This window comes from Gossypium hirsutum, chromosome A11, assembly GCF_007990345.1.
Source record: "Gossypium hirsutum isolate 1008001.06 chromosome A11, Gossypium_hirsutum_v2.1, whole genome shotgun sequence".
Classification (NCBI taxonomy): domain Eukaryota; kingdom Viridiplantae; phylum Streptophyta; class Magnoliopsida; order Malvales; family Malvaceae; genus Gossypium; species Gossypium hirsutum.
Genome location: NC_053434.1, coordinates 35,783,034 through 35,854,291, shown reverse-complemented (window position 1 = coordinate 35,854,291; position 71,258 = coordinate 35,783,034). Strand labels below are relative to the sequence as shown.

General features: G+C 35.3%; 7 protein-coding genes and 1 long non-coding RNA gene across 10 annotated transcripts; 2 read left to right on the top strand and 6 right to left on the bottom strand.

The window, feature by feature from the left end:
• The first annotated feature begins 15,790 nt into the window (after positions 1–15,790).
• On the top strand, positions 15,791–17,595 carry LOC107901677 (ADP-ribosylation factor 2). Of its 2 annotated transcripts, XM_016827771.2 has the most exons (7): positions 15,791–15,882; positions 15,993–16,161; positions 16,407–16,477; positions 16,595–16,714; positions 16,882–17,000; positions 17,223–17,304; positions 17,392–17,595. In XM_016827771.2, the coding sequence occupies exons 2-7, from the start codon at positions 16,014–16,016 to the stop codon at positions 17,395–17,397; spliced, it is 546 nt and encodes a 181-aa protein (XP_016683260.2). In that variant the 5' UTR covers positions 15,791–15,882; positions 15,993–16,013; the 3' UTR covers positions 17,398–17,595. The 2 variants fall into 2 exon arrangements, with proteins under 2 accessions (XP_016683260.2, XP_016683256.2); XM_016827767.2 differs by lacking the exon at positions 17,392–17,595 and having other exon boundaries at positions 17,223–17,313.
• Positions 17,596–23,277: 5,682 nt separating this feature from the next.
• LOC107960102 (uncharacterized) lies at positions 23,278–23,790 on the bottom strand. Its single transcript, XM_016896323.1, has one exon. It carries the CDS (start codon positions 23,788–23,790, stop codon positions 23,278–23,280), a length of 513 nt encoding a protein of 170 aa, XP_016751812.1.
• A 737-nt stretch (positions 23,791–24,527) lies between these two features.
• LOC121209902 (uncharacterized) lies at positions 24,528–27,578 on the bottom strand. Its single transcript, XR_005905072.1, has 4 exons — positions 26,969–27,578; positions 25,641–26,847; positions 25,297–25,570; positions 24,528–25,173 (listed from the first exon to the last, which is right to left on the bottom strand). It is a non-coding gene; the product is annotated as an uncharacterized lncRNA (long non-coding RNA).
• Positions 27,579–28,028: 450 nt separating this feature from the next.
• Positions 28,029–32,345, bottom strand: LOC121210003 (uncharacterized). The gene is made up of 4 exons (XM_041082062.1): positions 32,283–32,345; positions 30,846–30,913; positions 30,692–30,761; positions 28,029–28,744 (listed from the first exon to the last, which is right to left on the bottom strand). Exons 1-4 carry the CDS (start codon positions 32,343–32,345, stop codon positions 28,379–28,381), a joined length of 567 nt encoding a protein of 188 aa, XP_040937996.1. The 3' UTR covers positions 28,029–28,378.
• Positions 32,346–34,126: 1,781 nt separating this feature from the next.
• On the top strand, positions 34,127–36,743 carry LOC107901651 (protein RER1A). The gene is made up of 4 exons (XM_016827730.2): positions 34,127–34,737; positions 35,624–35,804; positions 36,235–36,306; positions 36,396–36,743. The coding sequence occupies exons 1-3, from the start codon at positions 34,367–34,369 to the stop codon at positions 36,289–36,291; spliced, it is 609 nt and encodes a 202-aa protein (XP_016683219.1). The 5' UTR covers positions 34,127–34,366; the 3' UTR covers positions 36,292–36,306; positions 36,396–36,743.
• Positions 36,744–36,986: 243 nt separating this feature from the next.
• On the bottom strand, positions 36,987–39,275 carry LOC107901646 (UPF0481 protein At3g47200). Its single transcript, XM_016827725.2, has one exon. It carries the CDS (start codon positions 39,024–39,026, stop codon positions 37,425–37,427), a length of 1,602 nt encoding a protein of 533 aa, XP_016683214.1. The 5' UTR covers positions 39,027–39,275; the 3' UTR covers positions 36,987–37,424.
• Positions 39,276–40,132: 857 nt separating this feature from the next.
• On the bottom strand, positions 40,133–41,980 carry LOC107901634 (cysteine proteinase COT44). Of its 2 annotated transcripts, none has more exons than XM_016827711.2 (4): positions 41,311–41,980; positions 40,984–41,222; positions 40,738–40,878; positions 40,133–40,645 (listed from the first exon to the last, which is right to left on the bottom strand). In XM_016827711.2, the coding sequence occupies exons 1-4, from the start codon at positions 41,756–41,758 to the stop codon at positions 40,370–40,372; spliced, it is 1,104 nt and encodes a 367-aa protein (XP_016683200.1). In that variant the 5' UTR covers positions 41,759–41,980; the 3' UTR covers positions 40,133–40,369. The 2 variants fall into 2 exon arrangements, with proteins under 2 accessions (XP_016683200.1, XP_016683205.1); XM_016827716.2 differs by having other exon boundaries at positions 40,738–40,875; positions 41,311–41,819.
• Positions 41,981–43,819: 1,839 nt separating this feature from the next.
• On the bottom strand, positions 43,820–46,308 carry LOC107901623 (probable beta-1,4-xylosyltransferase IRX14). Its single transcript, NM_001326906.1, has 3 exons — positions 45,569–46,308; positions 44,906–45,448; positions 43,820–44,045 (listed from the first exon to the last, which is right to left on the bottom strand). The coding sequence occupies exons 1-3, from the start codon at positions 46,306–46,308 to the stop codon at positions 43,820–43,822; spliced, it is 1,509 nt and encodes a 502-aa protein (NP_001313835.1).
• Between the last annotated feature and the right edge of the window lie 24,950 nt (positions 46,309–71,258).

Below are 71,258 nucleotides of genomic sequence, written 5' to 3'. Positions count from 1 at the left end.
TTCAAACACTTAAAGTAAATAATAAACAAGCTTATTTAACCTTACAACCATTTTTCTTTCAATAAATCACTCATGCACTAAACTTTTAATTTCTTAACAATAGCTTTTCTTCATTTTGATTTACATATTATCTCATTATATCAATAATCATTTCATAAAACCATGTTTCATACATTTCATTTTCATTTCTCAATTTAATATCTCATTCCATTTCATATACAAAATCATCCAATAACATTCAATTTTTTAATTCATTTATTTACCCTTATTAACATGACTCGGACTTTGGCGGATACAAGAATCCAGCCAAAACATCAGTATGGCACCTAGTGCCTCATCGCATAATTCGAAGCAAATAGTTGACACCAAATGTCTCATCAGCCAAGCCGAAGTAAGTTGGTACCCAGTACCTCAACGAATTTACCCGAAGTAACAATATGACACCCAGTGTCTCATCGACTCGAAGTCGAAGTATCCCTAAACACTTCCAATCCTATGGCATGCCAACTATATCTGACTCAGCCTGACTTAGTTAATAGGGTTACTGATTCACTTTCAAAATAATCATTATTCACTATTCACATTTCAATTTCAATTTATTTACTATTCACATTTCAATTTCAATTTATTCATTATTCACATTTCAGTAAGTGTAAGTTCTGGTTATGTGAGGTAACATTTCTAAGTCATGTAGTTTCTACTGAGGGGATTTGAGTGGATCCTCGAAAGATTGAGGCTGTGTTGGATTGGAAGTAGCCTAAGAATGTGTCTGAGATCTGCAGTTTTTTGGGGCTAGCGTGTTATTATCGGTAGTTTGTGGAAGGTTTCTCACTAATTGCAGTACCCTTAACTAAGCTGCTACACAAGGGTGTACCGTTTGACTAGACTGATGCATAGCAAGAGAGTTTTGAGAAGCTTAAGACTGCACTGACTGAGCTCCTGTTCTGATACAACGTAAACCTGGTAAGGACTTCGTGGTTTACAGTGACACATCACATGTTGGTTTGGGTTGCATTCTGATGCAGGATGGTAAGGTTGTGGCATATGTGTCGATGTATTTCGACAAATTTTTGACAAGTGAAAAATCTCGTTTGAACCTTAGGAATCGAATATTAGGAACTTATGTGTTATGTGATTATGTGATTTGGGTACTAGTCTCGTACGACTTACCAGTGGCTAGGTAGTTCGACATGTGTTGCGGATATCTAACAGCTTGTGTGAGCAGTACTGTGTAGCTACGACCCGACCATCAGCTTGTGTGAGCAGACCCGTGAATAGCTCGAGAGTGAGCCCTTATATGTTATGAGATATATGGTAGCTTTGGCTACAAATATGTGTGGCACTTATGTGTAAGATTTCTGTTGTATCATTTAGTATTCCAAGTGGTTCAACGGGTAATCCAATAAAATAGTAAAGTGAGAAAGCATGTGGCTATGTTACGAGTTGACAAAGGTATGTAGTGAAACTCCTAAATGATAAGCTCAATATGTGATGAACTATAGATAAGATTGTGAATGAGTAAGTTGTGAATATAAGATTTGGTAGCATACATGAAATTTGTATAGTTCTGATTGTATGTTAAGAGTATGTTTAAAATGCTTATTGTTTGCATATGAACTTACTAAGCTATTTAGCTTAGTCCCTTTCTTTTCCTTTGTTACATAGTGTCACCAAGCTAGCTCGAATTTGGGAGATTCGTTAGGGGATCGCCTCACACTATCAAATCATCTTTTGGGTATTTATGGCTTTAAACATGTTGAGTTATGGCATGTATAGGGGACTTGGTCATTTTGTTATATGTCATAATTAATTTGGCCAAAAATGTTGGCTTATTTCGATGAATGCTCATTTTGTATAAGGCCATTAAAAGTTGGCTAATATTGGTTCTTGGTATATGCAAATGATGATGTTATTCATGAATGTGGTAGCTTGCATGATTAAGTTGCTAAGTATACGATGAATATGCATGATGGATGTGGTATGTGAATGATGTGTGGATGACTTGATTGTGGATTTTTGATAGTTTAATTATGTTATGTTATGTGTCTTTGAATTGGTATAAGTGTGCATGTGTTTCAGGGTGGCAAACGGCTTGGTAAATAGCCTTATTTTTGTCCACATGGGTAGACACACGGGCGTGTGTCTAGGCCATGCGTGACACACGGTCTGCCTCATAGTCGTGTAGTCTGGCCGTGTGCTCCCTGCACTTTAATATTACAAAACAGAATGCTTCAAATTGGCCACAATGGCAGAAACACAGCCGTGTGTCTCAGCCATATGAAGGACACGGCCCTAGGACACAGACGTATGTCTAGGGCGTGTGAAGTATGCACCTATTTTACGAAAATTAAATTAGCCACACGGCCTAGCACGCGGGCGTGTGACTTGGCCTTGTGACTTCTTTTGGTGCATGACATTATAAATAGAGAGTTACACGTGTTGAGGACACTGCTGTGTGTGACCACACAGCTTACCCACACGGGCATGTCCCGAGCCACACGGGCGTGTGACCCTATTTTGATGAAAATTTTTCTAAGTGATCCAAAGTTCTTGGTTAAGTCCTGAACCACTTTCAATTTATGTTCAGGGCCTCGAGGGCTCATAATAAGGGCGTTATGAGTATGCATAAAATGACTACATGTGTATAAGTCCAGTAATGCCTCGTACCTTATTCCAGTGACAGATACGGGTGAAGGGTATTACAGTAAGGCTAATGTGGTGGCCGATGCTCTAAGTCATAGAGCGATGACTTATTTGACAGTGATGTTCGTTTGACTTAGTCTATTTGATGATAGTAGTATGTTAGCCGAGTTGCAAGTTAAGCCGACTTGGATTGATCAGATTCGAGATAAGTTGTTAGGGGATGAGTCTCTGGGTTTGCGGTTTCATTAGATCGAGAGTGGTAATACTTCTGACTTTGGGCTAAATAGTGATGGTGTTCTATGTTTTCGAGGTCAGGTTTGTATGCTGAATGATTCTGTTTTGAGGCAATCAATTCTGAAAGAGACGCATTGTAGCACTTATGCTATGCATCCCGGTGGTAATAAGATGTATCACGATCTGCGTGAGTTGTACTAGTGGCTGGCTTTGAAGCGTGAGATTACAAATTTTGTTGATCGATGTCTAACGTGTCAGTAGGTTAAGGCTGAGCACCAGTTACCTTCAGGTTTGCTACAACCATTTAAGATTCCCTTATGGAAATGGGAATGAGTGACAATGGACTCCGTTAGTAGGTTGCCCTTGACTCCCACTAAGAAGAATTCTGTTTGGGTCATCGTAGATCAATTGACCAAGTCTGCTGATTTTATTTCGGTCCAGACAGACTATTCTCTGCAGAAGTTAGCAAAGCTGAATGTCTCCAAGATAGTTAGACTGTATGGGGTTTCTGTGTCGATTATTTCCAATAGAGATCCTTGTTTTACTTTTCGATTCTAAAAGAAATTGCACAAGGCTCTGGGTTCAAGATTGGACTTCAGTACTGCATTCCATCCTCAGTCCGATGGTCAATCTGAGAGGGTAATTCAAATACTGGAGGATATGATTCGAAGTTGTGTGATAGATTTCCGAGGTAATTAAGAGGATTATCTACCGCTAGCTGAGTTCGCCTACAATAAACAATCTCCAGTTTATCATCCAGATGGCACCTTACGAGGCTTTATATGGTCGTAAGTGTCGTATTCCACTATGTTGGACTGAGATGGGTGAACGTCAGGTTTTGGGTCCTGATTTAGTTTCCGAGACTAAGGATAAAGTTAGACTGATTCGGGATCGTCTGTAGGCATCCTCTGATAGATAGAAATCTTATGTAGATCTAAAGAGGCGTGATATTGAGTACTCTGTGGGGGACCTCGTGTTTCTTAAAGTTTTTCCATGGAAGAAAATTCTAAGGTTCGGTCGTAAGAGCAAGCTGAGCTGTAGGTTTATTGGGTCATATCGGATTTTAAAGCATGTGGGACCGGTTGCTTATCACTTGGAGTTACCTTCGGAGTTGGACTATATTCATGATGTGCTTCACGTCTCAATGTTAAGGTGGTATCGGTCTGATTAGTCTCATGTTGTCTTTGTTGAAGAGATCAAGGTTAGACCAGATTTGACTTTTGAGGAGGAGCCGGTTCAGATGTTGGATCATGATGTTAAGGTTCTAAGGAAGAAATTCATATCATTAGTAAAGGTTCTATGGCAAAATCATGCAACTGAGGAAGTTATATGGGAACCTGAGGACTTAATGCGCCAGCAGTATCCTCATCTGTTCTAATCAGGTAAATTTTGAGGTCAAAATTTCTTTTAGAGGGTAGAGTTCTAACGCCCTGGATTTTATATTTTTGCTTTCATAAAAATCTGACACAAGTGTGTATCTACTTCAATGGTTTAGTGTTCTGGGTGTGTGTGAAAGGTTTGGAGTTCAAGTCTCACTGTTGCTAAATATTGTTTTTTTTTGGATTCTAGCTTTACTCTTATTCAGTGGGCTTATATTAAATTGCTTGTAAATTCATATCAGAATGAGCCTACTGGTTCGAGTGGAAAGGAGTTACTGCGTTGGAGATCCTGTGTTTTAATCCTTGCGTTAGCTTGGATGTTATTTTTGCTTGGAGATGAATTAATGTTTCGGTGGTGTTTGGATTCTAAGAAGTTAGAGGTTAGTAGGTTAGTAGGAGGAAATTTATGGATTTGTGATCAGATTAATTATTTTCTTGATTATCTTTTAATTATTTTTCTTTTTCAAAATTTCGGTCCCTCTTGGAAAATTCTGACATTCTTTTTTTCCTCCCCTTTTCTCCTTTTCTGTTGTTTTTTTCTCCAATTGGCATCATCTCTTTGTTTTCCAAAATTACGGTTTCTTTCACGGTATTCGTACGTTGGTAATGATATGTTTTGTTCGTATAGGTAGTCTGTCCTTTTAATCCATTTATAGCTGTGTTGGATTTTTCGTTGATATTGAAATTACATTTTGGCAATAACGAATCGAGAAGATCGTGACCCTACTCTTGCGGAATCGTAGTTAATTATTTGGAGTGTTGGGGGTAAGCGATGAACATTTGTTTTGAACTATTGTTAGTGCCGAGTTCTCGGTTTAATCTTGTTTTAAGACTGATTTTGAGCATTGACATGTCGACTTTTAGGTTTTGGAAGGCTCGGGATAGTTTTCACATCAAATCGATACCAAGTGTGTACCCGAAATGCAAAAAATAAGACTTTGGCAAAAGGTAAAAAACTGTTATGTCAATGCCACACGGGCATGTGGTAGCCCGTGTGGTAGGCCGTGTGAGAGACACGGCTGTGTGGTCGACAAAGGCATGGTCGTACGCAGCATACGGTTGTGTGGTGGCATGAGTGTGGTCGTGTGGACCACATGTGCTAGGCCGAGTTAGGCGTGTGGGCCCACACGAGCATGTCACACAAGCGTGTAGATTTTAGGCCAGGCCATGTGAGCCATACTGGCAAGGCCAATCTGGGCATGTGGGCCACACGGGCATGTGGACCCATATTTCTAAAATTTTCCCTAAGGTCGCATGGGTCACTCCGACCGACTATGGCCCTACTATAGGGTCAGTAAGGGCTAAATAAACCCTAATCTGTATGCTGTGACATTCTGATTGACTGATCTAAGTAGGATACTGAATGAATGCCTGACTGTACTGTTATATGTATATTTGTATATAAGCATGTGAGTATGTTTAATCTGTTATATCTATATCTGATTTCTACATTAGTTTATTGGGGTAGGATTTGTATATGAGAAGGAAGTGTTCTGAATGGCGATCATAGCCTACTTTCTGGCAGCGTGGCTACACATTATCTAATATGTATCATAATGGCATGATATGGTGTGTAGGGTTGGGTGGGTGTTTTTAACCCCACATGGTGTGATGGGATGGTCGAAGTTGGTGTGTAGAGGATGAGGGTAGAATTCTGATCATCTTATATGTATCTGATTCTGTTGACTGTATTTGATATGGGTATGAGCCCGAATCTGCATCTGACCCTTTATGTGATAATCTATATGTTTGCATGCTTAATTCTGTTGGGTTACACACTAGATTTACGAAAATTCACCTCTGTTTACCTGTTTTATTCAGGTAATCCACAGAGTTAGGCAGATCGTGCAGTAGAGACTCAGCGGAGACCACCTAATCGTAAAACTGTTTAAACTTGGCTATTTATGATTTTGGTTTTTAATTTGAGAGTTTGTAACTTCTTGGACTCTCTGGAATTTATGGTTTTTATAACTGTTGATTCTTGGTTTGATGATACTCTGGATGTTTTGATAAGACGTGATATGAAATCGACGGTTTTTTTCTCAAAAACAGGTTTTCTAAAAACAACAAATTGAGTTTCTAAAATTTATCGCATTTACTACACTTTTGCTGTAATAAGTGTTTTGGAAAACAAATTAAATAAATAACGTTTTCAGTTTTATTATGAACGAACATGAGGTATAAAAATTGAATGGTTTATCAAGACAACACCGTTTTCAAAACTCATTCCTTGTGACATCACCAGATTCGGCCATAACGTCTAGGTCGGGTTTGGGATGTTATAGTAATAATTGTTACTTAATTTATGAGTCAACTATAATTTTATATTAAATTTTGATTTGATAAATTTTAACTTATTGAACAAATTGTAAAGATAAGTGATTTGTCCCAAAAGTAAAATGGTTTTGAAAAATAAGGTATCGGGACCTCGTTTGGTAAAGCATTGAATATTTACGGAGTTATTATATTAGTATGTGAAGATTCGGTTCGAAAATTTGGTTAGTTAATTAATTAAAAAGGACTAAAACGCAAAAGATGTAAAACTCAATCACTATTAAATTTTATTGATTGAATAGCTTATGTAGTTAGTGTGGAAGGTTTTATAAGGCAAATATAACATTTTATTAAGTGGAACGGTTAGTAAGTTTATTTTATACATTTTTAATACATTAATTTAATGTTAAAAACAACTATAATAATAAAAAAACATAAAAAAACCATCATCTTCCTTACTTGGTTCCTCCGAAAAACAAAACCAAAATTCTCCATTGAAAGGGCCTGAGTTTTAGCAATAGCTAACCACTCTTGCATGGTAAGAATTTTTTATCTGTTTTTATAATTTTTATATTTTAAGATCGTTGTAGATTAGTCTAGCTAACCCAGTGACTATTTCGTAAAATTGTTAAAGATTTTGACACTTGTCATTGATGAATGCTAGGTGTTCTTGAGATTAAATGATGAAATTGTAAACTTGCTTGTTGATTAATACTATTTTGTAAAGTGATTTTAATTAGTTTTTAGTTAAAGGACTGAATTGATAAAATATTAAATTTGACATGAAATTATTGTGAATTTTGAATAATTATGGGCTGTACTAATATTAGAGAAAAATTGGCTAGCATGAGAATTTGTGAAATTATGATAAAATTTAAGTTTTAGGTTTAGGGACTAAATTGTATAAAATGTAAAATTATAGGGTAAAATTATAAAATGTTGTTAAATGGAAAAAATGAAAATTTAAATATATATTATGATATTGAATTGGTTAATTGAATAAAATTTATTATATTTAGATCAAGAAATGGATCAATAAGTTAATAAACGCAGGAAAGGAAAATTTGTCGAGTAGTTGTTGTCATGTGTGGATAGCTACTGTATTTTGGTAAGTTCATAGTATAGATGAACAAGTATATATGTTTATAATTTATGTTGTTTGAATTTGTTCAAATTGAAATGTGGTTAAATATTTGGTATTGAAATTTTGATTATAAATTGTCTATAATTAAGTATAAAGTGAATGAGTACTTATTTGAAAGTTGTGAAATGGTTGTGAAAAATGAACTATATGATCTTAGAATGAATTTAATGGATTTACATTATGTGTATGGATATTATAGAAGTGCCTCCAATTTTTTAATGTTATGAATTTAGATAAAATGTTCGTTTGAATGTAGTAAACAATTAGGATACGATTAGCATGCTAATAGGGTTAGGACGTGCGTTTGCATGGGATTGCAGTTCGGTGCCTCTATTAGCATTTCAGTGCTCTCTAGTGTGTTTGGGAATCTGAATACCTAAGTCATGTAGCTATAGTTTATCAGGCTATGAAGTTATGTAATTAAGATTCGAACTATTTGATAAGACTGGATTATAATCAATATAATGTTGTATTAAGTATGATCATATTGGTATATTACCTTATGGTGCTCATGTGATGAAAAATGAGATGTTTATATGTATAAATTGATTTGGTATGAACCATTGTGAAATGTCAATTATATGATAAAGTGCTTTAGCACTAATGTTATGTGATCTTGTAAATGGTTGCAGGGTTACGTAATTTAAGTTCTTTTTGTATTCAGTTATTAATTGAGGTAAGTTGACTTGAAATTTAGCTATGAATTTACTAAGCTTCTTAAGCTTATTCATTTTGTTCTTGTTTTTTGTAGTTAACGTTTAGCGAAACTGGTTGGACAGATCAACTTCAGAGCTCACACTATCCAACCTTTTTTTGGTAGTTTTTGATTTAGTTATTTTGGTTTGTGGCATGTATATATGGTTTTGAAGTTGTCAAACTTAAACTTGTAGTTGAATTATCATGTTGATCTTATTTGATATGAAGTTATCTTGTGCCATTTGAATGGTATGCATGTTTTGGGTTTTGGTATCTTACTTGTGGATAGATATGGAAATAGTCACTTTAACATTGATATCTTATAGTTTTGGAATTGAATATATTTGTTTTAGTAAGTACCATGAATGAATGATTTTAGTATTTGATATTTGAACCCTTATTGATGATAGAATAAGATTCATGTGATGATTGGTTAATTTGCTTATTGTTTATATATACAAATCATGGTGTCAATAAGAGTATACTGGTTAGACACTTGGATTGAATGTTTTAGTATGTTTTAAGCTTGTTTGGATGTGTTTTGAAGGCATGTAAATAGTTGATTTTGGTGTGGCTTGGCACCCAATAAATTGGAAATGTTTTGGCTTGTTTTAGAAGTCATTTTAGGTGCACACGACTTGGGACACAAGCACACGACCACTCCACATGGCCGTGTGGCCTATTTAATTTTGGTGCAGGTTTGCCCCACACAGTCACAGGTTGTCACATGGCTTCGCGACACGGCCGTGTGACCCTATTTCGAATCACACACAATTTGGCCATATGGCCTGGGCTTTGTCACACGGCCTAGCCATAACGTTGTGTCACCCTTGTTTTAAAATATTTTTACATTTTTTCTGTTTTATTTCAAATTAGTCCCTAATTTTTTCTAAATTTATTTTTAGGTTCTATAAGCTCTTTATAAGGTGCAAAAAATTTTATATTCAATGTAACTTGTCCCTGATTGATTTTTAGGTTCCGTAAGCTCGTTATTAAGTTTCGTAACACAATACTTATAACACCTCCTAACCCTAAACCGTCACCGAAACAGGGTTACGATGCATTACCGGACATATCAGACAATTTACGATTAATGCACAAGTAAATAACATACATATTATAATTTAATCATAAAGTCCCTTTAATGGACCCTCGAGGCCCAAGAGATGTATTAGAAGTGGATTGGGACTTGTTCGAGTGCTCCGAAAATTTTTATTTTATTTTATTATTTTTTATTTTTTATTTTTTATTTTTTAAAGAAAAACTCAATATGACCCTTTTATAATTATCTAACCTTCCCTACAATTTCAAATCACAACCAATTTGCAACCAATATAACAACCCATACATTTCCACACTCAAACATACCTAATTATGCCTACGACATTACTTTAACAATTTATCTACTTGATCATTCATAAATAACTTTTTAATTTCACTAATAATTTCATTCATTTCCGTTTTAGTTTCATGCCACATTTTTTTACCAAATATGCCATTTTAATTCATTTCATATTTATAACCTATATTAGACTTCATTTTACAACCAAAGTTACAAGACTTAAGTATATAACTTATACAATACCTAAGTAGATGCCACTTTTACCAAAAGAAGGATTACATCACCAAATTGTCTCTGAAGTCGGGATTGATCTGGATGTTGGACCGGGATCTTTGACTTCTACTGGCCTACGCACGGAAACAACCATACGCTGAGTATGTCTATACTCAGTGGTATTACCATAATTCAAACTATATAACATTAATGAATTATAAATATCCATCATATATCATTATAAATCATAAAGACTAATTTACATTCAAATTCATTTGCCTTCTATAACAATTCATCAATTAATATCATATAACAACAATTTGGTCTTTTAACAAATTCATGAACCTTAGGTTCATGCTTTCAAATTTCACATCTCAATTTCATTTCACATTTCAATTCATAATTCCACTTTCTCATACTTGCAATTGTTCAATCGATCAAATTCAGTCGATTTTCTTATTTATTTAATTACCCCTATTAACAAGACTTGGACCTTGACGAATACACGGATTCCAACCAAACACACCGGAATAATCCAACCAAACACACCAGAATGATCCTCTCAAACACACCATAATAATCTACCCAAACACACCAGATTGGCACTAAATGCCTCTTTGGATAATTCGAAGAATATAGTAACATCAGTATCTCCTCGGCCAAGCCAAAAAATCTCCTAAACTCTTCTAAGTCCTATGGCATGTCAATTATATCTGACTCAGCCTGACTAGATAATAAGGTTTCTGAATCTCATTTCAATTTCAATTTCACTTTAAATTTTAAATTCACTTCCAATTCAATTATTCAATCATAATCCAATACCAACACATATTTAACAACCAATTTAATTATCATTAAAGTCCATAAGAATACTTACCTCATAATTTACTTACCAAAAAATAAATTAAAATTTAACATTTAATAGTAAATAATTTGAATTATAGTAATAAAAACTCGAAATTCGTGATTACTCCTCGATAATCTTCTCTTTTCCTTTCTCGCTGATTCCTCTTATTCTTTGGTTGCTACGAAAATTAAAATAATTTTTACACTATTAATATAACACTAATTTACAATAAATAATTGAATTTCTATTCAATTTCTACTTTAATTTCAACTTGATCCTAATTAAACTCATTTACTTGTCTAATTCAATTCATACTTCATTTCTACTCAGTTTTCTACCAAATTCAACTTAACCATCTATTGTTCATGATAAAACCCTAATTTCAAATTTCTTTCAATTTAGTCTCTCTAACACAAAACTTATAGCTTCTTTTACGATTTGATCTCTTAATCAATTCTAACTAGAAATTCTATCAATTAAACCCCTAATTCAACAATTTATTCAACATGGCTCATGACCAAAAATCTAACTTCCAAAATTTCAACTTAAATTTAACAAAACTTTGTTCTAAAGCTTCTAAAACATCAAAATTAAAAGAAAATGACTTAATTGACTTGTCTATTAAAGCTTAAAGCTCCTAAATCCTAATTTTTCCATTTATTTTCTTTCTTTCTTTTTCCTTCTTTTCTTCCCCTGTTCGAATGCTTTCTGTTTCTCTTTTGCCTTGTTTCCTTTATTTATTTCTTTTCTTTTTATTCATTACTTTATATTATACTTAATTTAATATAAATATATTTATAATAAATATCTATTTAATAACAAATACATGTGTCACAAATGTACATTATCATCACCCTACACTTGTCTTTAATTTAATTTATTTCATTATATAATAATATAATTAATATGAATTATAATAATAATAATAATAAATAAATAAATAAATATCTATTTACTTAAATAAAAAGTAATTAGATAAATATATTACAATTGTATACATATTATTCTTACATATGTAACATTTAATCACCCTACATTTATCAACTCATTAAATTATTCAATAATTTAATAATATAATATCAATTAATATATATATAATAATAATCTAAATTAAATCATAAAAATCTTTAGATTTTTACATTGCTTTGCCACCTCATTTATGTTAAATGGCCTAATTCTCATTTTAGTCATTTTTACTTTCTTTTAATCTATAATTAGACTTTTACCCTTTATTCACTTTAGTCCTTTTTACTAATTACTATTAATTAAACTAAATTCATCTAATTAAAACCTAATTAGACACACAATTAGACTCATAAATATTTCTAATAATTATTTACGAACCTATTTCACTAAAATGGAGGCCCGATAATGTAATTTTCTGATGCCGTGAATTTTGGGTCATTACAATACTAAATTGTAATGTGTGCAAAAGTTTATGTGTAAAATAAATTATTGTGTTAGGAAATTTAAATGGAATATTGAGTGTTAGTGAATTAATTATAAAGTGGTATTAAAGTAAATTATATTAAATGATGAATTTTCATGATACCAGAAACTAAATTGTAAAGTTGTGAAATTTATAATTAAAATAAGATAAGTTATGATAAAACTATATGTTAAAGATATGTGAGTTTTAAGGATTAAATTGAATAATAACCAAAATTATAATGACTATGTATGTTTAAATGAAAGTAATGCAAAGAACAATGAAAAAGTAAACATCAACACTAAATAGTTTCTGAACAGCAACAGTGGTTTAACTTTGAATATTCACCAAAAATTATAAAAATTGAGTTAGAGGTTGAATAAAAAATGAAATGAAATTGTAATAAGTCTAGTTTTGTATAGAAGAAGCGGTGCAATCAATGGAATTGTAGATTATGAGATATATTAATTTTTGTGAGACAATGTCAAAATGATTTTGGGTTCCTGAATGATTTTGGGTTCCTTATTCTCACTTTGAAAATCATTATAAATTGTAAAAACATGTTTAGGTGATGAAATTTATATTTTTAAAAGTTTAATGAGTCTATTTTCAAGGGAACGAAAACATAATAGGAGAATATTTGAAGAAAAAATTGTATTAATTGGCTAAAGAAAAAATTCTGAACTTTTTATGATAAAAATTTCATTGAGTCTAGTTTCAAAGAAAAATGTGGATCCTAATTTCAAATCCTGTAGGCTAAGAAATAAATAATATAGTGACTGTCACCCAAATGAACAATTTTGATAAAAGTATGTGTGTTACTAGAGAAACCTTAATTAATGCCCCATAGGCATAATATGTTAAGAGCCAAAGATTCATATATATATATATATATAACATTAAGGATGTGGATTGGAGAGGAAGGAGAGAAAAAATAATAGGAGAATTTATAATGTAAGGAAATTATTGCAAATGAAGGATTTTGTTAATACATAAATGAAATTCAAAAACATTGTTGAGACATTAAGTCAGTAATTGGTATAGATGAATTGAGGAAGTCCTAATTGATAAATCATATGGTAAATGTTGATAATAGTTATGGTATGTAGCAAGGGTAAAATAATTTTTGAAAGTACAAGACTTTTAATGGACTTATTTGTAAAACTTTGATAATTGTATTAATCCAATAAACTTTAGTATTAAAGGCATGCATATGGGATTCATTAAGGACATATCAACTAATTTAAGAAATGAGTTGTTGGATAATAATCTTTGATAATAAATTTTGTATCTTGAACATATAGGGTTACTCTCTGATAAATAACACATGCTAGAGTATAAGGTGCAAACTGACCCAAAGTGAATTTTCTCTTATTTAAGAACATCGAACCATATTATGGTATGGATACCAGGGACATATTATCGATACTTTGAGGAATGTATTGATATTTCAGTTAGTGTATCAATACTTTTTGTATTTGTTTGAATTTTCTGAACTTCAAAGCTCAACTGGTATCGATACTAAACAAAGGCATCGATACCTGAGTTAGGGTACCGATACCATGTAGAGAGTAATGATACATGAGTCTCCTGAAACCATTTTTGTACTTTTTAAAACATTTGAAATAAATTATTACATGTCCCTAAAGATAAAAAAAGTATGCAAATAGGTCCTAAATGGCCTATCTACTGTCGAAAGAGCTAACAAAAGCTCGATTAAAGTTTAAGATGAAATCAAAATTTTTATATTAACCTCAAATTATACTATTTACTTTATTAGGTAGAATTTTTTTATAAAAATTTCTGAAGTTAATTTGGCAACGAATGTAAAATCTTAGCGCTTGACCCGATGTTCGGGTCAAGTATGAGGATGTTACACTTAGCCAAACTTAGCCCAAGTCCAAGCCCAACCTCGAGTTCGTTGAGCGTATCGCCCTACCAGGCCTCGGAGTCACTTAGGAGCCTGAAGCCCAACCCAAGTGGGAAGTGTTTGCATTTGGGGTCATACTGCTGGAGCTCCTGATGGGGAAAGTGGTGGTTGTGGATGAGTTGGGGTAGAGAAATGGGATTGTGGTTGAAGACAAAAACAAGGCGTTGAGGATGGCTGATGCGGCAATTCATAGCGATTTGGAAGGCAAAGAGGAGGGCTTGCTGCTTTGCATCCCCAATCCCACAAAAGAGACCCACAATGAAAGAAGCCTTACAAATCGTTGACAAAATCCCAGTTTCCACACACTATTATCAACACCGATAAACAATCAATAAATAGACCAAATTGGAATCTATCTCTCTAGATAGAAATCAGAAATGTATGTATTGATTGAATGATGATAGGTATTCGGGTTTTTTTTCTTTCTTTATTATTATTTTTGTTTCAAATTTTGTGTTGACATGAACCAGTTCGTCTTGGTGTGTGGCATTAACTAAGATTTACCGTTGACTTCTGACCCAATCCATTTCTTTTGTTTAATTTATGAGGAGTTGGGATCAATTGGTTTGGTTAACTAATAAGTTATTTTTACAAGATATTTACATGTCTTTATTTTTACAATTCAAATATGAAGGCCTAGTCAAATTTTATGTCAAGGGGTTTTAATTTGCTCGGACATGTTATATCTAGAAAAAGAAAAAATGAGTAATATAAGAGGGCGTAACAAGTGTAAGTGTGCACTTGATGTTAGATCCTCTACCTTCGGCACCTAATTGGTGTTGGAGACCAAGCATTCATCACCCATGTCTCACTATTATTTCATTTACTCCTTATTTATGTAAATAAATATTCTCATTCACTTTTTAATATCCAAATCCAATATCTTAACTAAGATTCTTCACACTCAATATGAACATCCAATCTAGGAAGGTATTGTTTGTTTTTTTTTTTTTCTTTTATATTTCTAGCTTCTTGTTAATGTTTCATCTTCTTAAATTCAGATTTTATTTTTAAAATGCATTTTCCTTTGAAACAGGAGTTTGAGACCACAGATGCACAAGGTGATGTAGCAAGGAAGGGTCCAGAGATTAAGGCCGTGCAAGTAACTCACCAACATCCACCAACCAACCAAAAGACCAGCGGTGGTGTCCTCACCAGTGCCGCTGCCGCTGCCACATTGGCACTGGAATCCGCAAAAGATGCAATATCTCAAAAGTAAATGGAACAAAAGATTACCCTTCCGACTTCAGAATCGCTTACAATTTTCATTGTTTTGGGAGGGTATTAAGACTTTATGATTTATATTTTGTATAGGGTATTTGAGCAATACTTCTATGTTCGTCTTGTAAGTACACAATGTGCTTAAATGTTTATCAAATATGCAATGCGTTGCCTCCACATCCTGTATATTATTTCTTTTCTGTTGTGCCTCAAGATATTATTGCCACAGCATAGAAACATAATATTCCTTTGCTTTTCCAATTGGAATCTGATTTCATCTTTGAATTTTGCCTTCGGAATTCATTCTCAAAGCACATTTGTCAATTTACACATCACCAAAAGCAAAAACAAAGTTAGTTCCCTTTATTCTGCACCATTTGTCTTGCGAATCCTATTCTTTGTTTGATACCATAGTCCACGTCTCTCATTGGTTTTAAAGCATCCACTATCCGGCCATATATTTCCCTTTGCTTTCCCACTTATTCCTCACCATCTATACTCACAACTTGTTCCTGCTCCAATATTTTCAGGTCTGTGAACCCATTTTTCATTCAAACGGTTTGTCTTTTTACTAGTTTCATGGCATCTTTATATATATATATATATATAATAATAATTTATAGTCTTTTCTTCCATGTAGTTAAAAATAAGAGTTGCAGCTATGGGAACGGCAATATCTAGATTGGTGAGGATGCTTTTTGCAAAGAAAGAAATGAGGATATTGATGGTGGGACTGGATGCTGCTGGCAAAACAACAATCCTTTACAAGTTGAAGCTTGGAGAGATTGTCACTACCATACCAACCATCGGTATTAAAACCTTAAAATAAATGGGAACACTGAGTTTCAATTGAGTTTTCATTAGATTTCTTAATCTAATTCTAGCCTCTAATTAGATGTTTAAAGTATATGTCTTATTACCTTTCATTGATCATGCATTTGGTGTCAGAACATCATCTTCCTGTCACAATTCAAGCAAATATAGGAATTGACAAAACCCAATGAAACAATCTTGTGTGTAACATGGTTTTTCTTTTTTTTTTTTTCTAATCCAGGATTTAATGTGGAAACAGTTGAGTACAAAAATGTTAGCTTCACTGTCTGGGATGTTGGAGGACAAGATAAGGTAGTAAATAATCTTGTGTCTAACGAATGATAACTCTTTCATAATCATAGAAATCCGACCTCTGTGTTAGCTAGTACCTACGAATTAAGGGTAACTGTTTCATATTTTGCTTTATAGATACGACCTCTATGGAGACACTACTTTCAGAATACTCAGGGCCTTATTTTTGTGGTGGATAGTAATGACAGAGAAAGGGTATCAGAAGCTAGAGATGAGCTTCACAGGATGCTCAGCGAGGTTCATAATTTCTTTCAACTTTTTGAACTCTTTACAAGTTTGTTCGGTCGGACTCAGTGTCGGGGGCTAATTTTGATAAAAACATTTATGAAAACGTTATTCATTGGTTGTTTACTGTCTAAGATTTGCAGTGTGCTAAATAGGCTGAAATAATTTTCTTCTTGCAGGATGAACTGCGTGATGCAACCTTACTTGTCTTTGCAAACAAGCAAGATCTCCCAAATGCCATGACCGTTTCCGAAATCACGGACAAACTTGGCCTGCATTCACTTCGCCAACGCCGTTGGTAAATTCTAAGTGTTAAATCAACCAACTCATTAGCCTATAGTCTATACATATACTATACTTATCACCAACTAACACAGCAAAAATTTGATCATTTTAACTTCAAAGATATGAATTAAACTAGAATCTAACACCATCTTAACAGCCAAATGTAAATTACTAAATACAAATAATAGAATTTTTAGTTTCTTCTAATAGTAGGCATTTTTGGAAACTGATATAGGTACATCCAAGCTACTTGTGCCAGCTCTGGGCAAGGACTTTATGAAGGTCTTGATTGGCTATCCAGCAATATCTCTAACAAGGCAAGATAAACTTTACGCAACTAAATTCTGGGTTTAAAGAGTGCTTTCAATGGCCTAGTTAGTCCTAATTCTTTATTTGGCTTACAGGCATAATCTAGCCGACCCTCCAAAAGAAAGACTTGAAAATACCAGCAGCCATGGGCATGTAACTATATATCTTCATTGTTCAGTAGATTTTGAACCAATTTTACAATTAAGAAACTAATATATATATGTATGTATGTATGTATGTATGTATCTATGCATGTATAGATCTTTGTGTGTGATATATCATAAAGAAACATTTGGCCAGTGGTTCAAGAAAGTGGATACAATAGCTGATAAGCTCCTCCCATTTTGTACTAGCAATCATTGAAATCAAACTAAGAATACTTTAAGAGAATCTAAACCTGCTAAATATTGGTTTCTTAGGGGGTAAGGTAAACCTTCCAACGACATAGTATCTAGAGAAGAGAATTAGTTGCTGCATGTTGTGTTATAACCAAAAAATGCTAAGCCCCTGGATTTGACGTGTGTGTTCAATTAGCTCCGAACTTTCAGGCATTTTTGTCAGAGTTTGTAACTTTTGACAGCAATCGTAGGTAAATGGATCCAAATCCTGGAAAAAGACTACCTGATGTAATATGACAGCCCATTAGCCATCACAAGGTCAAAAGGGCTAAGCATTGTGGTCTTTTAAGATTATGTTAAAAGCCTTTGATTTGATGTGATCCATCAACCTGTTAAGTTATGGAACAGAATAAAAGAGAGAGCTGGAAAAGAAAACAAAACCAGAAAAATTTAAAACTGAATAGTTTATCTTTCATTAAGATATTGGTGCATAATATACAAAAGACCGCTGCTGTTGCAGTGGTTAGTCATATCCTAAAACTTCAGCAAGTATTACATCAAAAAGATTGTATCACCTAACCAAATAGAAACTGACACATTAGGTGTATCATTGTATCATGCTTGACCGCTTATAACTACTCTGTCAAGCTAAAACATCAAAAAGATTGACATACACTCTTAGAATATCTAAGAAAAATCTCAGTCATCTAATACAACCCACCTCTCTCACAAGGTCAAAAGTTTATGTTATTATTATGCTCATCATAGGGGGTTTTACATTCTGAGATGGAGGGGTCTCCATATAGTTGCATTTAATCAATACTGTAAATTTTCTAGAACTTCAATTAAATCAGCTTAGACTAGGGGTAGTATTTAGAGCAGAATCACTGAGGTGAAAGATAGGTAAGTACTTCTTTCATGAACATCTAGTTTTCTTTTTCTACTTATATGGTGAAAGTTCTCTTTAATGTTTCTCTGGCATACGGAGCTTTGATCACTGCTTGATTCCATACTCGGAATTTATTACGTCCAAGTTATATCAAATGAAATTCATGAATCCAGCTCTGGGTTCACAGCCAAAAACTCTGAGGTGTTCACAGCCTCAGCCCAAAATACTTTTGGAAGATCCTTTTCAAACAACAAACATCCAGCCATCTCCATGATTGTTCTGTTTTTCCTTTTCACTCACTCCATTTTGTTGAGGAGTGTAAGGAACAGTTAATTGTTGCTGAATTCCAACTTGTTGACAGAAACTAGCAAATTCCCTTGAGTTGTACTCAGTCCCATTATTAGATTTCAATTTCTTCATTAGACAGCTCGATTCAACTTCAACCATGCTCTTGAACCTTTGGAATGCCTCAAATACTTCTAATTTTTATTTGAGAAAATATGCCAAACACATTCTATTGTCACGGGGCTAGACCTTTCGTCTCGCAATCCGTGCGGCCTTAGACAATTTGCACGTCCAAACTCGCCCAAGTCAGCCTTTACACTCAAAAATGAAGATTCCTTAAGAACTCCTCCCAAGGCACCAATTTATATAGCGGAAGCATTTGTGCCAAAAGAAGCTAAAAGTAAGCAAAAGAAAGCCAAAGAAAGAATGCACACAAAGTGTTTGAGTAAATGCCCAAGAATTCTATTACTCTTAATAATTCAACATATAATGGATGGTTTACAAATGAGGGGGAGGCTCTCTATTTATAGTTGAGCTCCCCCAGAACCGACGGTCAAGATACATTTACATCGATGGACAAGATTAATGATATCCCATTAATTAAGGGATTTACATGATATGCCTTATCAAATCTAATCTAATCTTTAAAAGATATGATTCTCTCTATCTTATAAGATTAGTTGCCTAAAATAGCCTAAGTTGTCATATCTTCGCTATTGGGCCATCCAGGCTTCAATCTGACAGGCTTCTTCAACAATTCCTTGAATCGGGCCAGTTCTTGTGGACTGAATGATCCCTATTTAATTGATCGACCTCCATGGGTTGCATCTTCTGCCATGGTCACGGGCTTGGAACTTTGGCCCGTGACATTCTCCCTCACCCATTCTCGCAACGCCCTAGTTGCGACTTCCGAATGGCACTGACTTGATTCATCTCGAAACTCTCTCGTTGCCTTGGCTTCTTCCCGGCTTGCCTTGCAATCGGGTTGTCCCTTTCTTTGGAACCTTTGCCTCGGCTTCCGTCGCCTCTTAACTTGAACCGTTGCACTCGTGGGTACATCTCGTTGGCAAGAAGTCTCCACTTTAACTTGCCCCAATTTTGACTTAGTCCCATTAGAATCCCCTCGATTCGCACATCTTGGCTTCGTTCCGCCCACAGTCCCTCGGCTTTCTTGCTTACGAACTTTAAAAGGGCCCCTACGATCATGCCAAGCCAACAAGTCAGAAATCAAAACACTATCAGTGTGTTTGCAATGTACCTGACTCGTGGCATTCACTCGTCTCGACTGCTTTCGCATGACTTCTTTCTCCTTGAAGTCTGATGCACAATCTACCTTTCCCAAAGGTGGTGCCTCCACAGTCGACTCTACGGGTCTCATATCAGACTCACGCTCCACTAACTTTTTCGAAAAGGCTTTCACGCTCTACTAACTTTTTCGAAGGGGCTTTCGTAACATTCTGTTCTGTCGAATTAATGCTTCCCTCATATGAAACACCTTCGACTAGTTGAATTGACGACAACACATTGGTCCCAACCTTCATATCCCGATGCACTGGCACAACAATCTTTGACAACGGACCAGTGACAATATGGATTTCATCAGCCCATGGAAACAGCACTGTCTGAATCCTGTCAAGGAAGTTCAAACCAAGCACATAATTGTAATCATCTAATTAGATTACCTCGAAGTCTTCCTTGCCTTTCCATTCGCCGATTTGTAGCTCCACATTACGAGCTACTCCCACAGTTGGGGCCTTCTCAGAATTTACTGTCTTGATCTTCTTATTCGATTACCTAATCGATAGACCAAACTTCTTGGCAGCCTTTTTTGATATGAACAAGTCCGACGCTCCCGTATCAATAAGAGCACTCCACTTTTGACCCGCAATGTTGATGTCCACAAACATCAACCCCTCTCTACTATTCCTTTTGTTAGGAACAAGAACCATCGAACCGACCTTCGATGTTCTTCCCTCAATAGGCTTCGCCTCTTCTTTCGGCTCAACTTTCGTTTGGATAGCCGACATCATCGATCTCTTTGGACATTTTCGTAACATGTATGGTCCTTGACAAAGAAAGCATTTTATTCTCTTCTTCTTATCCCTTAGGTTGTTGGATCCCCGCTTCGCATCTCGTGGTCTCTCATTGCCACTTGTGCTATCAGTTCCCCACTCCGCAACTCGTGGTTTCTCATTGCCACTTGTGCAACCAGTACTGTGGCCATCATCGCTATGTCCCTCTTCATCTTCATCATTGTTTCTCTCACCATTGCCCTTTCCATTGGGCTGAGACAATTCAAACTTGTCTTTCGTTAGACCAAGTTCAACAAAGGACTCTACTTCAGTCATGGCTACAGTAAGTTCGGTGATCCCTTGCCTACGCAACTCTTGCTTTGCCCACGGCTTTAACCCATCCTCGAACCAATAGAACGCTTCTTTCTCACTCAAGTCGAAGATTTGAAGCATCAACTCACTAAATGCCGGAACATACTCCCGAACAGTGCCTTGTTGCGTGAGACGACGCAACTTAGCCCGAGCCTCCTTCTCGGCATACTGTGGGTAAAATTGCTTCTTCAACTCTCTTTGGAACTCCTCCCAAGTCCCAATTGCGTTCCCTCCACGTTTCTCATCCGTGGACCTACGACGCCACCATAAGAGAGCCACATTAGTAAAATAGATCGAAGCAATGTTTACCTTAATTGCATCATCCTCGATGCCCATCGCTCAGAAGTATTGCTCCATTTCCCACAAGAAGTTGTCCACGTCTTTCGCGGACCTTACACCTTTGAACTTCTTCGGTTTGGGAACATCCATTGCTTGTTGCCTTAGCTTTGAAGACAACATCCCATTACTCAAAGCAGCTTTGTAAATCGTGAGCTCCCCCTTAAGCTCTTCGATCTCTTTCTTCATGGCTAACATCATATCCTCGAGATTCTCATCCCTCTCTGCCAGCTTTTCCATAGTGGAGTTCACTAACTCATTCAGCTTTTCTGTATTGGCAGAATCTAACACAAAATCTTTGAGTTGCTCCTCCATTGAGTCAAACCTATCTGTGCGTCCCTCGACCAACTTAAGCGTCTCCTTCATGTTCCCTACGGATTCCTCGAGATTAGCAACTCGATCTTCCAACGCTGACAGCATGTCCCTCGAGCGACTTGCTTTTCTACCCCTCCCACGGGTCTGCATCGGCTCATTCTGATAACAACTTCTTTTGACATCCCTCAAAATTTCTTTCGAACTGGCTCGTATACCAACTGTCACGGACTTAGGATTCTTACCTCACGATCCGTGCGACCTTAGGTAGTTTCTTGCTCCAAAAATGCCTAAGTCAACCTAACTTCCACAAAAGAAGGATTCAACAGAATTCCTCCCAAAAACACAATTCAAACGAAAGCAACTCAAACCCAAACAAGATGAATGAAGAACGAGACAAGAACTAGCCACAGAAAATAAGAACACAAGAGAGAGAGAAATTTGAGTGAATGCTCTCAAGAATTCTTATTGCTCAAAAAAACTCAAGTGATTTACAATGAGAGGTCGTGTGTCTCACATGAGTTTTTTTGAGTGAATCCTCTCATTGTAAATCCTCACACGGCCAGTTCACGCGCCCATGTGAGACACACGGCTAGCACATGGGCGAGTGAACTAGCCGTGTGCCCCCTGCATCTTTAAATTTTGAAACAGAATGTCCAAGTTTTTCCACACGGGCTAAGCACACGAGCGTGTGGCTAGGCCTTGTGAAATCAATTTATACATGAGGTGGAAGTCAGAGAGTTACACAGGTAGGGGACACGGGCGTGTCCTAGAATACCTTGGTCGTGTTGAATAACACGGCTCAACAACACGGGCATGTCAAGAGGTCACGCGGACGTATCCCTGACTCACATGGGCATGTGAGCCCTGTATTTAAGAAAAATTTTAGATATTCGCAAAAAATTTCCCAGGCACCCGAATCAGTCCTGAATCACTTCTAACTCATATTTTGGTCCTTAAGGGTCCATCAAGGGACTTTATAATTTATTTTATATTATGTTAGATAATTGTTTGTATATTATTTATAAAATGTCCGAAGGTCTGGTAATACTCCGTAACCCTGTTTCGATAATGGTTTAGGGTTAGGGGTGTTACACAAGTTGATTACAAGCTCTACATTTTACCCCTGATCTAAACCAGCAAAACTTTTCAATATGATTTCTTTTCTTGCAATAAGAACAAGGTGGATACCTTCCTTTTTTGCTTTTTCCACATGTGGTCATCTCTTTCTTTCTTCTCTTTGTTTTTTCTTTCACCAGATTGCTTATTTCTAGAATTGTTGCTGCCATGTTTTTCTTTGAGCTTTGCTTGAAAAGCTCCTTCAATTGACTCCTCAAACCTAGTAGCCCTTCTATGCTTCAAAGCTTGAAGAGCATTTACAACTTCTGTCAAGGTAAGTTTTGAGATGTCTTTTGAGTCTTCTAGAGAGGAATTTTTTTACTCAAACCTTTCTAGAATACTGACCAACACCTTTTCAACTATCCTCTTATCCGGAAACTCCTCCCCATGCAACCTGATTTGGTTTACGACCTTCATAAGCCTATCAGAATACTCCTTAACAGTCTCTGACTCTTTCATCTTTAGAACCTCAAACTCTCTCCACAAATTTAGCACTTGAATCTGCCTCATTCTGTCACTTCCTTGGTACTCTTCCTTGAGCTTGTCCCATGCTTCCTTTGCAGTTTCATAGTTCATTATCCTTGTGAAAATCACATCTGTTACAGTAGAGTGAATACAAGAGAGAGCCTTGAATTTCTTAGCTACCTCCTCACTGTGTTGCTTGATTTGAGCAATAATTGAACTGCTCTTGAGAGGCACATCTCTACTTGTTTCTATAGCATCCCTCAGGTCAAAAGCCTTGAAGTATGCCTTCATCTTCACTGCCCAAATAGGGTAGTTTTCTCCTGTGAATACTGGAGGATTTGGGGTTGCAAAGCTACTGGAAGCCATATCAGGTTCTAAGAAGTTTTTGGTGTAGAAGAAGGTTTTATTCTAGTTTTTCAGCTCACACAGAGTCCCTCAAGATCAATTTTTTTAAGCTCTAGATACCATGTTAATTTATGGGACAGGATAAAAGCGAGCTGGAAAAGAAAACAACACCAGAAAAATTTAAAACTGAATAGTCTATATTTTCGTGCATAATATACAAAAGACTATTGCTGTTGCAGTGGTTAATCATATCCTAAAACTTCAGCAAGTATTACATCAAAAAGATTGTATCACCTAACCAAATACAAACTGGCACATTAGGTGCATCATGGTTGACTGCTTGTAACTGCTCTGTCAAGCTAAAACATCAAAAAGATTGACATACATTCTTAGAATATCTAAGAAAAATCTTAGTCATCTAATACAAACCACCTCTCTCACAAGGTCAAAAGTATTTGTTAATATTATGCTCAGCATAGGGGGTTTTACATTCTGAGATGGAGGGGTGTCCATATAGTTGCATTTAATCAATACTGTAAATTTTCTAGAACTTTAATTAAATCAGCTTAGACTAGGGGTAGTATTTAGAGCAGACTCACTGAGGTGAAAGAAAGGTAAGTACTTCTGTAATGAACATCTAGTTTTCTTTTTCTACTTACATGGTGAAAGTTGTCTTCAATGTTTCTCTGGCATACGAAAACTTTAAAAGATTTAGATTTTTTTTTTCTAGGAAATTCGAAAATTTGAATGAAAGATAATGGAAAACAAATTGGCAAGGATTCCCTCATTATTATTTATAGTGGCATCCGGCTAGTTACATCATTTCTTTGCTCAATAAAAATGAACGAATAAACGCAGTGAATCAAGTATTGTGTGCTAGATCTTATCATAGTTGGTGAAGAAACTAGGATCATTCACTTTCAAAATCTTCTTCATCTCCAAAACTGAAGACGAGGCATCGGCAGACATAGCCTTGATATCACTGGCACCCATCGACTCTGTGATGGGGATTTGAAGTCCTGAGGAAGCTTTGTCAACTCCATTGTTGCCTATATCTTTGGAAGTATTACTGAAGGTTCTTGGTTTTTGACGGATTGCTGATAAGTACCATCTTTTGATGTCCCTATTTGCTCAGATTTGGGGTAAGATAGATGGCTGGAGACCATAGGTCCGATTCCGGCACCAGCTTGAGTCAGGCTTTTGTCTCCATGAGAATATGTTATCATTGTTTCTACTTCCAGAAGGTTTGCTTTGGTTCAAATTGGCTGAGACTCCTCCCTTGGCAAAACCTGAATCACCCTCCGTTCCTTTATTGGCAAAATTAGCTTTAGAATTTGTCTCTACCGTGCCCTCATAGTCTATCATTACCAAATCAATCTTGAATCCAGGATAAGGCGAACCTATCTACAGAACAAAATTTACAGTTCAGTAAGAGGAAACAAATGAAAGGCAAAGTGAAAGAGAAACAAAAAGGTATACAAGAAACTATTAGCAAACTGAAGAAATAGGAATCCTTATGTCATTTACCTTATTAAAAACATCAATATCAGAGGCTTCTAGTATCATTCTGTTCTCTATCATTGTTGTATTTAACCAACAGAAAAGGGAAAACAAGAAGGATCAATCGGGCAAGGCTATTTTAAGATATAGAACACAGAAACATTACAGACCAGTAGAAATCTCCTCGGGGGTTGTGGAAATGGATTTTGAAGTCCCTCGTCAATTCCGCAAGACCGGTTCCCCGTGGCAGAGCAAAAATCACTATTCCTTTCTTAGGTGTCCTAATCCATAAATCTTCGGGCTGCAATTGAAAAGTATTAGCAGAGAGTACTGGTAGTAACAAATCGTATCACTTTAAGAGATAAAATCACCATTAAATTCTTTGTTTCTGGATGCTTTGCTGTAGAGAACAAAACTCCTGAGATGAGAAAAACTCAGCTGTTATCGTATCTGCAAAAAATTAACTTCAAAGAAAATTACAAGATACAGAAAACAATGAATCATCTTGTATATACTTCACATGGAAACACTAAAAGGAAAAAAAAAGGATATTCTGGCATTGCAATTGGACAAGGATGTATTTGCTTATTTGGCCCACCTCGTCAAGAAGATTAGGCAGGTGTAACATAAAATGAGTGAAACTTGTTGAAAAGTGGCCAACCATGCTACTGTTATGTTTTTGTTAAAGTGCATGGAGTCTATTTGCATGTTGCAGCTCTTGTGCATGCTGCATTAACAAGTTTTTTGTGTAGTTACATTGTAATTAAACTTATTTGAAAATGAACAAGCTGATGACTAGTTTAGGTGGCTTGTTTGTGCATACAAGCAATGTTTTGCAAGTTACCAGGCTACTAAGTGGTAGTAGGCAGTATTTGGTGATGTATTTGGTTATAAATGCATTGTTTTTTTCTGGTTGAATGAATGAGAAAAATGAGCTATCAGCCATAAGCTCCCTTGCAGCAAGATTGCACGATTGTGAGCAAGTAAAAATATTTCATGCATCTTCCTTCCTTGTGCTGTGTCCTTTTTTTTTTTCTTCCTTTGCTGCTGATAACTCCAACAAAACTGAACAGAAGGTTCTTGAGCAACAACGAAAGGGGTGGGGTCCCAATCATTAAAGTGCTGAAAGGATCAACACTGTGATTGTAAAGGGACTACAAGAAAACCAAGCGATACCACTGTGATTAGAGATAGTAATGGAAGGCCTAATCCAGTAAGGACACTTGTGAAGCCGGATCGCCCCAAGCATGCACCTGAAGATCAATAACTTAATTAGATTATTGAGGGTGAAAAGATATGAAACATACCTACGTCCAGGCTGAATTTCTCCATTGAAACATGTTAGGATACGCTCAAAGTATTTGACCTATCGCTATGCAAAGTAGGAAAAGAATTACCTATGAGAAAGGGCTTAAAAAAATCAAACTAAAAAACAAAAAAAAAATCAAACTAATAAAAGATTTGAGATATTAGATATTAGTAATGACTGACAATCTGACTAGGGAGAACCAGAGCTCTCCCATCTATGCATCTTTTCCTGTTGAAGTAGTTGATGTCCTCTTCAGCTGTCAGAAAGAACTGACGAAAGCAAATGATAATACAATCATAAAATCAACTACAAATGGAACCAAAAAAGAAAACAAGTTTTTGCAGGAAAAAGAAAACACAGATTTTTAGTGAGGAAACAATTAACTCTAACCTTAAGGAATAAAAGAAGACTGTAAATCATTAATCCTGTCCTTCCCATACCAGCTTTACAATGAACAACCACCACATTTTCTATATCCTCCTTCAACCATGAGTATGCACTTTGACAAAAGGATTTTATGAGTTGAAGTGAGGGGCAATTGTGGTCATTAAAGGGAAACTTGCAACCTGTAAAAACTAAAAAGTTTAGATGTTAGATTTAAGTGCGGCTGGAGAAATGTGTATTAGTAAAATCCCAACATAGTAGAATGTAGGCAATAGCATCATCTAATAATAACCGCCAGCATTCTGTATTAGAAACATTACAGGCAGTTTTCCAAGATTGCTCATATCTACTGTATGACATAGTAACAGAAGCAAACAACTTAAAGCACTTGCATCTATTTATTTCTAAAATTGATATCTCACAAGTTGAAGAGCATAGACCACAGGTTTTAGGGGGCAAATAGAGATGAAGAATACACCTTCCCCTGAAAAAGTGATGCACCATACAACCTTTCTGACATAGGTTGTACACTTTGTGTCTCCCCTGTGCAGAAAGTATTGATGTAAGATATGTGACAAAACAAGCGCTCCAGTGAGCTTCAGAAATGCAAGACAAGGCAAACCTAGTCATAGAACAAACACAAGTATTTTCAATCCAAAAACTTATAAAATGAGCTATTACCGGCTAGTAACAAAAATAAACTTTGACCTTTACTTTTTAATTCTGCAGAAAAACAGAAACATAAAGAAAGGAAGAGAATTATATTACTATTCAACTATCTTTCTATAACACTGGAATTTTTTTGTCTCTATTTTTGCTCTGTCTTGCAATTTAGCCTCTGAACCTCCAATTTAATGAGACAAACATTGACATTCAATCTTTCAACAATTAAGATCTCAATAAGCACTACTAATGAACAACCTCTTCTGTCTCTATGTGGATTTAGTAAATATTTAACTGCATTATTATGTTATCCAAAATGTAGAAAATATTTCCAAGTTCTAATCCATTCCTACCTTGTGATGTGTTTCCAAAACTTGATCACTTCTTCCATGTGATTACGACAGAAGCCCTGCATCACATTTAAGTCCATAAACCATAACATTGGACATTCTAAAGGCTAAAGCAGGTAAACCTTTTTACCTCAAAGAATCCAACAAGCCCTGAGCTTAGATCACCAGCAGGAAACCCCATTTTATTTTGGGAGACAATATGGCATGCTTTGACCTGAACAGCCTTCACTGGACTCTAAGATGATCAAATATAACCTTTTTAATGATTGAAGAATAGCTTGTGTTGCTGTACAAGTATTTTCTGTACTTTATCCATTGGTTGAGTCTTCGATTGCAACTTAAACCCAAGCCCACTGGAGAAGTGTGCAAAAGGTGAAGTACCGGCATTTCCAGCTTGAGAGTACTATGGTGGTGGTATAAGCGTTGGAAATTTGAACTTTCTTCCCCAAGAAGATATATCAGTAGGCGCATTATCTCCGGCCTTTGGAGCTTCAACATCACAAGTTTCGATAGGAGATTTGACGTCGTTAGTTCTGACAGGAGGTTCCACCTCGTTAGCTTTGTCGTTATGTTTGATACCATCTGTGCTAGCTGGCACTTTAACGCCATAGGCTTCTGCAGGGGTTTCAATATCAGAGGCTTTAACAGGAGGTTGAGATACGGAATCAACAGATTCTAAGTCCATTCTACTGCTGAAATCCAATCCAAGTTCAACAGTAATCTGAACAAATGACAGAAATCCAAAATTATTGAGTAAATCAGCAATGACCTGCAATGCAGATTTAAGCAATCAATAAAAAACTAATCCAAGAAAACATGCATTTATAATTCTTTACATACTCGAAATGGACTTTTTGCTTTATATGTAAATAGCAAAAACTAAAAACCAAATGGAGCCAGAGGAAATAATTCTAAATTCTCCACAACAACAATTGAGCCAACCGAACCATAAAGAATTATAAAAGCTTCGAGGCTTTCAAAGCTAACAATTTCAATGATAGCTACTTCTTGATTGCTCTTGAAATCAATTCTCAATACGAAATGCATTTTTTTTATATATATAAAAATAAGCACCTGCACTTCATAATTCGATAAGGCAATTAAAAAAAATCTTGAACCAAAGCTTAAATTACTCCTAAAAATATATATATGAAATTGCACTGCAAACATAATCAAGAGTAGCGACTTGTTTTAATTTGAAGACAAAAACATTACTCGAATTCGGATCCTTTGCTGGAAATTGTATTGAAGACGAAGAACAATCTCAGGCAATTAAGGGTAAAAAACTAACAACTGTAATAACGGGTTTACGATTACAATTAACGAACCAAAGCGCCCTCGTTTGGTCTAAACCGCAACCAAAGCTTTAACGGGCTGGGTTTTATAACTTTTCAAATATTTAAGTTGTAAAAGGCACAAGCAATTGGAGAAAGGAGATGTTCACATACTGTTGGATTGCTTTTATGATTGTTAATAAAAGAAATCAGATTTTTTCTATGCTCTTCAAATTGATGTTAATGGTTGCATTGCAAATTGTTTTTGGATAAATGCAAGATCTGGAATGACTTATAAGCATTTTGATGATACGGTAGAATTTTATCTTATTTATTTAATAAATAAATATAGGATGTCATTTGTTTTGTTTACTGGTCTGAATGAATCATCATTATCAATCTATTTTATTTGAATGTGCATTATTACGAGATTAAATTGGAGAAACGTTTATTTGGTTATTGAAGACTTGGCTTGAAGCTATGTACAGATGTCCACCAACAACAATCCTAGTAGATTGCGTATTTATAAGCTTGTAAAAATTAATACCTAAATATGTAATGGGTTATCTTTCTAGGGTGGAAAATGACTTATTTATAGGCTGAATTCGTAAGTCAAATAATATTAAAATAACTTATACTAATTAGAGTTTGACTGGGACAAATAATTAAAATTTGAATAGAAGAAAACCGAGAAAATTGCATAACATGTCGCCTCGTCGTGACATGGCTGCTGCCTTTTCGAGATGCCTTTCATTGTGTTGTTGGGACAAGATGTCTCTTCTCATCAAGACATCGGTGGTCGCATCATCGAGACGACACCTCTTCCTCGTAAGGACGTCAATTTTGTTTCGACAAAAAATGTGAGGCATACTCCAAAAATATCCACCTTTACTCGTATTTCCACAACTCATTCTTTGCCAAAGCTTGCCACAGGTATATATCAAACTATGCATGATATTAATTGATTCGAAGCTGTGCTTCGAAGTTGGAAGACTTCTAGTCTTCGACTTGTGCACTACCAAATCAAAATTGACCCGAGTCTGATTTCCATGAATGCAATGACCTATCTTTTCAAAACCCGCATCCAAAAGAAAACCTCTCTTATACAAAACGATTATACATTTTTCCCTTCTATGACCAAGTTGTTTCCGCTTCAAACAAGTCGACTTCGATTCCTTAACAGATGAAGGACGTCTTGTTTCACCAGTCACCATTGATCCTTTCAAAACATAAAGACTGCTAATTTTTTTACTTTTCATCAAAACGAGAGCCTCATGGGATACCTTAATTTCGCTTGACTCGATGTTAATTCTACAACCCTTCAAAGTCTAAATTTCCCAAGGAGATGAATTTTTCTTTACGTCAGGCACATGTCTGACATCTGACAGTGTCCTAATTGTTCCGTTGTGTATCCTGAGCTGAATAGTACTAATACTAATTACCTTATTGGGTGAACCATTCCTCATATGCATAACTCCACTTTCAACTGAATTGTATGTGAAAAACCAGTCCCTGTTGGGACACATGTGGAAAGTACACCCCGAATCTAGGATCCACTCGGATGTAAGCTCGGAGCTTTTACTTATTGACACAAACAAGAAATCATCACCCTTGTCATCGGCCAAATTAGCACCAGTTAAATCTTCCTCTTTGCTATCAGCAGCCTTTTTATTTCACAGCTAAATACCCATGAAGCAAGTAGGATTTGACGGGACAAAGAAACCCTAATTGGTTGCCAAAATGTAACCTCACTTATCCAAGTTTATGTCGCATTGTCACGACGTCAAAGCCCCTCTCATCGCGATGCTGCCTCTGTTTCATCCCTAGTAACTTCGATGTTTGGTGTTGCGACATTGCATGTTGGTGTCATGATACTGAAGTCGTCCCTTGTGTTCCTTAGACTGAAACAACATCTTGCACACTTAGGTAGGCCATAAGTCATACCTTAGGCTAAAATTGGTTTAATGGGTCATCGAAGCACCTAAAAATGTGTAAAAATACTTATTTGACCAAAATTAAACATTAAAGTCTAAAATATAAAACTAATCAAAATAATACTAAATTATGTCGAAAACAAGGTCATTAAATGTCGGAAAGAACTTAATTTTTCACCACGAATTATGGTAGATCAAATTCCCCCATATTTAACTTGTTGTTCGTCCTCAAGTAACAAAACAAAAATGCAAAAGAAAAAAGAACAAAAAACTCAAAAGAAAATGTACTTAGGCATGCTTTATATTCAGAATTAGTTCGGGACACCTGAGATAGGAAAATTTGGCTAAATAGCCAAATTTACAAGGCAAACAAGTTACAAGGCGATTTTAATTTGGCTAAATAGGCAAATTTACAAGGCAGACAAATTTACGAAACAAACAATTCACGATTTTAATTTTAAACTGTTAGTTCATAAGTTATAAGGCAGACAAGTTAAGCATCACTACAGCAAATTAAGCTTTTAGTGGCGTTTGGATCGAAAACGCTGTAAAGGTCAAACTTTTAACGGCGATTGTATTGAAAAATGCCACAAATATATACCATTAGTGGCGCTAACCAAAAAATGCCGCAATAAGTCGATATATAGTGGCGTTTGTAGAAATAGCACCGCAAATAGTACATATTTAGCGACATTTTCTGCTACGCGCCGAAAGGTACACCTATGAGAGTAGCGTTAGTGGTGTTTTTCTCATAAATGCCGCAAAATGTTAAAAACAATAGAGGCATTTTTCTCATAAACGCCGCTAAAGGTACACCTATGAGAGTAGCGTTAGTGGTGTTTTTCTCATAAATGCCGCAAAATGTTAAAAACAATAGAGGCATTTTTCTCATAAACGCCGCTAAAGGTAAAGCAATAACAGCTTTTGCCCAACGCTGCGAATATTTTTTAATTTATATTGAAATGATGCAGTTTTGATAGCTAACCCCCCAACCCTTATTCCTCTAATCTCTAACTTAATTTTTCCCTAATTCCCTAACTTATTTTTTTCTTTCCCATCCGTCTGCTACTGGTTGTCTATCAAGTCATCCGTCTATTGCCTCACCGTCGACAGTGCATTTGCCATTGATCTTTGTCTCCTCCGTCGATGCTGCTCTGTCCATTGCAAAAGGATTTTCAATCCAAAATTTCTTAAAAAGAAAGTACATTCTACTTTTCTGCATTTATTTATAGGAGAAAATTCTCCTTAGAAAATGTTTGGATTCTAGTTCTCATGGCATTCATTTTTTATGTTGTTAAATGATAAGGAGCTTGCAAAAGAGTTGTATAAGAAGTATAACGTGGTAGTTGATACTTTTCTCTTCATTGTCTTCAGGTTTCTAATTCTATGTTTTAGATTGATCGGAATGCTAATTATCTGTCCTATCATATTTCAACAGACCCATAGACAAAAAGTACGTGCTTGGCAAATGATATATGTTTTGTCACAATTTGTTGATGATGATATAGTTGGAGAAGTCACACAGTGCTTGCAAATAGCTCTCTATGTAAGTAACTGTTGTTTCTTTTAAAAAATCTGATAGTTCTTTCTTAAATTATTATGGTTCACTTAAGTTTCATAATATGGTAAGTTTGATAAGTTGTTTAGGAGAGAATAACAAGAAATTTTTTGGTTTTGGTAGAAATTTCATGAAAGTCTATCTCAAATATTTTTCCTTTTCCTGAATGCCTGCTCTGTGTTCATGTATGCAATGTTTAGTTTACTTTATACTTCCAAAACACTGAATGCTTCTATTTGGTGTCGGCGGAGGTTATTGTTAGGTGGTTCCATAAATCAAGCAATGTTAACACAATAATATTCTTATTTTGTTGCATATCATTGGTAAATGTACTTGCTGTATAGTGCACGTTGTAGATTAATTCATTGGCTACCATTGCTAGTTAGAAGAAATTGATAATAATGAATGGTCTTTAATTAATTATTTTGACTTTAGATTGTGTAATATATCTCCACTAATTTCTGGTCATGTCTCTTTTGCAGAGAAACAACTTACTTTCTGTTTGCCAGTATTTGGAAATATTGGCAATTAATATTTACATGAAGTTTCCCTCTTTGGTAATGCACCGTCTTAAATTTATTTAGTAAATAAAGCTTAATATTCATGCATGAGATAGTGCAAAAACACACATATTCCAACAATCTACATGCTTGAATTGTTAGATATGAATTTCAAGTGAGTGAAAGGAGCCTTGTCTAGAGTCTAGACACCAATAAAAAATAGGCCTCTTTAGAAGTTCACTTCACTTATGCATGGCATCATTTGCTAAAAGGAAAAAGAAACCATGGTGATATTATCAATCTCCATGACTAGTATCAATTATTCAAATCAATAGTTCTCTGCCCAAATAATAAAAGGAAACCAAGGCAGTCCCTATTACCAAAGAAAAGAAAAGGCATAAAAGAAGCAGAAAGCTACAGTGAAGCTTCTTTGTCGTATCCTTTGCTATACCATTGTTATATGTTTATTTTCAGTAAGTTGGTCTTGTATGTTTCCTTTGCCATGCATTGTAGCTGGTTGAGAGATGCAAAGTTGCACTGTTGACTGATAAAAAAATTGCATTCAATCATATTTAGGGTATGTTTGATTGGTTGGGGAAGTAGAAGGATGGAAAGAGTAGAGTGGAAAGATGGAAAAGTAATAAATTTGAATTATTTTAAATATTTATCATGTTTAATTATAATGGTTTAATTCGTCGTTTGTAATGCAAATAATGCCAAGTTATATTTCATTTGCTTGATTATATATTTTGTTTCTAACTCTTTAATTGATTTATTAGAAGAAATTAAATGATAAAAGGGCAGAGTATGAAGCTATGGCCTCAAGTGATACTTTTGTTAATCTAGAGGACATTAATAATCGAGTTATTATTAAAGTTTTGGGTTCTGAAAAGTATGGTCCAGTTCAATTTCAAGCATCTTTCGTTATCCCAACCCAATATTTTAGATCCAGCTGATAGCAATATATGCCTTCGGAGGTTAAGCTAAGGCCGCTAAAAGATTTGTAGTTTGTTAGAAGACACTATTGTTTCAGGGGAAAAAAACTGAAAGGAACAAACTTGTTTCGGCGAAAAGGAAAACGAAGAGGCTTTGTACTTATTTCTTTATTGTTAGTTAGGCCCCCCGATGGAGACCAGACCAACCGGCGGTGGCCTAGATGGTGACGATCTATCCCAATCGTCTCCTGCAACCGCTGTATCGCGGTGGAGCTTCGAGGTGTCGCGTCGGTACCAGCATGTTCTGGACAAGACTGTCCCGCACATTCTGCACCGCTGGATAGCATGTCTGGTGCTGGTGCTGATCTACGCCGTACGCGTCTACTTTGTGCAGGGTTTCTACATCATCACCTACGGCCTCGGCATCTACTTGCTGAATCTCCTGATGGGGTTCCTTTCTCCTCAAGTGGACCCCGAGATGCAGGATGGCCCATCGCTCCCCACCCGCGGATCCGATGAGTTTCGCCCTTTCGTTCGCCGACTCCCCGAGTTCAAATTCTGGTTCGCCATCTCACTCTTCATTATTGTCGGTTATGATTTGATCGATGATTAAGTCTACAAATAATTCAAATTTAGTCTCATTCTCTTGAATTTTCTATCATGAGAAACAGAATAACTTATTCTGCGATTAAGAAACTTGCTAGATCGAAGGTCTGTTTCTGCTTCTTCTTTTTTTCCTTTTCCTTGTACTGTTCCAAATTTAGGATAGTTTATTCAGTATTGACTCGAACCCGGCATGGTTAATTTGTTAGGGGAATTTGATAAAGTAAGCTTTTCTTGCATGAAAATTCATTATGCCTGAGCGTGTGGGGGAAGAATTTAATATTGAAGTATATTGAACAAGGCTGGTAAACACAAATGATTAGAAATTTCTACTGTCGTTTACATTTTCAAAGAAAAAAGAGGAATCTGGAATAGATGAAATAAGAACAAAAATACCATTCAGTTGTTTCCCCTGGGGAAGGGTATGATATTCTACAGCGGCACATTTCAGTGTCTTTATTCCTTTCCTTCCATCATGTTAATGGGTACATGACAACTAGAGCCTGTTATGCCAATGTAGGCTTGAGGCTTGATCACACATTCTCCATTGTCTTTTGGATGGGTTGATTGCATAGAAACTTTTACCATAAAGTGTTCACTTTTAGGGAAAATCTATACCATACTATAAAACTAATGCTGTAATTCAGTTTTCTATTTTAATTCATTGACATTGAGGTCTCCTAATACTACATATGCACTATATAAATATTTTTTATTTGAGCTGAAACAGAGAAGTTTGTCCTTTATCTTCCACATTATTCCCTGCTTCCTCGTTCTTTGTCTATGATGTTGTTGTCTTCCGTGCTATGGTTCTCGTCTCTTACATGCCCTTTTGTGTGTGAAGGTACTCTATTACAAAGGCCTTCTGCATTGCTTTTGTGATGACGTTCTTCAGTCTGTTTGATGTGCCTGTCTTTTGGCCTATACTCCTTTTCTACTGGCTAATGTTATTCATTCTAACAATGAAGAGACAAATATTGCACATGATCAAATACAAATATGTTCCTTTCTCTTTTGGTAAACAGGTATATCTAGATCCTAATTTCCTTTGTGAAAGGCAAACACAATATTCTTTATCATATTTTTTTCTTATGCTGTGGTTGATAGGAAGGAAATGGAATGGAATGGAAAGCTCCTTTCTTTTAATCCTTTCCGTTGTTTGGTAGGAGGAAAGGAAAACAAGAGGATTTGCACCTTTCCCTTTCCCTTTCCTCCAAATCCACTCCTTCTAAATGTGGGAGGAAACAACTCTTTCAACTTAAGTTGACAATTTTATTTAACTTTACCCTTAACATCTTGCTTTCACTATTTTCTATATTCATACCAAACATAATGAAAGAAAACTAACTTTCCTCCCTTTCCTCACTCATTATCCTATCTCCATTTTTCTTCCAGTTAGTATAAACTTTGTGCTTGATCATGGTAAATAAATGTTGTCCTTTGTTATTTTGTTAGCGATATGATGGCAAGAAGGCGCCTACAGAAAGTGTGAACCTTCTTCCTAGGGATTAAAATTAAATGCGTCAGGTATATAGTGCATGCTATAGTTGTATATATATGCTGGTTGTGTAATTTTTCTTCCTCGCTTTCCCCTAAATAAATTTTTGTTTTGACAGCTGAATTCCCACAGGATTTGCTGGTAGTACAAGTTGTCCAAAAGGATCATCCATCCACATTACATATTTGTTAATTTTCTCCAGATTTTGACTGGGTTAGCTTTCAGATGTATTGGAGAAGTTTAGCTTAGAGAAACCAAAGTTTTTATGGAAGGGACATGCAACATTTCTTGTCGCCTGTACCCTTCATCCAATGACATGCATTTTACAGAACACCAATCAAGCAGTGTAGTTGGATTATATCAAATTTGCTTTTAAATTATACTTTTCAAGTTGAAATACCCTTTTTATTCTGGGGATCAATGCTGTTTAGTTTTTACCTCAATCAAGCTCCTTCAAATTATTTCATTATGGATATTCTATTATTCTTCTGCTTAAAGGCATCCCCTTTTGCCTTGTTATTAATCAAAACTAATGCTTTACGAAAAATTGGGTTCCTGAGATTGAGATTGATGCTTCAGGAAATGGATAGCTTCGGCTGTGTCTGATCCAAAGCCTCCGAACTGCCTTCGAAACTTAGATTTATCTCAGTTTATTTCATGTAATCATTATTTAAAAATAACATCAAACACTAGCGCTATAATCCGAACATCTGCAAATTTGTCATGCAGGACATAATGAATCTTATAACATCTTTTGTCAAACAGGCATTTCTAATGTCACACCCTATTTATCTGGTTAGAAAGAACAACATAATCAGCTGTTTGGGGTTTCAGGTTGTATCACCTGAGGCATATTTGCCGATTCTGATATCAAAATTCCATCTCAAAAAAAAATATGATGCAAATTATTGAAGATGGATAAACTTCAATGGCTGATACTAGACAATCAAACAAACAATGGCATTGTTGCTGCATCCTTTTCTGTCGAGTATTTTGCTAATACAAAGACATACTGTGAGCCATCACATTTTGCCTAAACAAAAAGGTTGCTTCGCCTAATGATTGAAGAAATGAATAGAAATCTTTGATGTATATAATTGCAATCTCTTCATAATAGTAGAGGGATTATAAGAGGACCTTACTGCATTCAAGAACTTGGCCTGTAATATCCATAAACGCCATATAAGGTCTGAGCAAAAGTAAGCACCAGCAATATACAAGCGGCAAAGAATGAGACGATGGCCCAAGGATTGTTGAAGTATCTGTGTTTCAAGGCTGCACGCCAAGCATTCCACTTATGGTTGTAGTATCTGTTCACATCTTCAGACAATTGGGAAAGATAACTGTCATTGATATCGAAAACAACCTCTTGACAGAGACGGTTGAAAAGGTCGGCGACTTCTGCATCACTGCCGAGCCAATGCTCGATAATGCCAAAGTAATGGAGGTATGCCACATCTTCATGTGAGTTGATCAAGTTGTCCATGAATATCACATAGGAAGTAATATCATTGCTGCAATCAATATGGCATTGCTCAAATGCTATCAGATTGAGGAAGAGGGATTTGGTTCCATCATGAATCAAGAGACGAGGAATGCGCAGAATCCCGTTCTTGAACTTAATGTCCCAGAAGCGATCGGTCTTCCTCTTTCTGAATTTAATACCAGCCTCTCTGAGCTCTGACACACAATGGATTAGCTGTTGTCTTCGCTTATCGGCAACGCGGATGGCATTTGATCTTTTCTTAAGCCAGTTTCGAGGTACGGGTTTGGGGCCAGAGCTTAAGAGACTTCTTCTGAAAACATCAAGGCAATGAAGGCCACCAAGATCGGAAAAAGGGTCGAAAGTGTCTGTATGCCTCATAGAGGATCCCAATCTGTTCATGTCACTCTTTGTTAATGGCTCATCCGTTGGCATTAAAGGGTCAAAGAATCTGATTGACAATTTCGCAACCTTTCCCTTTTGGTCAGGCTCACCAAGTTGAATCCCCAGTAGCCTATCAAGCACAAAGAGTGGAAGCTGGTTCTCCAACATTATCATATCTCTATGAATAGCATGCATCGAGCCACGCATTGCAAAAACAGGATCATTTCTGGCATATCCAAGATGTTGGAATCCTACGGCAGCGCCTTGAAAAAGCTCGAGCACGAAGCAGCCATCGAGAACCAACATTTCGACGAACTCATTGCTGCTAAGAGTGATGGTTCCTTCATAACAGGCTCGAGCCCTTTCTTCAAGTTCCTTCATGGAATCGAGATAAACTTGTATTTCCTGATTTGTACGCTTCAAGACACGGTGAAGGGAGCGCCACTTGTGCTGATCCATTTGGCGTAGGCGTTTCTTGCCATGATGGTAAGGTCCTAAGGAAACAAATTGAGGGACATAAGATTTGATATCACCTTCTCTTAGATAGTGGGGAACTCTATAGATGCTCAGCCTTTCCCATGAACCAGCTGCATCATCTTGGCGAGCCTGCTCCAACTTTTCTTTGATCGATATGATCCACTCAGACTCGGGCGGAGTGTTGGCCTCTTGGCAATTCCCATCATCTGCATTGATTGGGACCTGCAAGCAATCAGATGGTTGATGCTGTTGTTGTTTCTGCAAATGATGTTCATGGACTTGAGCCAAGTCAAGGGATTTGTTGGTGCCTGTAGATGATCTAGGGAGTCCAGATTCCACAGTTTCCCTGAGTTTGAGTGTGATTAGGTACCAACTCAGGAGCTCTTTGTTGAAGACAGCTACCATGTTAATTGGTAAACAAAGGAAATCTGGAAATGATTTGAGAGTTGTAATTCCCTGAAGAAAATAAATTTGAACACACAGCAGTTGACGTATAAATGTTTATTTAATGCTTTGAGGTGATGTGAACCAATATGGGGTAACACAGTCCCACAAGAACCCCCGTGGCCCTTGGCTTAAAATAATAGTTTCCTGATGGGTTTTTTAGGCTCAACTTTTAAAACCTTCATTTCTTGTCCTACAATATTCAACAGGCATTTTGTTGGTTAAATTGAATATACAAAGTTTATAAGTTTTCTTTTTTTTGGTCAGCCACTGACTTGGAAAGCGTGCAGCAGCGGGTAACCTGCCTGCCAGTTTATGATATTCCTAAACGAAATTAGTAATAGAAATGGGGATGCAGTTTGCATAAGAAATGAGTTCCTATCTATGCTTTTCATAAAGTCGAGGGTAATGACAGTGTTGCGTAAGCACATGGATGAAATGAGTGTGGTTGGTATCGGTTCAACTCATATAATGACTCCATTCATACTAGAAGGTGGGACATGAGCAGCTTCAAGCTTTTATATAAACCTTGCCTTTGTTAACTAATTTTAGATACAGATTCTCCAACTGCTCATAACAAATTTAACTATTAATTCAGTGACTTAAAAATTAGATTTGGATAAGTTTTTGAATTTTTCATCATCACATTTGTGTCTATATTGAGTTCCGTTATTTTATTATTTAATTAAATTTTGTTATGCAATTCTAATTTAATTAAAATAATTTAGGGCAAGATCTATTAATTTTTTATATTTTATTTTCATAGTTATTAGCAATAATAAGTTAATTGATATAGTATTAAAAATTAATAAAAAATATTATTTTATAAAGAGATAAAATTATTTTTTAAAATATATTTTAACTTTTCAAGTCTTTATTTGAAGTTAATTTATTAAAATAATTTTTCAATACAACTCTCATGTGCAATTCCTGAAATATGTATATCATTAATGTTGAGTGACAAGTTTTAATTTTGAATTATTAACACATGAATTAGTAGAGGTTTCTAAGAACTTGAATGGTGCAACTACCATAACTATAACATAATGAGTCAAAGACAGAGTTGGTAGTCCAAGTCCAAGACGGCAACTTGGGGCTTTGAGGCCCAAAATCATGCCAAATCTAGATTAAACTTTGAATTCATCACAACAATACCAGCTTTCCAATCAGCTGTTTTGACTAATGAAAATATATGTACAAACAATCATAAATTAACTTCAAACAAACAAGGAAATAGAGAGTGAACTTCCATAGCTCCTCTTCTCCCATGGCCCAAAACAGCAGCTGGCACACATTTTTAACTCTCAGGCACTGCTAATTTTCTGAGTGTCTTCATTAGTCCAGTAAGGTTTGATGATGTTTGTCCCATTCTTAACAGGATAGGAAGCCTCCATCGCAATGCCACACTTGCCAGCACGGTCATCAACGTTACGCTCCATCCTTATGTATCCATCTTCACCCCAACCGCTGCCCCATGAGTTCCTCACTGTCCAATATTCCTGACCGTTCTCATCCATGCCATATCCGATGACAATCACGCCGTGGTCTAATGCTGACCCGCATTCACCGCTGAAAACTCCCTAAACATTTGACAACTGAGTTATAAACGGGATTTAAATTCGAATCAACTTATTGGATGGCTTGAAGGAGAAGCAGAACAGGTCAAGCTTACCGATTCGTAGAGTTGGAAAGCTCTGCCACTAGCTTCAATGGCGACACTCACAGGTTGATGTGATACAGCCTTCTTCAATGCCTTCTCATCATATTGAACAACATCCTCGTACCCATCAATGCTGACAACCTTAGCATTCTTCTGTTACAAATCCCAAAAAGAAAAAAACAGGGCATCAATCTCCAAACGTCGAAAACAAATAAACTACAAGATATAGTGTCATAGAATTAAGCTTTGGAAACTGACCCTCGTTGGATCGCATTGGTTATTATCAGCACCAAGGTAAGGATAGTCTTGTTCAGAGTCAATGCCACCGTTGTCAATAATGAATTGGAAGGCATAATCCATTAGGCCTCCATCGCAACCAGCGTCGTAGGATCGGTCACAATCTACTAGCTCTTGCTCTGACAAAGAGATTAGTTCGCCGGTGGCGATTTTATTTATGCCTTCAACAGCTGCAATCGTTGAAAATGCCCAGCAACTTCCTGGTCAAGTGAACGATACAGAGCGGGTAAGCTTGATATTTAAAAAGAAATTAATTTGAAGTTGAAATGAAAAAAGAAAACAGCTCACCGCAACGCCCTTGATCCTTCACTGGAGTAACGGCTCCATGATCTCTCCAGTCAAAAGATTCCGGCAACCTGTCGCCGGCGCGGGAAGCATAGCGTTGGCTGGGGTTTTTGGACTTCATGACTCGACGTTTAGGGTCACTCTTTGTACCCAAAAACATGGAACGGTACTCCTGGTTAGTTAAATCAGCGAACTTGTTCAACCCAAGTTTGTATGTGGTGTTTTTGGAGTTATGTTGGTCGATAAATTTCAAGTTATCCTTAAAGATATCGAACCGGTTTTCTTCCTCCCCTATACCGTTGTATTGTTTGCCATGTTTAATGAGCCAAGCTTGGTACAAGCTCATCACTTCATCATCGCTCCTCCAGTGATTTTGGCTGAAGCTGGTTGCCCAGGATAAGGTGAAGAAGAGGAAAAAGAGGGTGGAAATGGGTGTTACTGTGGTTGCCATGGGAGAAATGACAAGGGTTGTTATGGTTATTGGAGGGAGTGGTTTGGAGAAGAGAAAAGAGAGAGGTACGGGGTTTATATAGAAAAATGGAAATGGTAAATGTTAAAAGCATGACGGTGCAATAATTAAATAAATGTTTGGGGTCTAATTGGGGGGCCGAACCGAACTCATGCTTAGTTATGGGAGTAGAAGGGTGAAGACACTTCTGACATGCTGATGCAATTGCCACTCACTACATCTATCTCTCTGCATTATAAATTACACTAATACGATTGTAGGTCCAATTATACTTCAATTGGAATTAGACCTTTGAAATTTTACCTAAAAACTGATTCAATTTTAAATAGAATAAGTATTAAATTAAAATCTTGGAATTATTTAGTAAAAAAACCATTTGAAAAATAAATTTTAAAAGTTCATAGAGTAGGGGGACTGAAGGCAGAATTGAACCTAAGATTTAACATCACTAAAGTAATAGAAAGATGAAAAGGCCAGCCGAGTCTATATGAACTTGGATAAAGCAGGGCGGCACCAAAGGTAAATTATTGCCCCTATAGCTAAGTTGTTAAATCTTATATTACCTTTGTCTCTAAATTTAAATTAATGGATTTTATTATTATGGATTAATTTTAAATGAAATCCTTAATAAGTATTTAAGTTCAAATTTTGTTATTAGTTCAGATTATTTTATTTTTTAAATTTATCGTAAGTTTATTAACATCTTTTTCAATGCTAAAAAATATAGAATCCACAAAATTTTATTTTTTTTATATAAAAAATCTGATTGCATGTTAGGAAGAGAGTATAGCAAGTTGCAAAATACATGATATGCACTATTATAGTAGTTGTTTGGTATATTATAGTATTTGTTTGGTAGCGGTTGATCATAAGACTGCACTTGGGTAACATGCTTTGTTGTTCCTTTTTCTCAGCTTATGAAATTCAGTGCAACCTCTTTGAAATATCCCAACTTGCTTTTTTTTGTATATAAATTATCTGAATATGGATATCGCCACTCACTCCATGTGAGCATCCCGAGAGAATCATTTACTCACTGTGAGATTTCTTTTCTTTTGGTTTCAAGATATAATCTACAAATTACCTTTCCAAGCCGCAATCTATCTCGTCTCATACATTCACTTCCTAAAGGGGCGGGAAATTTCGACTCATGGGATTTCACTCTAATTGGCATTGGCATATTTGGTGAAGGTACATTTAAGAGATATTTTAGGTTATCGAGTTATGGGCTTTCAAGCTGCGCATTTAATACGGGAATCGACAAAACCCTGGTAGGTTCAGAGCAAAACTAACGGCCAATGCCATACCAAAAAAACAGCCAACGAACCTCACTCTGCCTACCCTCTTAGGTAGAATTAACAAACAACAAAAACTGAACCTTCCCGCTTACTTTCTTCACCACATCTCTTTTGTCTTTACGTAGCAACCGCCAACTACCGAAGCATCAGCTTGAAAACACTGCCTCACCCGCTCCCAGTTTTTACCCCTTTTTGCTTCATTTCCAATCTATTTAGTCCTTCCAGAAACAGACACAAGTTAAAAAACTTGCAAGCTGTGATTATCGACTGAACTTGAAGGCTTAAAGATTGAATCGTAATTTAGAAAATGTACTTTTCTTTTGTTATTTCCTGGTTTACCAGAGGCAGTTTTAGAAATGAAATGGAAATTTTTATTGTTTTTGACGTAAGACAGGACTATAATTCCTACTAAAAGATTTTATGTATAAATTTGTAACCCAAAAGCATTTCAGTATACAAGCATCTCGCAAGGGCAGAGAGAAAGGCTTAGCTAACATTCCTCAATGAAGCACAATATTGATCACCCTCAACAAACTAAAGACCCAAAAAAACATAAAAGTACAAAGAATAGAAAGAAATTTTAAAAATATTTGAAACTCTGGACAAACTCGAACTGAATTGCACGTAAAAACTGGATTGTTGTGAGAGGTGCTTCTCCATATTTACTGGTAACACCATCTACATTTGCCCCCCATTTGGTCCAATCTCATGGTGCAGCAGTTCCATAGGTTGCGGGGTAAAGATTTTAGCTTTGTTCAGAATGCCTTGTTGAAACCTGTGTGTCAGTTTTTGGTTCATGCTTTCTTTTACTTCGATGTTTTGATCTGGATGTCCTCTTTGTGCTATGCTTCACTATTGGATCTTGCATGCCCATTGCTGGTTTTTCATTAGCAGGGAGTTCCGGGGGAGCATCTGGCCATGGAGTGCGTTTTGATGGGACCGTGATCTCCAGAGGTGGGTCAATTATCCATCTGCATGATGTACAAAGTAATGATCAGATGGGCGATGCATTAGAGGAGACCAAGCCAGAGATTGATTTCCATCGTCAAACAACACGGATTTTTAAAGAAGGCAAAAACCAATTAAGAATGCAGTAACATAAAGAGTTTAGAGAACCCAAAATGGAGAGGAAACAATTTCAGGACATCAGAAATGAAAAATGAAAAGTTGGAGTAGCTAATATTCACACTTCGATGCATCTTAACTCAAAAAGTCTCAAACTAACAACTAAATCAGCGGAGTACATTGTGCATATTTTCAAGAAAACCCAAGGAATAATCATCCCTTAGTAAGAAAGTATAACAAATGCAGCAAATGTATAAGTGGTCAACAATATGATACAAGGTATTTAAAAATTCCAGCAAAAATTAACCACCAGTTGAAGATGCCCAAGTTTGAGAGAAATAATAAGATATTTCATCTATGAATCCATAAGAGGAAAAACCACAGTAACTCCATAATTATTTATAAAAGTTATAACCCATATGGTAAAACAAAAATCACAATCATCACACCTTAAAGGTCCATGGAAAGGCATATTTTTGTAATGAAGAAAATTTCAGCACAAGATTTGAAAGAAAGGGCGTTTAATTTAGCACTTGCCAATGCCATTCTGTATATAAGAAAGGGTGTTTGATTATATTTATCCAACCTTTTCCTGTACAAAATTTTCAAATCATTTGACAAGAACAACACAAATATGGCACGGTTATAAGCTAGCCCTTACTAATATTAAATCATTCTGATTGTATTGTTATCATCATTGACTACCCATTGAAACCATTAGGTAGCAGAACACTAAAATGTAATGAGAGTAGGATACGAGATTTACTTGGGAGGAAATTTGCTATCAGCACGAGCTTCAACTCGAAGCCACCAAAGCAAAACCTGGCGACCGCAGTTTCCAAGTGGCTCCACCACCGAAGGGTCATTAACCAAACCTAGGGGACTCTCAATATCACCATTCAACATATCAATATCCTTAATCCATTTCGGCTTATCACTGCTATCTTTCCAAAGCAACCTAGAATTCAAAACAAACCCTGACCACTCCAACTTCCTGGGCAGCACAGTTGCCCGATCATCGATATAAACAGCACTTTTCCCAGCAAATGGCAATGTATTAAAAGTATGCCATCCTGCCAACATATCGGAGGCGTTACAAGCAGGGCCTTGAACAGGCATTCTAGGATTCTCCTCTTCATCCTTTTTCCGATCCGCCATCTCATCAGTATTAACCGAATGAGTAAGTATTCCAACTGAAACAGCCCCAAACCATTTCACATTTTGGATCTCATCAAAAAGTTCCATACTATGCATATTGCTATCATCGGCAAACATAACAATTCCATCCAATTTCTTCTCTCTAATAATTCTGTCCCAAAGTATCACGAAAACTTAATTAAATCTATAGCTCTAACAACCTAATCCCAAAACGTATGGATTTTAATGATTTTCACAATTGAATAAAATTTAAAATTAAACAAACAAGTACCTTAGAGCACGAAGACGCATCTTGGACTCTAATTTATGTCGTTCTTCCCAGGAATTCGGCATCCGTTGATTGAATCCGACGTGGATAGTTTTCAAACCCGATTTCGCAATAAGCGACGCCGTTTCGTTGCTGACGCCACCAGCTTCCACCACGATCCAAACCAGATCGTAGGGAACCAGCATTAGAGAGTGCATCACACCGGTCAAATGCAGCGCTTGGAAAGTGCGTACATACGTCGGAGTGACCACGATAACCGTCCTGGGATTCTTGATGCCGAATTGTGACCTCTGCTCCTTTTGAACTATTTCTATGATCCGGTGCGCCTTCATGACCTCAACCGGGTCCGGATGCGGCCACGGCCTGATCCGGATCCCGTGGCGCCCCACGACGACCCTCGAATTGGTGACCGTCTTGTTAAGCAAAGGCAAGTCAAGGTTGGCGACGGGGTTGTTGGAGAGAACGGAGTGGACATCGAGGGTTTTGACGAGCTCGGCAGTGGATCGGAACGGCGACGTATAGAAGTTAGTAGAAGAAGTGGAGAACAAAAAGAAGAAGACCAAGCGAGAAAAGCGGTAGCCGAGGAGCAAGCTGATTAAACAACAAAGAGCATGGAAGACAAGCCAGAAAATGGCGGCAGGGGATTTAATGGCACTGTCGGAAGACGAATCCAACGGCCCAGATGATCTGAAGCTGTTGGTTCGACGGTTGATGTAGCTCTGGTGCAACGCAGAAAGCTTCATCCTCTTCGAAATCTGTCCTCTCTGAAGCTCCTGCAACAGAGAGAAGAGGACGAAGAAGAAAACAATGGAAATATAACACGAATTATGATTATGTTTTCAAATATTTGGGTAGGTCGATTGGGGGGGGAAGGTGGGGTTACGAAATCGATTACTTTGGAATTACGGTTGAATTGATTCAGGGTTACTGTCAGATTGCTGCTCTTGGGTTTGTGGCATGCCCATCTTCCTCTAAATTCTTTTTTGTTTGGGACATAAGCGCGTGGTTTAGGGGAATTTAGACACGCTTATAAAAGAAAATAAACCAAATGGAGGGTTTTAATTTGGGAAGAAATAAATTTCTTTTCCTAAATTTGCTGAATCAATAATTAGTTTAGGAAAATGAATTAATTAATTTTAATTTCAAAAGTATAAATTTAAAAAGAAAAAGGTGTGATTATTTAATTTTAAAGCAGAGAGAATAGGGTTTGATAAAGGGTAGAGTAGGAAGGAGAGAATGGGTTGGGTGGGCGGGTGGGTGGTTAGTTGGTTGTGATGATTAGGACCCCCGTCAACTGCTCGCTTCAAATTTTGAAGTTTTATTACTTTATTTTATAGGAAACATGAAAATAGTATTTTTCTCTTCTCTTATAAATCCAAATTAAGATGATTCCAAATCATTATCCATTCTATTTACTTTCCTCTTACAAACACACACTTCAAATTAACTTTTTTGTTCTGTCTATACACTGAATAAAAGCATTGGAAATGAAACCTTAACAACCACACTAACAATTAGAGGTGATCATAGGTCGGGCCGGGTTGGGTTCAGGTCGGGCCCAAATAAAATTTTAGGCCCGTCTACTAGGCTCGGGCCCGGTCCGGCTCGAAATATGGGCTTAAAATTTTACCCAAGTCCGGCCCGAAATAAAATTACTAAGCTTGAGCCCGGCCCATATTAATTTTTTTTCTTATTTCATTAAATAAAAAAATTTAAAAATATAATAAATCAAATATATTTAAAAATATAAAAATAAATATTAAAACAAATAAAAATAATACTAAAACAATTCTTAAAACAATACACAAATTAACAATATAATAAAAAATAGTTATATTAAAAATTTAAAATAATTAAAAATAAAATAAAAATATATATTAATATATAATTCGGGCCGGGCCGGGCTGGGCCCGGGCCAAAAAACTCTTACCTGAGGCCCGGCCCGTTTTTTAAACGGGCCTCGTTTTTTTGCCCAAGCCCATTTTTCGGGCTTATATTTTTACCCAAACCCTCCCATTTTTCGGGCGGGCCTTCGGATCGGGCCGGGCCGCCCAGCCCATGATCAGCTCTACTCCCAATCTTAATCAAACAAATTCCTTTCTAATATTACATGTAATGCCTGTTTTAAATCATGTTTCTTTTCATTTTTAAAGAATATAATAAGTTGAAATTATATAAGAAAATAATTATAATATTAGTTTAAATAAAAATTAGATAAAACATCATGCAACAATTATAATAATAGTTCATGATATATATAAAACATACTTACACTTAAATAATAAACACATTCAGTAATATTGATTAAAATGTAACTGTTAAAATTTTACTTCATTTTCAAAATAAACCTACACAAACTAAAGAAATAATGGATGTATAGGAAAAAACAATTCTAAGAGTGATCCTTACACAAAACATAAATAACTTCCAAAAATTTAAAAATTAATATCATAATATTGTATTATCTCATTATTAATCAAAATAATTTTCAATCATCCTCTAGTTCTTTTATTCTTTGAATATGGGATTTTTTTTACTCAATAATCCAAAAAATTAAATTAATAACTTAAATAGTATGGTCATATCATTATTTACCAAAATGAGGTGTTTTGAACAATAACTAAGGGTGGTGCTTAACAAGAAGGCGACACCACCCATTTTTTGCCCACCATCATTAGGCTATCATTAAACCATAATAGGGATGAAAAAAATTAATACTTTATTGTCACACCACCCTACATGACGGCACCAGTATCACACTTATATCGAGTAAAATACGAGTAACATACGAGTTTTAAAAAAAATAGTTTTTAATGGTTGGAGGAGAGATGTCAAGAGGCACCATTAGGTTGGAAGAGAGGTGTCAAGCGGCATCGAATGAAGGAAAGCTGCCAGGTGGCACCACTACAGCAGACACAACCAGACAGTCCCAGGGTGATTTTTTTTTTACGGCCTGCACTCTCTTGCACCCTTTTGTTGCTTTCTCCCTTCTCAAGCCAAATTTTCATGCGTTCATGGGTAAATTTATACCCATTTTTTACCCTTTATAAAAATCATGTTGGTCCCCTCAACCATGGCACTAGTGTTGTGTAAAAGTAAAATGAAAGAGTTTAGGGAGAACAGAAGAGAAGAAGGTTTTATGGTGTTGGAAGGAGAGGAGGCAGCAATATATTAGGGTTTTAAGATACAATTTTTTGTAATTATTATTATTTTGTTTGTTTTGTAATATTATTATTTGTCCTATTTTGTGGTTTTGAAAGGAGAGGAGGCAGCAGCAGGTTAAGGTTTAAAGGCACATTTTTAATTTTTTTAATTAGTATTTGTTTGTTTGTTTTGTAATCTTTATTATTTGTCCTATTTCGTGGTGTTGCGTTATTTATTAGTTGGACGTAAATGTTGATTTGAGGTTAGATTTTAGAATGCATGGTGTATTCATGTACATTTAATTCATTTATAGAATTGGTATTTTTTGTGCTTATGATTTAATATTTTTCGTGAGTGCACTTAAAAATATATTTTATTTCCTCATTTATTTTTTATTTCTTACTTGTTTTGGTCTTACAATTTAGTTAGTTTGTTCAAATTTTGTGTCTGGAGGCAAAATGACATTAGTAGTTCCGTTAAAGAAATCACGTATAATTGACACCGGATGACTACCATAGTTCAATATTTTATATTTCTTCCGCATTAATTTTTTGTAATTATTATTTATTTGTTTGAATGCATTAGAAGGGAAGAAGTCATGTGTAACCCACATATGCCACAAATATACACTAAATTAATTGTCTTCAAGTAGAGGAATTATCAGAATACTTTTAATAATTTTTTATAAAAAAATTTAAATTATTGGTGCGTTTTTTATAAGAAAAAACATGTTCTTTTCTTGTCTTCAAGTAGAGAAATTATCAGAATACTTTTAATTTTTTTTATGTGCACTTGATTAGGATTCACTATCTATATAGAATGAATTTATACATGTTACATTAAATTGATTGGATACTAATAAATTGAACACAATTGGCTTTACAAATTTTTACTACCTATATATGTTTTCTAAAATGTTTTTTTTTTTAATTTGAAAAGTTAAGGTAACCAACGGTACAAAATTACTTGCATTAAAGTTAAATATTAGATGGTTTCTAAAAAATAAATACTTGACCTACATTAGAATTACTGTTTCCAAAATTACATTATTATTGATTTATTGATATGGTTAAAAAATATTATTAATGTTTTCCAAAAATAACAAACGGTACAAAATGTATTTTCATTATTTGTATATTGTTTATTTGTTTAGTCGGTGATTTTTTTTTGAAACTGTAGATATCCAAATGAGTTCTTTGATTAGATCAAACGATCACACAATAATATGATTAATGTGCTGCTACAAATATTGTTATTTGTTATTCATAAGTCCCGTCATAAAGTTGTATGCCATTTTTTTATTTTAATTGAGAGATTTTAACTAATGTGGTAATTTAATATGGTCAGGGTAAGTATCGAGTATTGAGGGCCTGCGTCAATGGCTCGGGTTATCAATTGGATGAACGGATTATGCCATACTTGGAGGTAGTCAAATTCGGATCACGACATTGATCTGAATGTGACAGCCCTAAAATGACCCTAGTCGGAAAGCGGTTTCGGGACCGCTAAACCGAGTCACCAAATTATTTGAATATGATATTTATTGTCTAAAATATGTGAATATGAATGTGTGAAAGTTTTAAGCTTCAATTTAGTCGATTGCATGTGAATTTAGTAATAGGACTTATGTGTGACGCTTTTGAAATGTGATAGGTTAATCCATAAGGATCTATTAGTGCATGTAATCAAAAGGGTGGACTTGCATGTCAATTTCCCCCATTTAGTTACTAGTGGCCAGCCATGACAAAGGGTGATGGGCAAAACATGTCATAAAACATGTTGTGCTAATGGTTTATGTGAGAAAGGATAAAATAATAATGGGAAGGTAAATGATGACAAAAAAAATGTGTGTGGTTGCCCCCCCCCCTCCATTGCCGTGAATGGAAGAAAGAAAGACTTCAACTTTTATTTTTCTATCTTGCTTCCTTGTCTCTTTCAAATGAAGCTAGAGAGGAGAGGCCGGCTGCATGTAGGGGAAAACCATGAAATTTGTTTGCTTATAAGTTGAAATTTTCAAGTAGAAGGCTAAAAAGGGGAGGAGCAAATTGAATAGGTAGAATCGGTGTTGGGAACCTTGGTGAGTTTTCCTTGAACTTTTATTTGATAATTGTTGAAACTGTCAAATTGCTGTCCGAATTTTACCTTGTTGGTATTGTTAATTGCTGCCCTGTTTATGCTGTCTAAATATTGTATTATTGATGCTGTCCGAATCAGCCTCCGAATGTGATATGTTACAGCAATTAAGCCAAGTTTGCGAGTCCTCTTAGGCTGCCCACAACGCAACCTTTCAATACTAATGTTACCATGAATTTACCTTCAATTGATGGTGTGGTGTATATACATTTTAGAAAGAAAGATGTTGTTGTTTAGTTGAATTTTCATTTGGTAAATGTTCATTCGGTCAAATGGGAGAAGAATGAGATGAATTTAAATGTTGTGGTTTATTATTTTAGTTGCTAAATGAAGAAAAATCGGCTAACAAGGGAGTACTAAGGCTGAATATGATTTTGAATATTAGTGGTGTAGTTGCCGAATTTGAACTATGAAGTTATTGAGTAATGTGTGTGTTTTAAGTGATAGAATTCAGTGAATGCTTGGAATGTGATATGTATGAATTATGTGTTAAATTAAGGTTTGCTAAGCTAGCTATTAAGATGAAGTGAAAATGTTAGTAATTGATTGCTAGTGTATATATGTGTACTAGCCGAGCTTTGAATTTAAATAATGGTTGGAGCACCGTGTGTTGTAATGAGATTATTTGAGTGAAATCATAGATATTTATATGATGAATTCAATTGTGGATATACATGCTTAAATAAGATGCATACAAGAATGAATAGATAGCTTGGTGTTGCATGTATTCGGTCATAAAGGCGCACATGAGGAAATGTTAGATTAATTGTATTAAATTGCTCAATGTGATTAAAAATGCGTATGACCATTTTGTGTTTGAGCTATAGGTGGCCATATGACCTATCAAACTCCTTGTCATATTCGGCCATAAGCTAGCATAATGAGACTTTAATAAGTTAAATTTGTTTGAATTAGCTCAAGAGCTTAGAGGACCAAAGTTGGATAAGGGAAGGGAAAAAGTGATCGAATAGCCGCCGAAATTGTTCGACCACATCCGAGGTAAGTTTTAAGTGACTAAATATTGAGTAAATTCAACTATAATAGGATATAATGAGTTGATTTAATAAGATATGATGTGGCCATGATATGTCTTAAACTCAAATGGTAAGTTCCTAAGTGTTTGGACTTGGAAATTTAAGAGCAAATTGTAATAATTTGCTCAGGACAGCCGCAGTAACGTGATTTTAGAAAATCACTATAAATGTTTGGTGTGGAATTATAGGCTGAATAAAATATACAATCAAAGCTTAATTAGTCTAGTTTCTTATAAAAGAGACCGTGTAAGCAAAGGAATTTCCTATAAAGAGATATTTAAAGTTGTGTGAGACGGTGTCAGAATGACTCCGAAATCCCCTGTTCTGTTTTAAGAAAATCACTATAATTTGTACAAAAATGGTTACAAGATAAAATTTATATGCTTAGACTCCTTAATGAGTCTAGTTTCAAATGAAATCAAATAGAACATACTTTGAATTTTGTATAACGAGAATTTTGATTCGTAGTGAAGACTGGTCAGATTAGTCAAACAGTGAAACAGGGGAAACTTTAAGAAAAATCTGGTATTGATTGGCCAAACCTAAAATTCTGAAAAATTTATGGATGAAAGATATATGAGTCTATATTCAGGGAAAATTAACGGAAAGTGATTTGGAGTCTTGTAGCTCCGATTATAAATAATTTAGTGACCATTTCTCAGGAAAACAGCTCGTAGTGAATATGTGATTTTGTTGTAAACATGGATAAAACTTGTTTTAGTTGCTCATAAGCTATTGATTAAACCCATACTTGAATTCTAAATCATGATATTGTAAGTTTATGAGTATTCGAATATGAAATGATAGTATGGCGTAAAATTGAATTATTCATTGGAAAGTGATGGATGTAGATTCGGCCAAGACCAAGTCTGTACATGATAGTATATGTGGTATGTGAAGTATATTTGAATAAATGTGAAAGTGTATATATGTGATAAGGCCTAATGGCCGATGTGATGAATGTGAAAGTGTATATATGTGATAAGGCCGAATGGCCAATGTGATGAATGTGAAAGTGTATATATATGTGATAAGGCCTAATGGCCGATGTGATGAATGTGAAAGTGTATATATGTGATAAGGCCTAATGGTCGATGTGATGAATGTGAAAGTGTATATATGTGATAAGGCCTAATGGCCGATGTGATGAATGTGAAAGTGTATATATGTGATAAGGCCGAATGGCCAATGTGATGAATGTGAAAGTGTATATATGTGATAGGGCCGAGTGGCCAACGTGATGGATGTGAAAGTGTATAAATGTGATAAGTCCCGAAGGGCATTTGTGTCAGTACTATATCCGGGTTAAAACCCCGCAGGCTTTATGCGAGAATATTATCACTGATTAATGTCCGTAGGCTTCGTGCTCGTACTATATCCGAGCTCTAAAGACCCGATGACTACGTGTGGAGATTTTGTCCAGGTAAGCCCCGAACTAAAGGTTTTGCTGAAGATTCAAGTAAAGCGTAAGATTATACAACTTCACAGTAACAATTGGTAATAAATACGTTCAATGCGTTAAGTTGGTCAGGTATGTATTTTGAGATTATATTTAAGTTTGATTTAGACTAAATCACAAGGTCGTTATGTGATGCACATGTGAGTAAAGCAATAAGACTGTTCTATGATTATTGTGCATTTGGTCAATGTGGAAAGTCAGGAAAAAAAATATGTAATGTACCTATGATCATAAGAGGTCACTATCAAGTGAGAATTTATCTGCCTATTATATATGATAAGATGTGCATATTCGGTAAAGGGATGGTATGCCCGAAGGAAAAGTGAAATAAAAATACGAACAACTATGTTATAATTTGATTGTTATCTGTTAACACTGCTTAAAACTTACTAAGCATTATAATGCTTACTCCGTGTACTTTGTTTCCTCTGTTTTATAGATCTCATTTGGAAGCTACAGGCTCGGGGATCATCAGCAACTAGTCACACTATCACTATCCACTGTTTGGTACTGCTACGTTTTGGATTATCTTATGGCATGTATAGAATAGACTAGTAGTGAGAGGATATTTTGGTTAATGTATATAAGCCATGCGAAAATGGCATCTTTTGAATGTGTACTTATAGAAGTTTAAATTGTATCCCTGACTGTCTTTAGTACTTATCTAAAGGAATGTTCAAAAAAAAAAAATTTACTGTTCTGATATGAGTTTCAAGACTGGTAATGCCCCTTTATCTATTCCGGCGACGGATACGGGATTGGGGTGTTACATTGAATGTTCAACTTGAGGGCCAACTTGATATCCGCTTTGATTGAGCGGTGGCACTCAGAGACCTACATGTTTCATTTGCCATGTAGGGAGTGTACCATTACCCTAAAAGATGTTGCACTACAACTTGGGCTCCCAATAGACGGTAGTGCGATCACAGGTACAAGTTTTGAACCGGCGACTCTATGCTATCGCTTACTTGGATGCTCATCCGATGATGGTGAAGATAGATTTACGAGTTTGAAATTTTCCTTGTTGAAGGGAAATCTTGAACATTTACTAAGTAATGCCATTGAATGAGAGAAGATGTGTGCTGCTCAAGCATATATATTCTGTAACATCCCTTACCCGTGTCCTACGCCGACACAGGGTACGAGGCATTACCGGACTTAAATACAATCAATCATGTAAAAATCAGCCATAAAATTTGAATTCTATTTAAAAAAATTTCATACATATGCTTACCGTCCCTTATATGGGCCTACGGGGCCCAAAACATACATTCGGGGTGGTTCGGGACCAAACCGTAAACATATGAAACTTTTGCAACACTTAGAAAATTTTCACACTTTAAAGAGTCATACGCCCGTGTGGGTTGACCGTGTGGGTTTCACATGCCCGTGTGGCTTGGACACGCCCATGTCTTCAGCCCATGTAACTCTCTTTTTATGACGTTAGCAAACATTTAGAGTCACACGGCCAAGTCACACACCCATGTGCTAAGGCCGTGTCCCCCACACGGCTAAGACACACAGCCGTGTCTCTGCCCGTGTGGTTAACACTTAGGCTATTTTCCAAGCCTTTATGTTACCCTTAATCCTTCACATCTTTATACACACTAAGGACACATATCATGACATCATTTTAATGATTTAGCATCTCATATTAAGACATATTCATAACATTAATGCCAACCATATATGACCAACAAGCATAATCACAACACCTCATCACAAGCATTAGAACATAGCATAGAGAGATAGGTTCACAAACCATAATCAAAATAAGACACACCTCTTGGCCATATACAAATAACTCAATATAAGCCAATGCATTTGGCTAATTATAATAACACAGAACATAAAGATAAGTCCCTATACATGCCACTCACTTAAAAATGTTTAACGAATCAATATTACAAAGGTGATGACTTGATAGTGTGATGCTGCCTCCGACGATCTCCAATCCCGAGCTAACCTGACAACACTAAAGAAAAGGAAAGGAAGGGAGTAAGCTTCATAGCCTAGTAAGACCGTATGAAAAATAATAAGCAATTATCAACTTGCTCCTCAAGGTAATACAACCATATTTGCACTTTTACTTATGTCCAGGTCAAGTTGTTTTCTCGAGTCACAGTCACTAAATTATTTATATCTATAGCTACAGAACTCCAAATTAAGATCTACTAATTTTCCAGAAACTAGTCTCACATATATTCTTACCGTAAAATCTTCAGAATTTTTGGTTCATCCAGTTAGTACATTTTATTCTTTAAATTTACCCCTATTTTGATATTTGATAGTTTCAACCCCTCTTCACTAAAAATTAGTTATCTCTTCATGCGAGATTCAGATGATGTTTCTGTTTATTTATTTTAAAAATAGACTCATTAAAGAATCTAAGAATATAAATTGTAACCAATAATTATTTTTTTACAATTTTTAATGATTTTATAAAATAAGAACAGGGGATTTCAAAATCGTTCTGACTCTGTTTCACACAAATTCAAATATCTCATAATATGAAATTATTTTGCTTACCCTGTTTCCTTTATAAGAAACTAGATTCAATTAGCTTTAATTCCATATTTTATTCAATCTCTAACCCTCTTTCCATTATTTTTGGTGTATTTTCAAATTTGGACTACTGTGGTTGTCCCAAAACTGTTTAGTGTAAAATAATGGTAACTAAGCTTATAACACCTTTACAACCCATTTTAAACATCATGGTGAAAATACATATTGGTACATCATAAGAAGAGAACCATAATCACAAGGTCATCAATATTTCATTCTCATAGGCATAGCTTACTTATTTGTATCCTTACTAAAGTTGCATCATTTCATTATCGTAATAGCATTTGAGCTTCGAGTACATACCTGTACCTTTTCGACATGCTCACTGTAACACCCCGTACCCGAGACCATTGCCGGAGTCGGACACGAGGGGTTAACAGACTTAATTCACTTATTTGCACAGACCATTTTAAATTTCCAGACGAGTTGGCTACTGCATCACTGTCACCTTAAAAATCATATCTCGAGTTCCAAAACTCGAAAACCAGTTCCATAAATTTTTCCTGAAACTAGACTCATATGTCCATCCACAAATGTTTTTCTAGAATTTTTGGTGGAACCAATTAGTACAGTTTATTAGTTGAAGTCTCCCCTGTTTCAGGGTTCGACTACACTGACCTTCATCCGTTACGACTTGGATATCTCCCTGTACAGGGCTTCAATACTGATGCTGTTTGTTTCTATGGAAACTAGACTCGAAAATAAATCTATACATATATGGAATGACTTCTAATTATCTCTGGTTAATTTATAATGAATTTCCAAAGTCGGAACAGGGAATCCAGAAACCGTTCTGGCCCTGTTTGGCGAAAACCTAAATATCTCTTAACATACAACTCATATGATCGTTTCGTTTCTTCCATATGAAAGTAGATTCATCAAGGTTCGATTACATAATTTATTCACTATCTAATTCCATTCCTACTATTTTTAGTGATTTTTCAAATTTACAACACTGCTGCTATCAGCATCTGCCTTTAAGGTAGACTTTGACTATTTCATAGTTTCCATGATTCAACTAGCCCTTTAGCATATATAGCACAAAATATGATCATGATTAACCATTCCAATGGCTAATCGTTTCCAAACATTTCCATGCCTCTTAATGAACATATACATACAAGATGATTATAACATTATGCTCAAAATATATATAAGCCATTTTCGCATGGCTATCCAAATTTGTACGATACCGAAAGGTACATGACCAACATCAAAAAGGGTAGTCCTATACATGCCATTTCAAAGTTCAACCAAAAGTGTACCAAAGGGCTTTGATAGTGTGGGCGACTTCGACTTCGACACTCCCGAGTCCGATAGCTGACAAACCAAAATCTATAAAACAGAGATTCAAAGAAACGGAGTAAGCATTTAATGCTTATTAAGTTTTGAGCCATAAAATTTGACACAACTAAAGTGTAGCATTCATGTGGCTAAACGGATAATTTCATATGCACAAATTCTCAATTTCATACTTACTTCGCATTACCAACCCTTATATTCATACACAAAAGATCAACTTAGCCAAAGGCCGGTAGCTCATTTATCGACTGAGCGAATACTATTTGTAAGGGATCAACTAATTCAATGCATATACGAAACATACCTCATCGCTGGGATTTTACGAGCGTATTAATTGAAACTATTACAGCAAGGTCGCTCATTCCCAAGCCAAGTACCTTCGGGATTTAACCGGATATAGCTACTCGCTCGAATGCCTTCGGGACATAGCCCGGCTCTAGTAACTCGCACAAATGCCTTCGGGACTTAGCTCGGTTATAGTAACTCGCACAAATGACTTCGGGACTTAGCCCGGTTATCATCCAAATATTCATGCACATATCAATAAATCATGACACATCTATATTTCATTTTCATAATTAGAGTTCAAACACAAGTCACGTATTAAGCAATCCCATTTTCGGCTCACTAGCCACATACAAACAGCATGGTTTAGTTTGCTTTATGACACGATCTCCATGCACATACGGCTACCCGTAATACATATAGACTAATTAACTCAACATATAATTCAAGTAGAATCATCATATCACCGTATATTTATTATGCTCATACGTCATGACTTAATTAAATCGTAAACTAAGTCTCGTTACTCGAAAACTTACCTCGGATGTTGTCGAACAATTTCGATGGCTATTTGACCACTTTTTCCTTTCCCTTATCCAACTTTGGTCCTCTAAGCTTTTGAGCTAATTCAAACAAATTTAACTCATTAAAGTCTCATTATGCTAGCTTATGGCCGAATATGACATGGAAATTTGATAGGTCATATGGCCACCTTTAGCTCAAATACAAAATGGTCATTCACATTTTTTTATCACATTAAGCAATTTGATACAATTAATCTAATATTCCTCATGTGCACCTTTATGACCGAATACACATATCATTAACCTAATATCACTGAACCAAGCACTTTAACAAATTCTCCTTAACTATACCCACATTCGGCAATGACAAAGACAATTTCACAAACCTTAAATTCAACTTATAACAATATATACTCAATATTCAAGGCATTCAACATCACTTCATCATAATTTTTTCATCATGGCCGAATGCTCCTTCTACACTATTTACCTTCACAAAGCATGAATTTCATCATCCAACTTACAAGCTTATAATCCCATGAAGTTTAACCTCATAGTATCTATCAAACTCTCACTCATTAGCTTCTATCATAAATCTCCAACAACACCCAATAAACATATACTTCGTGGGTCTAAGGTAGAACCAAGAAAGGAACTCATAGATATCAAGATGTAAGCAAACTACCATTGTTCATCTAGGTTTAGTATGAAACAACAATCATCACCCTTATTAATTTTTCATAGCCGAAAACCTTACTCACCCCAAAATCGAAATTTTAACATGGTTTACAAAAATCACTTGATATCTCACTCAGTATCAACTAAAATTTCAAGAACTAGTACAACTTCCTTACCTTAATAGTGACCTAGGATAACCGAATGCTTCACTCCCTTCTTCCCTTTTTTTCCTTTCGGCCAAGGAGAACCAAAGAACACAACTTGTTTTCTTTCTTCAATTCACGGCAATGAGGGGGCATGGATGAGACAATTTTTTTTTCATCACTCCTCCTTTTGCATTACTTTAATCCTAACCTCTTTTTTTTATTCTTTCTAACATAACACACTAACACAACATGTTTACAACATGTTTCCACCCATAGCATGGCCGGCCACTATGCTTTAATTTTGGGAAATTTGACATGCAAACCCATCATTTTCACAACATGCATTAATAGGCCACTTTACATTTGCCTAGCACATTTCTAAATTTTCTCACATAAGTCCTATTTGATAAAATTCACTTACAATTAACAAAATTCAAACATGAAATTTTCACACATGCATATGTACATATAATAAGCATCAACTATGACAGCTAATTATTTTTATGACTCGGTTTAGTGGTCCCGAAACCACTTTTCGACTAGGGTCAATTTAGGGCTGTCACACTCACAACATTTCATAGTTTGTTCATAATACATAAATGGAAATAAGCACAACTTACTCATCACTATCAAATACAATTCATATATCATATATCGAGTTCACATCTCATACGTTTCAAGTAGGTACCTGTACCACTCACAACATGGTCATAACCTTTCTCATTTAGTTTAAACTGTAAATCTTTTCATTGAACCGTTTGAAATATTAAAGGATATTTGATAAGCCTCAAACATATGGTAGAATGTCGATGCCATGTCCCAGACATGGTCTTGCACTAGCTTATCCATTAAGTCGATGCCATGTCCCAGACTTGGTCTTACACTGACTATCGTAATCGAGGCTGATGCCATGTCCCAGACATGGTCTTACACTGGCTCTCACATATCTGTGTCGATGCCATGTCCCAAACATGGTCTTACACTAACACATCTCATAGCCAATCCATGTCCTAGACATATCTTACACTGGCTTACATCTCGAGGCCGATGCATGTCCCAGACATGTCTTACACTATCTTTTGTCTTAATGCCGATGCCATGTACCAGACATGGTCTTACATTGGCTCTCATAATGTGGCCGATTTATTTCTTAAGGTTCAAACGAGAGTTCTATTATCTCAATATTCATTATACATAATCATTTCCACAAACAAGCAATTTATGCGATATCAATTCAAACACATATAATGACAATATAGTTGTATTATTTATATACAACTTGTTTTAATGAAATATCATATTCCATCAAATTTCCAATGTACTCAATCATCACCCGAATGTTATTAACATTTGGCATCACTTTCTCATATACAGTATCATCAACATATAATTCAATGCAATGATAGCAAGATAGATTTCAAGTATATTAACAATAACATAGATATCATGCTTATTTAATCACACAGACTTACCTCGGTATGAAACAATGAAATAAGTCAATTACTCGATTATCTTGCTTTTCCCCCGATCTAATTTTGAATTTCATCTTCCTTGATCTATAACAACACATTTAATTTATTTATTCATCATGCTACTCAAATTAGCCCAATTTCACATTTTTGGTAAAATTACATTTTTACTCCTATATTTTGTCATATTTACACTTTTGCCCCTAGGCTCGTCAAATGAAATGTGTTCAATTTCTTTACTACTCATGCATTGCCGAACCTTTTTCATGTTTATAGTAGTCCACATTTTCCATTATTTCACATATTTACCACCTATTTTACAACTTTAACAAAATGACCTATTTTAGGTGTTTTCATGAAAATCATTTAACAAAACTTGTTTATTTAACAACCAATATTCATTTTTTTCCATAAAAATGCAACAAACAACATGAATAATCTCATGGAAAAACCCTATACTTTCAACCATTTTGCAAAATAGTCCTCCCATTAGTTAGCTTATACTACAAGGGTCCCAAAAATACAAAAATCATCAAGAAAGACCACTAAAATCACATACTTACAAGGGTCTAAAGTTGTTGAAAATTTCAAGCTCCCATGGCCATTTTTCTTAGAGAAAATCGGTGGAGAGAAGAAGATGGAAAAAAAAGATGATAACTAGGCTTTTTATTATTATTTTATTCATTAGTCAAATTTTGTCACCTAATGCCAACTAACCATTGACTTTTCATGATTTTTGTCTCCATATCCAGCCGCCACATTAATATTTGTCTATTTCCTTAATAAGGATCTCTATTTTAATGTTCCATAGCTAATTAACACCTTTAGCTAATAAAATACAACTTTTATACTTTATGCGATTTAGTCATTTTTTCAAAATTAAGCATGCGATCGCTTAAATTAATTCACCAAAATTTTCAAACATCCATATAATCATCTATAACATATAAAATAACATGAAAATAATTTTTTAACCTCAGATTTGTGGTCTTGAAACCACTATTCCGACTAGGCCAAAAATTGGGTTGTTACATATTCCATCTAATAGGGAGTACTTATGCCGAACGCTAATATTAGTAAGGTCCACTTGATGTACTTGCCCCTATTGTTTGATTTGGAAGTTGTCCGTTTGTATAGTTTAGGCTCAACAATATTAGCAACATTGTATCACGAGCTTTGTCGGGTGAAAAAGCATGAAGCAGAAGACATAAGTGAGTGTCTGATATTACTGCAGTATTAGGCGTTGTACATGATGCCATTTTTTACATCAGTTAGTCACCGAACACATGTCTTCCCACTTGTAAATAGGTAATAAAATTTAAGCATTACATAAAGAATTTTTCTCTTTATGAAAATGTGTTCTAATAAGATTAATTTTTTTTATAAATGATATGCTTGTCTGGGTTTCGGGAGGTCCTATACCCTTGCGATTTATTGACAAATTATTAAGGCACACGTCGGGGAGAGGGTAATTTTTCCTAATAATCATGTCATGTAATTATTTTATTTATGTTATTTGAATTATGTTACTATAATCATATTATTAATTGTGTAATTTGTGTGGATGCCATATTCCACCCCAGACATTGCTGTTGTAATTCCTCTGTTAGCTCACATCCACTCACACGTGTGGTGCAATAACACACCTGTGTTGAATTTTTCAATAGTCGAGTGGTACAACGAGGATCAAGTTATGCGAAAAATTGGGTGCAAACAAGATATTTCAGATGTTATACAAAATTTTGACAATGTCCACGAAACTAACAAAAAGGGAAAAAATCAAAAAATTGGGCATAAAAGCATCAACAATATCTTTACATTGTGGAACGCCTGGATAGAGGGGAGACCTCCGATGGATTTTGATTTTGGTTTGCAGCCCTCGGTCGAGTACCAACGTTGGTACATCGAGAATCAAAAACCATATTTATTTGATATCCAATTGATGGTAGTCTGGCCACACATGCGCCAACGAAGGCACCAACATCGTCAACAAGGTCATCTGCCTCTTGTACCTTAGCCTGAACTCGAGCAATCTAATACATGATCTCCGATAGTTCTTATCATTTGGATTTGGGGGTGCATAATTATCTTACAGAGTCATCAGGCTATGCGTATCACTTATAGATTCTCAATTCCAATTATGATTATCAGCAACAGAGATTATCAATGATGTTTAATATCTTTAGCCCATTACCACCCCAGTATTCCACCCCTTCCGGGCAAACCTTTGAGACATACATTTTTTTGAGTTTGTTTAGCATACCTAAGGTTTACTGTTGGATGCTATGAATGAAGGTTTACGTGAGGGGAACAATGATCATTGCGAACACCCCCACACCAACGCTAACACCAGGAACCACAACAATTTACCCCACAGACAACTCCATCAAACCATCAATTTTAGTACGTGTAACATTATCTTTATTGCATGTATTTTATAAGTGTAATTCAAATTTTAAAGTTTCTATAATATATAGTTTAGAAATTTTCTCAGTATTTCAATATAATATTCACTGAAGTGCAATCTTTTTATTTTATACTTGAACGTGTTTAAGAAATATCAAATTTCCATCATAATCAAATAAAATTTAATAAAACTAAAAGTATAGTTGAATTCTATGTAAAATGAAATATTACTTCAATTGGTAACAACATTTCACATCATTTGAACATGGAGTAAATAAATTCATATTCCATTTGACCGAGACAATTGTTCAGGATGGCAGGTTCGATGCAAGCATTTCCCCCGATTATGACCAACTATTCTACACAAACCGTAACATTTTTGGTTAGTTTTCTCCCTCAATCCATTTCAACATGAATCCTAGTAACGTGTCGGTGACCTTTTGGCTTTTTACATAACCCCATGTTTAGGATCAACTCAAAATTTGGAGAAGACATTATGTGGGGAACTCGTTTCCCAATAAATGCAATTTACATTCCAGAGTGCACACATAATTGATATATTGTTCAACATTGATCGAGACGTGAGCACAAGTTACAATGATGTGCGTACAAGGGTATCAAAGTGTCTAGAACTTTTCGCATCCATACCACCTATTTTAGAGATAAACTCTATAAGACCTAAGTGGGATACTAGGTGATGGACTCTGTAATTTTAAAAGTTTCTAGCTATAGAGAATATAATTCTACATGTATCGACCTCGCTCTCTGGGTATTCGCATCGATTGCCTTCCTAACCTCATCGACAAACACATGTCCTGCCTCCATCTAGTTTATTTGTTTCTGCCCTATTCTTGGCATTAAGGTTGCTAGCCTGTCGAACATAGTTGAGAAAACAAATGAAATTAGAAGATGTCTTGTTCACTTCAAGATAGAGTTAACTACCTCTGCTAAGTTGGTCGTCATATGATCATATCGAGATCTGTCATTAAAACTTTGAGTCCATTTCCACGGCTTCATGGTACCCAACCACTCCTAAAAAAAGAGTATTCATTTCACTGTGCATATCAGCCTCAAGCCTAGTCAGCCTTTGCCTAAAATGATGTTGTTCTTGCTGGAATGCTGGTGCGACCACAGTGCAGCGGAAAAATAAAATTTCGGCAATCCAACCATAGATCCATGTGCGAGGAATGAAACAGGAAAACTGAAATAACGAAAATGGTTTCAAAATTACCGAAACTTCAATCTGAATAGACAGCGACGCCTTGGCAACGAGAATTCTAAACCACTATCAAACCAAGTCGCAACTTTTCAGATGCCAACCTCTACGTAGTCGACTTAGTTGACAATGAACGAAAGAAGTCTCCAAAATGATTTTAGAGATTTTTTTTTGTTTTGACGGCTGCTAGACCACTCAAAAACAAAAACTAGGTTTTCTTTTTAGGGTTATTATCTATATATATAACTGCCTTTTTAAATTTGGTATATTTATATCGAATATTTTAAAATAAATAAATATAATGATGTTTTAATCGAAAATTATAATTACATTAATTATAACAAAGATTTTAATAAACTATATTTATTTAAATTTATATACGAACCAACTTCATATATTAATAGAATTATGTTCTCATTATGTGTACAACATTCTTGTACATATAATATGTTCGATATTTGATTGCCCAATTAAATTAATTCTATAATTAATTTAATTCATGTGACAACCAAAAACAATACCAACTATGTTTTATTCCGATCATCTCAACCATATGGTGTGACCCTGTAGGCTCTTGTAACTTTAGCAGTAATACTAGAACAATTCTAATGTTACATAAAATGAGTGGGATCTAGCAATACATCATTGCTACCTAAGTTACAAGAAGTCATGATTCGACATAACCTTTTGTGATTTATCTTTCATGCATTAATCCTTAAGTCCTTTATCTCTGGAATGAACACAAGTCATGGAATAGTCACACTTGCATAGTCCATCTCATGTTTCTTGATATCTTGAGTAGACTATGATATACAAATAAGAATGACATCTCATATCAACTTATTTGAGCATGGCCATGCATTTCTAGTCTCACTCAATCAAGTGGCCTAAGATATTACTCCCATTATGTAGGAGGGACCTATTCTATATTGATCAACCATATCCCTCTACATAGATTGTGGTATATCCAACATCAACCTTTATAGAACAACCAGTTACGGTGTACATTTGACTGTATCAAAATATAAAACTAACGATATTGGGATAATGATGATCTCAAGTCTAAGGATCATATACATATTAATCAATATGAGTAATGTTGTGACAATTACATAATAATCCAAGAAACATACTCATAGCGGGTCAGTCCAATATGTTGTTTTCTAACACACATATTCATGCATTGATTTTGACACTCCATATCAATGACAACTCTTTATCATTAATCAACTACATGTTAGTCTCAATGCATTATTGTTGTCCTAGTCTACAATAATACTTGACTAAGGATCTTTTAAGAACAATCATATTATTCTGAAGACATTATTATAAAACAGTTTATTTATACACACAGAAAGAAAAACTGAAATAATAATGGAAACGCCTTATATTAAAACATGATAAATCAAGTATGTTATTACAACCAGCTCATGATTGATCTTTAGGCATACTCTTACAGTTCTAGCTCGTACGCTGCGTATGTATTCCCCAAAAAACACGTTAGCTTTTTAATTTAATTTGTGGAAGTATTAAGAATATTTAAAAAATATGTTGAATTCGAAATTTACCCATTTGCACTACTTGTTTGCGTTCGTCTGCATTCTTGTAGTCTCAGTGGAAGTTGGTAGTGATGTGGCAGATGTAGTAAACAGATCTCCACAGAACACCAAAACGCTTAATTGCAGCAATTAGTCCCTTCGATCTATTGGATATGATGCAAATATTGTCTTATCTAACAATATACATTTGCAAGTTCATCAGGAATTCCTACAATTCCAAGTTCTCTGACTCCATAATGGAAAATGTTATCGATAATAAGTTTCGGTTCTTGTCTTATGTAACCGCAATAAGGAGGATCTGTATATATTTTCTGTAGAACCAGGTGACATCAGTCTGCACAAGCGACTTGCACTGGGGAAAGGCCTACACACATGGATCGAATGTTCAAAACATCTAGTGGAAAATTCTTCCCAATTATAGTTGGTCATCCAGATCTTAAAAAGGTTGTGCTTGCAACTGAACGAAAGTCCTTGGAACATACTCTTGCACAACGGCTATTCACCCCTGGAGTTCATTGTACAACGCATCCCTGTGACAACCCGAATTAGGGCCTAATTGGAATAGTGGTTTCGTGACCACAAATTTGAGATAGAAATAATTGTTTTATAATTATTTTGGGGTTTATGATATGATTTCATGATTTCGTGAAAATTTCGTGATGAAATTCTATGCATTGAGCGCTTAAGTTGAGATTAGGGACTAAACCGAATAAATTGTAAAACTCGTGTTTTAGAAGTTTTTAGTATGAAATTGCTTTGGGATATTAACTAAGAGGTCTTAAATAGCAATTTGACCAACTCCTAAGTTATGGACAAAAGTTGGACATGGAGGGAATTTTTGGAAAGTTTAGTAGTAAGGGCATTTTGGTTATTTGTATATTAAATGAAATAAAATGGGAAAAATAACACAAAATTGGTCATCATCTTCACTAGTTGCTGCCAAAATTTGGTCTCCTCCATAGCTAGGGTTTCTTCAACTTTCAAGCTTAATAATCAAGAAAGGCGTGGAATCGACCTCGAACGGGGGAAGGAGAAAGTTTTGGACTAAATTGCAAAATTCCCATATTTTGCACCGAGGTAAGTTTGTATGTAAATAATACATTAATTTCATTTACATTCTTATATTTCAGCCTATTATATATATATATACTAGCTGATGTTGAAGTATAAATCGACTATTGGAAGAATGGAAATAAGTAATAGAGAGAGAGATCCCGGTTGAACATTCGGAAAGATCGAATAAAATAGAGGGAGCGTAGCTAGGTCACATGTATGGTGCTGAGTGCACATCATGTGTACAAGAAAGCTACGAGATACTATGTAGTAGCTAGGTCACGTGTGTGATACGAGATGTATCCCATGTAGACAAGAGAGCTACGGGAGAGATAAATGTAGCTAGGTCGCATGCCTGATTCCAAGTGAAGAACAACATGTAGACAAGAGAGCTACGAGACAAATTGGCTAGGTCGCATGAGTGGTACTAAGTGTTCACCATGTGTACAAGAGAGCCGAATTAAATGAAATATGATGGTGGGGCTGTGTGCTGAAACCATCAAGTATCGAGGATTAATCTGAATTGTTCAACGGGATGGCTTTGTGGTGACATTGTAATCATGGGCCTATACTCGCGATGTGTGAAATGTGGTGAAAATGATTTGTGATATATATATATAAGTTAAAATGAGGTTTGTACAAAGAATGTGTGAAATAGTGAAATTAGCACTAAAACTGTTTTGGACAGTAGCAGTGATGTGATTTTGAAAAATCACCAAAAATAGAAGGAATTTAATTATAGGTTTAATGAGATGTTAAATTAAATCTTAATGAGTCTATTTTCATATAAAATAAACAGAGCAAGCAAAGGAATTCTATATTTTGAGATATTTACAATTGTGTGTGACTTGCTTAGGATGACTATGTAATCCCCTATTCCAACTTTGAAAAATCATTAAAAATTGTACAAAACACAATAAGAAATATAGTTTGTATGCCTAAATTCCTTATTGAGTCTAGTTTTAAATTAAATAGGTTTCATGGTTATTTTAATTGTGTACTGAGAGAAATTCAATTCGTAGTGAACAGAGGTCAGACCAGTTGAGCTGTGTAACAGGGGAAACTTAAACTAATAAACTGTACTAATTTGCTGAACCAAAAATTCTATAAAAAATTTAGTAAGAATATTTATGAGTCTAGATTCATGGAAATTTTACAGATCTGAATTTTGAGTTTCGTAACTCGAGTTATGATTTATTTAGTGATCATGACGCAGGAGGGATAGCTTGATCAAATCGGAGTAAATAGTAAAATTAAAAATATGATATAATTGAGTTATGTTGTAAACATATTAGATTCCTTATTTGTTATTTATATACTTACTTACTAAGCTATAAGCTTACTTTCTTTTCTCTCCTTTGTCTTACAGTGTCATCTAGCTAGCACAGGAGTTAGAGGTCGTTGAAGATCCGTCCGCACTATCAATACTATTGGTATTTGAACTCAACATTTTGAAATATGGCATGTATAGCAGACTTAGTTATTTTGTTACGTGTCATGATTGTCTAGGTTTAAAATACTAATTATAGTATCAAACTAATCATTTTGTACGAAGCCCTTGAAATTGGTTTGTATTTTTAATGGCATATGTTATAATGATTCATGATCAAATTGCGCGGCATATTTTTGTTTGGGTTCTATTTAATAGTATATACTATAATTTGTTAATACCTCGTACCCTGTTCCGGCGATGGATACGGGTGAGGGGTGTTACAATCCCAATCTCTGTACAACTGTTCCATAGCCATCTGTTTAACTATCTATACTTTCTAGTATAACACTCGGTACTGGAATCATTCTTGTATTTTGGCAGTTACTACCGATACAGGAATGGTAGGCATGTCATTCACCATTGGCATGATGCAATTGTAGATAGCTTTCGCATCAAGTTTGCGATAATCTTATGTCATACGTGCAAAAGTACATGTATGAGGTCCAACAAATTTTTGGATCTCCCACATTTGCGACCTCTGGATAAACGCAGCTCATACCACTAATTACACCTTTCTGTCGACCTCCAACACTCTTCAATATATAATGTTGGTTTAGACACAACGTCTTTGTAATCAACTCAGATTCATGTTATACCGCTTAATGGAAAATACACAATCTTCTTTGTTTGCAAACAGTTAGTCCACGAACAACTTTTATTGTTCAAGATCTACAACTAAAGGTGAACATGTAGTATGTTGAGGTACTCAGGAAATTTGGATGCATGCATAGCATTGGGATCTATGTTTGACATGTGGGCCCCAGAATCATTGAATATAATAATGCCTTAACTTGAGTTCCTAACTGAAGACACGCTAACATTTCCATCATCATTCATGCCTTCATCATCGATATCATCCAGGACCTCGTTTAGATCGAGATTACTATAATCTTCAACTTCGTGATTAGAACGAACATTATTATCATATCCATCTTCACCATCCGCATCAGTCTCAATCAACACAAGATGTATTTGTAAACAGGGACCCGAATTAAGGTTCTTAGATGCAAGTGGAGCATTGAGGTTGATGTCAAACCTAGGTGCAAACAATCACTTATCGACAAACACTCTCGAAACCTTCGTACACAGATCTTGAACTCCATATTTTTCACTTAATGGAGTGAAATCTTCAACTAGCTCCACATCAGTTAACTCAACAAACAACCAAATCAGTTCAGTGTTAACATTCCTAGTTAGGCAATAAAGTATGACCATTGTCTCCACGTCTTCATCATTTACAAATTCCATCTCGGTAAATTTGATAGGATTGAATGAAATTTGGAATTTGTAGAATAGTTCTAATATCCTCTTCCCACAACGTCTAACAATTTTTGCATTAATCTGTTCTTTCATATTATCAACAAACACATTTCTATTAAATCTCATTACTATTTGTTGGTGAGATTCAATAATACAACCAAGTGTTATTCTTAAAATTACTCCATTGAAATAAACGCATACGGAGAACTGATTATCCATCTTCAATGCTAAATATGTAAAAATAATTAAATTTCTCAATAATTATTTGAAAAACAAGATTCTACTTAAAAAATAAAATAAAATAAAATAAATATTGTACTAACCTTTTCCTTTTTTTCTTCTTTGTTTTCTCCTTGTTTATAAAAAAAATCCCTTCATATTATCAATTAATTGCTAAACCATTCAAGAAAACATAAAATGTTGACATTTAAATAAGGGTCCAGTGTTGCCTAACAACGCTCCTCCAAATGGTGCCACCTAACAACGCGATTCCACCTAAGTGTCGCCAGACAGCTCTCCTCCATCCCCTTCCAACCTGTATCAAACTGTATTTTATTAGATATGAGTGCTACATACTAGTGCCGCCATTTAGGGTGACACCACCAATAACATATGAATTTTTTCAAATCCTATTATGGCTTAATGATGGCCTGATGATGGTGGGAAAAAATGGGTGGTGCCTGACAAGATAGCGGCATCACCCATGGTTACTATTCAAAACATACCATTTAAGTTATTAATTTATTTTTGTATTATTGAGGTAAAAAAAGCCTCGAATGTGATACGATATTACCTTTTTGAAAAACCATTTCTTTTAATGCTTCATTTTTGTTTGTATAATTCTAACTTTTTTATGCTAACAATCTTCATTTTCCTTTCCAGTAATTTTTCTTAGATGTTACTTGATTGAATATGCCTAATTATTGGGTGCTAAAATTAAATTTTAATTATTACACAACTCTAAAATTAATTAAGTGATAATTAAAATCCTTAGAGTTTTATTGAAGTAATAACTTTAATTTAAAATTAGTATAACTTTTTAATTAATAATTCTAAATTAAATTATATTTATTTTTAATTTAATTTAATAATATGTTAAAAAAAAGTACATTTTTGTCTGTTCAAAGGAATTTTTTTCTAAATTGGTTTTATTGTACATGAAAAAAAGAAAAAATTATATATTTTTTTATCAAGATAGAACTAAATAGCTCTTATTTCTAGAAGGGTTTTTTTACCCAAATAATATAAGAAAATAATTAATTAAAAAGAAGGAATGAAAAATATATTAATTACAGTGTTCTAACGATGCCGCCTGACATATTGGCGGCACTAGACTGAAATGTGATGACCTAAAACATTTAGGGACTTGATGTGTAAATATCTAATTGTGATTGACAGTTAGAAAAAAAGACTTTAAGTTGCTACTTGATAGTATGGCTGCACCAAATTTTAAATAGGGTAAATTGCTTCATAAACCCCTCTTATTTATTATTTCTTTTATTCCCCTTTAACACCAAAATACAAACTGCTCCGATGTTTATTATTTGTTTATTACCTAAATAAGGTTATGAGGTAAATAATAAACAAAATTGCCCTGAATAAAAGAAAATACAAATTGCCCTTTCTCTACTTTCTCTGAACATTTCTAACAAATGCTTGCAAAAATGGCTATAAAAACTTTATTGTCAAACAAAAAATTTCTAATAGTTATAAATGCTTGCAAAAATGGATGTCTTGTCAGTTTTTTTTTTATCTCCAGCTACCTTAATTCGAGTAATTGACTTAACCACAAAAGATAATCTCACCTTCAAACATATTATTAAGTAGAGAGAATTTTGAGGTGAGGAGCAAGTAGCTCGACTTCACTGTGATTTCCTTGTCTATAAAACTTATCCCATTTTTCAGTGGATGGGGAAAATAGAGAAAGGGCAATTTGTATTTACGACAATGGAGCAAGGAGATCACATG

What these genes read in the sequence shown, in the direction of transcription:
- LOC107901677 (XM_016827767.2), top strand. Translation starts at nt 16,014, where the DNA reads ATGGGAACGGCAATATCTAGATTGGTGAGGATGCTTTTTGCAAAGAAA. An exon ending in CACTACCATACCAACCATCG is followed by an intron (nt 16,162 to 16,406) that starts GTATTAAAACCT and finishes TTTCTAATCCAG; the next exon opens with GATTTAATGTGGAAACAGTT. An exon ending in TCACTTCGCCAACGCCGTTG is followed by an intron (nt 17,001 to 17,222) that starts GTAAATTCTAAG and finishes AAACTGATATAG; the next exon opens with GTACATCCAAGCTACTTGTG.
- LOC107901623 (NM_001326906.1), bottom strand. Translation starts at nt 46,308, where the DNA reads ATGAAGCTTTCTGCGTTGCACCAGAGCTACATCAACCGTCGAACCAAC. An exon ending in ATGCGTCTTCGTGCTCTAAG is followed by an intron (nt 45,449 to 45,568) that starts GTACTTGTTTGT and finishes ACTTTGGGACAG; the next exon opens with AATTATTAGAGAGAAGAAAT. An exon ending in GATAGCAAATTTCCTCCCAA is followed by an intron (nt 44,046 to 44,905) that starts GTAAATCTCGTA and finishes TACATCATGCAG; the next exon opens with ATGGATAATTGACCCACCTC.
- LOC107901646 (XM_016827725.2), bottom strand. Translation starts at nt 39,026, where the DNA reads ATGGTAGCTGTCTTCAACAAAGAGCTCCTGAGTTGGTACCTAATCACA.
- LOC107960102 (XM_016896323.1), bottom strand. Translation starts at nt 23,790, where the DNA reads ATGGCTTCCAGTAGCTTTGCAACCCCAAATCCTCCAGTATTCACAGGA.
- LOC107901651 (XM_016827730.2), top strand. Translation starts at nt 34,367, where the DNA reads ATGGAGACCAGACCAACCGGCGGTGGCCTAGATGGTGACGATCTATCC. An exon ending in CTCCCCGAGTTCAAATTCTG is followed by an intron (nt 34,738 to 35,623) that starts GTTCGCCATCTC and finishes TTGTGTGTGAAG; the next exon opens with GTACTCTATTACAAAGGCCT. An exon ending in CTTTCTCTTTTGGTAAACAG is followed by an intron (nt 35,805 to 36,234) that starts GTATATCTAGAT and finishes TTATTTTGTTAG; the next exon opens with CGATATGATGGCAAGAAGGC.
- LOC121210003 (XM_041082062.1), bottom strand. Translation starts at nt 32,345, where the DNA reads ATGGACAGAGCAGCATCGACGGAGGAGACAAAGATCAATGGCAAATGC. An exon ending in GACAAGGGTGATGATTTCTT is followed by an intron (nt 30,762 to 30,845) that starts GTTTGTGTCAAT and finishes GTGTCCCAACAG; the next exon opens with GGACTGGTTTTTCACATACA. An exon ending in GGAATGGTTCACCCAATAAG is followed by an intron (nt 28,745 to 30,691) that starts GTAATTAGTATT and finishes TCTGCATTGCAG; the next exon opens with GTCATTGCTGATTTACTCAA.
- LOC107901634 (XM_016827711.2), bottom strand. Translation starts at nt 41,758, where the DNA reads ATGGCAACCACAGTAACACCCATTTCCACCCTCTTTTTCCTCTTCTTC. An exon ending in GAAGGATCAAGGGCGTTGCG is followed by an intron (nt 41,223 to 41,310) that starts GTGAGCTGTTTT and finishes TCACTTGACCAG; the next exon opens with GAAGTTGCTGGGCATTTTCA. An exon ending in CTTTCCAACTCTACGAATCG is followed by an intron (nt 40,646 to 40,737) that starts GTAAGCTTGACC and finishes TCAAATGTTTAG; the next exon opens with GGAGTTTTCAGCGGTGAATG.